The following is a 72089-nucleotide window of genomic DNA, read 5'->3' as shown; positions in this document are numbered from 1 at the left end:
GTAAACTTTTAAACATTTAAGAGATCTTTTAACAACAGGTATGTAAAGTGTCTATAAATAGATCATTAATGTTTTGCAAGGACATTAATATATGTGGCGACATAGGAAGCACTCAAACCTGGTGAATGTCCTCCGGTCCATCCGGCTAGAACAACAAAAGCACTACATGGGCCACACAAGGACCCATAGTAGGGCTCGCTACATCCGATAGATCTACCACTTCTGCCCCTCGGTCTATACAAGATTAATGGCACTTAAAAGAGATACTATTCGCTCACATGATCTAACAGTTCATTCCCTAGCTAAACCATATCATCGAGACATGTATTTCACCCCCCCCCCCCCCGAGAGTTATAAATCCGAAAACAATTAAGAGAAAAGAAGGATATGAACTCACAAGTTTGCGTCCGTAATAGTGCGTACTCAAAGTCGGTTCCCTCGGGTTGTGTTGCAACCTACAAACGTGCTAGGTTTTGTTAGACACCCCGGTCTTGTAAGGACTCTTTAGTCTTAATTATTTATTAGGACTTGTCTTGGAATTGTATTTGCTTTGGGTTGCACTTTCGGTGTATGATGTTTATATATAATTTTCATAATTATATATAATTCCAAGTTTGATATATTAGTTAAAATACTATATCTTAACTGATATTATTTTTATGCATTGTTTATATATCATATGTGTCTACAATGGGTTTGTTAAAAATAATATATTTTTAACTTGTTTGATATATATTATTTCCATATGCATGTGTTCACGGTATACATGTCTATTTGTACCATTTATTAAGTTTTATACTTGTATAAATATCACCAAATATGGTATACTTGTATCATGAGTGTTTTGTGTATTTAATTTCGCATTCTCATAACTTAGTATAATACGTGTATAATGGTATATTTACCAAGTGTACGTAGTATATGTTGGCATGTATTTGAACGTATAGGAATACGTACGTCCTTGTATTTATTTAAGTATTTTATACTGAATATAGACTCAACTTTTCCGGATTATTATTCTTGTGTAATTATAACCACAATTCTTGCATTCTTAAAATATACATTTTAAGATATCTTTATGGAAAATATCTATATTTTAGACTTGGTAAATATAAGTGTTCACATAAATTTTAAAAATAATTTATTTTTAAGATCAAGACTAGAAATATATATATGTTTTTTTCCACCAAAATAATATATTTTTAAGATGTTTGTGAAAAATAAATATTTTCATACATTTCAAAAATAATATATTTTCATGTTTGACAAAATATGATATATTTTTATATTACTTGAACAATACGTACTTTGTCATTTGTTCGGTTTTTGGAAAATACCGTTTACCAAGCTTTGTTATAATAGAATTTTAAGTCCGGAATATTTACATAATTTGTCCAATATGTCCATTTGTCCAGAAAGTCCAATATTTATGTCCAAGATATATATTTATATTCTTGTAATTCGTGTAATTCTTTAATTACAATTTTTGTATTCGTGTGGGTATATTATTTCAGGTCCCTAAATTTAGTATAACTAATACAAATAATATACACATAGCACATAGTTTTTGTGACCTCTAAATATATAGTTTCCTAAATATATATTTATAATCATTTTTATTTTTGAAAACCAAACCTCCTATACTTGTATTTTTATACAAAAATTATGGGGACTTTTATGTTTATATTCTCTAAACAAGTTTACTTGTAAGAACTTGTTAAAAATATATTTTTTTTCTAAGTGTTTAAATTTTATAAAAAATTCGCCATAGTTTCCTTTGTAAATTGGAGGTTTCCTATGTTTTAAAACATGTGTTTAAGCTTTTCAAAATTCATCCAATCATCCACAACAATTTCCTAAACTTAGGATATGCATAAAAAAGCATTTTTCATGAGAGTATGAACTTGAAAGTTTGTAAAAACATGTAGTCTTTTAACAATGTGTTTAACATGTTCTTTTAACTTTAAAAACATGGTTTATTCTTTAATATGAACCAACTTGTAAAAAATCATACTTAACAACTTGTCATCCATTTTTGCAAAAATTCATTTACTTCAACATCTCATGTTCTAAATACTTTAACAAGTTCATTTTTACATATGTAACAACTTTATTTATTTCCAATAAATAAAACCATGCTTAACATTTAGTAATCTCTACACTTTAGAACTTTAAACTTTCAATTCTTTCATTTTTCAAGAATCACATTTTGTACAAAACCATTTCTACACTTTAACATACTTATTTTGTCAAGTCCATCATCTCATACAATATGCTCAACATAGATCTTTCAAAATCCTTGCACATACTTGTTAGATCATGTTTCTAATCATCATCTAACAAGCCTTTATGTAGTGTTCATCATCATACACACAAACAATCAACAAACAACTTCATAACATAACATAAACAACTTGTTTTCTTGTGATTTTTAGTTTGATTCAAGTGTTCATCTTCTTGGTTTTGTAAGATCCTTTAGATTTTGAGTTACACATATGTTATATCTACTAAAACAAGATGAGAAATGGGTAAACAACGAACTTACTACTAGCACAAGGCTAGGGTAGAAACAAGATGTTAAAGATGAAGAAAAGATGGCGGTTAATAGCTCCAAAGAGAGGTCCTTCAACTTCTATGGCTTGACACCTTCTTAATCCACCTTGAGACACCTTAGATTAAGCTTGGATCTACTTGAAATTAGTTGAAAGTGAAGATGGGGGAGGGGGTAGTTCGGCCGAGAGTGAGGGAGAGGAGAAGAGAGTTGTGTGATTTTTTTTTTTTTTTGATATTTTGCAAATGATAAGGATGAATAGGTAGATAAGGTGTTCAACATGATGGTCTTTAACTTCCCTCCATTTCATTAACCATAAAGTAATTTAGTCAACAAGGTGAAGGGTGTGGCTCCCATAGGTAGGGATGAGCTCGGTACCGGCCGGTACTGGAACCGAAAGTACCGGTACCGAAAATCTCCAAAAGTGGGTACCGGAACCGAATATACCCCGGTACGGTTTGGTACCGGTACGGTACCGGTATTTGAGGGCAAAAACCGGTAAATACCAGTACCGTATCGGACCGGTACCGAACCGGTACCGAAAATGTCAAAAGTCGGTACCGAATCGGTACCGAAAATGTACCCGATTCGGTAAATTCGGTACCAGTTCGGTACCGGTCCCGGGTCCAATATGCTCATCCCTACCCATAGGGGACAGTTATGAGGGGGGGTGTTGATTTGTGTAAATTTTGTTAAGTGTTGAAAGGATGATAATATGGATGATTAGTTAGGGTGTTTATGGGTGTTAGAGAATTTTTGTGTATGGAAAGGTGTTTAGTGCCATAAACTAGCCCTATGATGTTAAATTATTATTAACTAGTTCATAGGATGTGTCTAGTGGTGTTTGGGTGATCGTTTTGTTACTACTTCGTTAAGTTGTTAAATTGTGAATCTTGTAAAGTATGAAGTGTTTATGATTCCATATAATATTTCTAATGCTTTCCAAGTAAATTAAGATGTTTAACTATATTTCAGGATCTAGTAATGATTACCAAATGCTGAATTTTGCTGAATTTGCCATTTATGGCTAGTTTCGGACAGTTTTTGGTGTTCGTTTGTCTCCCGGAAAGCATTAACACAATCCTTTACTTTCTCACATGAGGTTTAGTATAACATTGGCTATGGGACTCAATCTGTGTTCTAGATATGTTGTTTATCTGAGTACTGAACCCCTGTCAGCACTACTAGTTTATCTGATAAGTGTGCTAGTTAGTTGTGTGCACTGTCTAAGTTGTTTCAAGTCGAGACGAATAAAAATGATTATCATGCATCATGAAATGTTTTTGTGAGTTCTTAAAATGTATGCCATGAAATCATGCACTTTAGATGTTCAAAACACATAACCATATCATATTAAACACTGTTCGTATATTATGGAAATTAACCGAAAAATGCTAGTTGTCACATTCTCCCCCCCCCCCTCCCCCGTTAAAAGAATTTTGTCCCGAAATTCAAGCTGCGTTACCGGTTGCAGGGGAATTTTTGAACAAATGAGGTTACTTGGACTTGATTTGATCCTCATGTTCCCACGTAAACTCGGGAACATGACGTGAGTTCCAACGAACTTTGACTAACTTTATACGCTTCCCCGGGTCTTGTGGACCTTCCAGTCCGTAACCTCAAGAGGTTCTTCGGTAAATTGGAGTTTGTCGTTGACATGAATCTCATCTGCTGTAATGACGATTGTTTCTTGAGTAGGACTTTTCTTGAGATTAGACACGTGAAACGTGTCGTGTACACTGCTAAGTTCTTCTATAAGTTTTAACTTGTACGCAACTGTTCCGATTTTCTCCAGAATTTCGAAAGGTCCAACGTAACGCGGGTTCAACTTTCCACGTTTTCCAAATCTTGCTACGCCCTTCCAAGGCAAGACTTTCAATAATACCATGTCTCCAACCTCAAAATCTAAAGGTTTGCGTCGTTTGCCGGCGTAGCTCTTCTACCTATCACGAGCCGCCTTGATACGGTCTCGTATCTGAGCAATCTTGTCTGTGGTTTCCTGAACCAATTCTGGACCAATGTGTTGTTTATCCCCGGTCTCCGCCCAACACAGCGGGGACTGACACTTTCGCCCATATAAAGCTTCGAACGGGGCGGCTTGGATGCTAGTGTGATAGCTATTATTGTAGGAAAACTCCACTAGTGGCAAGTGAGTATCCCAGCTTCCACCCAAGTCCATCACACAAGCACGCAACATGTCCTCCAAAGTCTGTATCGTCCGTTCACTTTGGCCGGCCGTCTGAGGGTGAAAGGCCGTGCTAAGATACAGTTGAGATCCAAAGGCCTTCTGAAATGTTTGCCATACCCTTGACACAAATCGACCATCTCGGTCTGATATGATAGAAACGGACACTCCATGGCGTGCTACTATCTCTTTGAGATATATTTCTGCTGGTTTCTTAGTGCTATCTTTCTTACTGATCGGTAGAAAATGCGCGGACTTTGTAAGTCGGTCAACAATTACCCAAATCATATCATGACCTCTTTGGGTTCTCGGTAACTTGGTAATGAAATCCATCGAAATTTGTTCCCATTTCCATACAGGAATCTCAGGTTGTTACAGCAACCCTGAAGGCTTCTGATATTCCGCCTTAACCTTGGCGCATGTAATACAGTTACCCACATAAGTAGCAATATCGGCTTTCATCTTAGGCCACCAATAAAATTCCTTCAAGTCTTGGTACATTTTATCTTATCCCGGATGTATAGAGTACCTTGACTTATGAGCTTCATCCAGAATAAGCGCGTGTAGATTGTTGAAGAATGGAACCCAAATTCATCCCATAAAGTACAATGTTCCATCTTCCTTTGGTTCCAATTGCCTCCATTACCCGCAAGGATTCGGCTTGTAAATTATCCGGTTTAAGCGCTTCTTGCTGAGCATCATGAATCCGAAAAGTGAGATCAGTTTGTATGGTTATCTCTAAGGACGTGCCCAGCGAACACGGGGATGTGTAGAGCCTAATGCAGATAATTGCAATTAATGAAGAAGAGAAAGGAGATGGCCACGATGGCGTATACAACGGACACGGGGCCGTGGCCGGGCTTCTGTTTAGACAATAAATAGGGGTGATTGCTTCTCTTAAAAGGCATCCCTTGGCAAACCACCTCCCTCCCACTTTGCCACCACTCCACCACCACTACAACACCCACATCCACCACCATCATCCATCATCCACCTTAGAGTGTGTGTAGTAGTCTCGGGATCGAAGATTGATAGTAAGAATTCTTGTCAATCAAAGGCCATGTTTGGCTAAGTCTCTTACATCACTTGGTGAAGACGAGCATTTAATGTATTGCTTTTGATTTTTAATCTTTTCGCACTTTATTTTTGGTTTTGTATTAATGACTTTAATAACTAGTTTCTTATGTTGAAGGTGAAACTTCTTTATCATTTGTTTGTGGTGTCTTAACATTACTTTACTGTCTATATAAAGTAAAAGATTTTCACCATTCATATCTCTATGTTCTATATAGAGATATGTTGGCTACCTGGTCGGGGGTTAAGGGAATAGTTTAGTAAGGTTCTTGCCTTGTTCAGTGTATAGATCCTGCAAGGACCTGGGTCAAGCTTACTAGGACCTCCTTCAATACCCATTGGTATTGGATGGCGGGGGTGCAAATGGCTTGATCCCCTCATATGTAAACTACTATTAATATATTAGACCGGCTACTTGGGATTGTATCCCTGCTGACTCAAACCACTTAGCCGAGGGTAAAGTCACCTTCAGAAGATGGGCCTACCACTTTTCGTATTAATAACTTAATTAATTATCTTCCAATATTTCGACCCTTTGGGATTGTATCCTTGCTGACTCAAACCACTGGATTGAGGGTAACGTCACCTTCAAAAGAGGGGCCTACTACTATAACTAAGATAATCTTTTAAAAAGTGCAAAAGTGCGGAAATCATCAAAGGATACATTAAAGGCGAGTCGGATCCAAGTGATTCATCTTGTCTATCTTTTTTATTTTATTTTTATTTTCATCATTTTTAGTTTTTAATTTTTATGCTTAAAAATCTTTTCTCAAAAAAAAATTTAGTTCGATTAGACGTTGAGGATAAACCGGTACTAAAAGCTCTTGTGTCCTTGGACGATCTCGGTATCTTAACAACGCTATACTACGCTCACGATGGGTGCACTTACCCATGTGTGCGTGCTGTATAAATTTAAAACTTGACTAGTGTATAAAATGGGCCAAAAATATCAATAAAAATCATAACACACCTTACACACTCCAAGTTTTTGGCATCGTTGCCGAGGACACAAGGATTTTAAGAAAGTTAGGAATCAACGGCCTAATATTTTTTCTTGTTTTTCTATTTTTTTAGGATTTTTCTAGATTTTTCAGCTTCTGCAGACTTTAGCACGGGGTCGTGCCCGCTGAACATGCCCCCGTGCCCAATCTTTGGTACTGGCAATCCCTTTTTAAGTCAGACAGTAGCTGAACACGGGGCCGTGCCCACTGAACACGCCCCCGTGCCCAAGCTTCAGTTACTGAAAACAGAACCGTAAGATCCCGACGGTTTGGTAATTTCTGACACAAACATGAGTGAGATTGATTATTTTTACTTTCGTTCCTCTTATGGTGTGTGGTGTCAAATATGTGGTGGATCTCATGAATATTTAAATTGTTACTTTTTAAATTACACTCCCCACTATATAGACCCATCATTTTCCTATAACCTTAAGATGGGCGAAAGTAAAAACGATCCCTATCTCTCCCTCGAATGCTCTCAATCATATCTTCTAGATGATATGATTCTTGAAGAATTATTTCAAATGGAAGAAGTAGTTCTCCAACTGATAAAAGAACTTGAGATGGAAATAAGTTATCCATCCCAATACGACGATCAAGGAGAATTATTGAGATCGCATTCGGAATATAACAACATCGTCGATCACGAAAGCACCTCTAACTCTTGTGAGGACTGGAGCGATAGTCGTCCCTGTGTTGATTTTGCCGTGAAAGACTCTCCATCGGTCTCCGCCGATGCGTTCATTGTCACACCCTGACTTTTGCGGAAGCGTGATTATTGGTGTGACTTCTTAATACCATTGCATACGATCATAACAACAATATATGATAAAACTAGTAGATGTACATCCACTAATTTGAGTTTAAAGGTAGTACAACATAATTTTCTGAAATGTCAATACCAAATTCAAGTTACAAACCATAACATATTTTAAGGAGTTCAAAAAGACTCAACAAAAGATTTTAAAACAAACCCGAGTTTAGGACCACGTATCTCGTCCAGGATTAAGATACGTCTCCTAAGTCCTAATGAGTTGGATGAAATCTTTATTCACAACGCAGCTTAAAAACTCCAACGCCCGCCAGATCCATTTACTAATTTCCTGAAATACATGTAGTTTGAAAAATCAACATAAAGATGAGCGAGTTCATGTAAAAGTGAGTATGTATAAACCTTTGTAATATGTCTGTATGTATGAAAATCCCTGGTATGTAGCAATTAAGGAAAAAAAAGAGATCACCATTGGGTTGCAAAGCCAATGATATGTGTGAAGTGATGCAGGAAGACTCAAACCTAGCGGATTTGTGCGTCGGGCACTTAGTCACCACCTGGCCCACTCAGCGGACTCAGGAGTGGGGCTCGCTACACCCAAATAGATCTATCACTAATGTCCCTCGGTCCTACAATGAGGATTAATGGCCTCAAGTTCCAGCCTACCCACTCACATGATCTAAGTAGTAAACACTCCTTAAGCTAACCATACCATGTATAAAAGTATCTGTAATTACTGTAACATGTATTCCACCCCCGAAGTATAAAAACTGAAAACAGTTAAGAGAAAAGGGGGACATGAACTCACTGTATCGCGTCTTCGTACTTGTAACCCAAATCTCCGCGGCAAACACAACTACCTACAATGGTCTAACGTCTATTAGACGAACGGGTCATGCCTTGTCTTAGTATGTATGTTTTTGAGTTACGATTCTAGAATTATTCCAAGTTATAATAATTGTATTTAGTTTCGGAATAATTGTTTATACAACATTTCTGTATTAGTACTTCTCGAGTATTCGTATTCGTGTTCCCTTCCCAAGGATAGGGGTTTTTAATACATGTATGCTTTATAATTCCGAAAATATATTTTAAATCCCACTTAGAAAATATACTTAACTCATTTGTCCAAAATAACTTTTTTCCAAAATATATGTATTTTTCCCAAAAATAATATATTTTTACTTCCTTGATTTCCAAAATAATATTCCACCAAAAACATATGTGTAAAGGGACTTTCTGAAAAATTTCGTAAGTTACGTTCCAACGTTTCGTAATATAATATTACTTGTGTAACTTAAATAATCATTTTTGTGAGAGCGTTGGTATTATTTTGGAATCGTACTTTCATGGTATTTTCAAGTTATATTATTTTTACCCTAAAAGTAATATATCTAGTACACAAAATAACAAACAATCACACAAGTGTCTCAGCATAAAATATATATTCTAAATATATGTTTACCCATTTTTATTTGCGAAAACCAACCTCCGATACTTTGTATTTCGTAACAAAATTTATGGCGAAGTTTGTATTTGAAACACAAGTTATAAGATATACTAGTAACACTTGTTTAGAAAAATATTTTCTAAGTATTGGAATTTTAGAAAAATTCACCAGAGTTTCCTTTGTAAATGGAGGCGCCCATGCTAAATAGCATATCATTTCCTTTAACATATAACACGTTAGATCGTTCTCAATAACCAACCCGACATTTAGACATGCAAAATACTACTTATATCCTTTCAGTTTTAATATACGAAACTAGGCTGTTTTTGGGTATTTTATTAAAATAGTTATCTTATTCCAAAAATTCCCAAATTTTTACAGAATGTCTTATACGATCCAAATATTATTGTGTAAAAATATCGTGGTCCAAATCATCACCAATATTTTATAGAAAATCATTTTCCGGACTGAAATCAGATTTATCTTCTTCCGACTGCAGTCCGCGGGATAATTTATTTAAAATTCATCGAGATTCCGATTTACGAAATTCCAGTGTGAGAATTACAATACAGTACAAATTTCAGGATCTAACTTTACTTAGGTTTCAAGTTATGACAAAAAATATGACTCTCATTTACTGCTGTAAAAATGCAGCTTTAGCTGCTGTTACAAAACGACACTTTAAAAATAGTAAACGAAGTCCAGAAATTATGATTCCGGTGCCATTAGAACCGTATTTCATAATACATAAACCTAGAGTTTAGAAAATACATTTTTCATTTTATTAAGGTCCTGTTACAGCCAACAGAAGTTGGCTGTAATCACCAAACAGCCTTCTGTTTTGAGTTTGCAACCTTCTAAAGCGCACTCGATTGATTCCGTTAACATGTTTAGCGATAAACAACGATACTTACAGCAGATTATCACTTATGTATCTCAGATTTTTCATGTATTATCATACTTCATCATTATTTTAACACTACTTTAACCATACTTCATCTTTAGTTAGTTATACTTCAAGACTTTGGTGATGTTCTTTAGAGTTCTTAGTATTTTACCATTCAATCAACTATTAACCACCAAAAACAAGAACAACATGAAGATTTGAAGCACTTACTACTAGCACAAGGCTAGGGGAGAAACAAAGCGCAAAAGTGGTGGATAAAAGAAAACTAGAGAGGTCCTTGAGCTTCCGAACACACCAAGCTTAGTCGTAGGGTCTCTTGCACCTTTGGTTGCTCTTAGAATGGTTTCAAGTGATTGTATGATGATGATGGTTGTGGTGTTTGGGGCTGGCCGAAACCAAGAAGAGAGGAAGAGAAGGAGTTATGCAATTGTTTTTATGAGAATGAGAGTTGTAGTGAACTCATGGTCCATTAATATAATCCTCCAACATGTTATAATCCACTAGATCTTGTGTCTCATGAGTACAATGCAAATCAAATAAACAATTAGGGAAAATCATGGGAGGTTTCCTATGTGTCATAACCGGTGGGGGGGGGGGGTTGGTCTAGTTGGGTTGTAATGGATGGTTAGTGATCTAGTTAGGAAATAAATGAAATAATTAGTGGTTTATGGGGTGTTATGAATTTTATAGTGTGTTAGGGTGTTCGGGGACCCTAACTAGCTTAGAAAAATATAAACAACGTGTTTGGCAATATTTTTGTGTTCCGGGTAAAGTCCAGTTGTTCGGTTGGGTATCGTTCCATTAAAGTGCTTAATTGTTCCGTAAAGTGTCCTTTATAATGCTTTTGTGTCACAATTAATCCCCGACACTTTAGGAGGTATACAGGATCATTTTGTCAAGTTTTTGCACATTGCTAGCATATTTAAATGCTGAATTTTATTTAAAAGTGCAGAATTTTGCAGTGAAAGTATGTTTTAGGAACTTCCCGGCACTATAACTATCACCTAGTGACGTAGTCTTTGGGTCCTCACTACCCTACACTCCCTACTAGTGTAGTATTCTATCCCTGGCTCATACTGGCCTAAAAAACATTGTTTGTTTAGGTGCTGGCATTGTCAGCATGTTTTCTGGGTTATCCGCTCACTGTGCTAACTGTGCTTTATGCATCGAGTTTGTCACTAACGTTTGTATATAATAAATGGACCGACAGTATAAAGGTGATGCATGTGTATGTATGTAACAGAAATCAGTAAGCAGTTAAATCAACAGTTGTAATCAACACAGTCATTAAGCATAAATTAAATATAAATTAATTGTACGGATACCTGTAATTTTTAGGGTTGTCACATTCATAGACCTGAACGATTCGACATATACCTTCTTTAACGGGAGCCCGGATAAGGGGAATAAAGGTTGGTTTCGCCCACCGGTATTTAGTTTAGTTTTTACCCTTTCCGATAACCTCTTGCGTTCTTGTCTAAAGCTAGCGCAACTAAGGTACCTCGGGCACTTCGGTGTTGTTCCGTCCAGTAAAGAGCCGCCCGATCTCGATAAATTCCTTAAGAATAAAAAGCAGACTCTCTAGCCACGAGGCCGTGTCCTGGTCAACACGCCCCGTGCTCACCTAAAAATTAACCACGGGGTCGTGTCCAGGCCAACACGCCCCGTGTTCAAGATACGGACAAAATGTGTTAGAGTTTGTCTGACCACGGGGCCGTGTTCAGCCGACACGGGGCCGTGGTCAGCGTGCTGTCGTTTTCTATAAATGCAGCAAGATTCCTTCACATTTAGACCCATTCCAAAGACAAAGATCAGGTGGGATCTTCACATATACCCTATAAGGTATATTCCAAAGAAGGTTCTCAATAACCATCTTATCTTTACTACTTTTGTCTCTTGCCTTCTTCTTCACAAATTCCTCAAAACCTCCATTAAAGCTTGAAATCTCCATGTTTTCAAGCTTTATTGTGATATTCGTTAGGTTTTTAATCAAGGAATCTTATCAATAATAAGTTTTACAACACTGTTTTAAGTTATTTCTGCTCATAAATGTTTCAAAAGTCATAAAAATAATTTAAAGCAGTAAGATTCCTTGTTTCAAAAGTCTGCAGATTGGTGGCCATGGGGCCGTGCTCAGCGAGCACGGGGCCGTGGCCGGAGTTACTTTTTCATTAAATTGAACTTTTTCAACCTGTTTTCTTAGAATGTCGAGCAGGAATAGTGGAACATCCTCAGCTCACTCGAGGAACGATCGACGGGGAAGAAGAACATCGGTGGAAGACTCCTTGGTCAACTACGTGTACGCCTTGCGAGAAGCCATTGATGAAATGGCAGGAGTAGAGGAAGCCTTAATTGACCGTATTAACCATTTGTCGGTGGGATTAGAGGGGTGCCTTTGAGAAGTCAACCTTTTGCACCAAAGGTTGAATACTCTTGCTTCTCCTCCCATGGTGCCAATCATCGCACAAAGGGGATGGAATGTTGTGTCGGAAGTCATTATTCCAGCCGAGTGGCATGTTATGCCTCCGGAACCTCCTATAGACATACTACACGGGGTTCCGGTAGCCGTTGCACCTCCTCCGCAAGACATTGTGGAAAAAGAGCCCACTTTCTTTCTCCCTATGGAGATAGAGGAATGGCTCAACAACATTTAAAAGACATCCCCCGGTTCCGAGTTCTACAAAACCCTTAAGTACCGGAAAGTTACTTCCGGAATATTGTCATTCCTACAATAAGGGTAGAACTCCTTAAGTGATTTCCTACATTCTATGACCTATCTATCTTAGGATCTTTGTAGTTTTTCAATTTTAGCATCTTTATTTTAAATCTTTAGGATCTTTGTAATTGCCGTTTTTAATGAATGATGGTTTTTAGTATTAAATGGTGTTTGGATGATGTTGTAACGGTCGAATACACTCGAAAAAGTGGAGGTTACCAATGGAAAGAATAACTCACACCCCATGCAAAAAACAGAGCCTCCCGACAATTTTCCATCATTACAGCAAGTTCAGCACGGGGCCGTGCTCAGCCAACACGCCCCCGTGCCCGAGGTTCTGCAGAAAATGCCCAGTTTAGGTAACTGGACACGGGGCCGTGCTCACTGAACACGCCCCCATGCTGTAATACCTCGTAAAATCATGTCCAATGATGTGTTGACACGTGTAATAAACCCTAATAAAGTCAAACATGGACTATGAGGGACTAATTTCATCAAAAATCGAAAACCTTGAATATAAAAGGACTAAAAGTGTCAACATGCCTAAATTAGGCCTCTGAGTGACCTTATACGGTGTCCGTATTCTCAAATGAGCCACTTGTTGGATGAGAGGAGCCGTTTGCGTAATTATGTGAAAGTTTGCGCGTCGAAGGGTTAAAAAGTGTCAACATGTTAATTCTTACCTCTGAATGATCTTTTAACAAACCTAGAGCTTCATAATGTTTGATTATATTCTCGGGAATGCCTAATATTGGCCATTCAAGGCTTTTATGCCAATACGTGAAGTTACGCGCAAGTTTGCGAGTTAGAGGGGTTAAAAGCGTCAACATGTTTAATTATACCTCTGAATGACCTTTTAACGAACCCGAAGCATTAAGATATGCAATCATATGCTCGGGAATGCTTAATATGGGCCAAGGAAGGCTTTCATGTCGTTAAATGATATTACGCACGCCTTTGTACGTTAAAAGGACTAAAAACGTCAACTAGCGAAACTACACCATAAAGTGACCTTTTATCGAACCCGGGGCTTCGTAATGTTCGAGTATACTCTCGAGAATAAGTGATAACAATTTCACGAGGTTTCGATATCGTTTTGTGTTGTTTACGCAAATTCCCAAGAATAAGGGTTAAAAGCATCAACAAGATGAAACTAGTGTTTTCGGTGATCGTTTAACGAAACCGGACCTAGCGGTGTTTGGTTATACTCCCTAGAACATCTACAAACTAACTACAAGGGTTAAAAGTGTCAAAAATGAAAGTTTCATTGCATATAAAGGTACACGGACTGAAAGTGCCAAGTTTTAAACTTGGTTTGCTGGTTTGTGGTGGCGTCGCGCTGCGCGACCACCTTCCCCATATGCCATCGCGTGACGCGACAGCCTATCTGTGACAGAAAATGTTTGGCAGCTGCAGGTTCTCTTGCTTGTTCACCACATATACCACTCATACTCATATAATTCGATTCAAGGGGCCATTAAATGGATTTAAAACCTAGTATACACATGTTATGATCCTGGTTAATCCTTGGGGAACACACTAACACTTGTTATTCATCCATAAAGTCCCCTAACATTATAAATAGATGTGAGTTCATTGTTTGAAACTTGCACCTTTCCTTCTCTTCTTCTCCTCTCAAATTCTGGAGGTTCCTGATTAATAAAGGAAGCTCATTCTAGTTGAAAAGATTGCTAGGACCCTTTGTAAGTGTCTTAGTCCCCTCTTTAGTTCAGTTTTGTTAATTAAAAACCGAAAAGTCAAAGTTACGCAAAATAGCTTTGACTCTCGGTTTAAACTCAAATGGTCCAGCCATTGTTCGAGGCGAATATGGCTATGTGACCATAATTAGGTAGGTGTTAATCCCTTAAAAGGGCACCTCCAAATTTTCTCGTTTGCTTAGTTAATTGTCGGGTCAAACTATTTAATTAAAAAGTCAAACTAGTCAAGTTTTTAAGTAAAAGTATAATCTGATAAAACAAAAGGTATAAACCATATTTTATCACTTAAATAACTTGGTAAATAATATTAGAACATGTCTAAGCATGTTCAACCCGACAATTCTGAGTTTAGGGTCGGTTCGCAACCGAAAGTCGCAGAAGCTTGACTTTTGCTTTGACTTTCAGTTTTGACCCGATTAAGCTTAATTCTTCTATGTTTTAAGCTTCCATTAGGACCATCTTATGTTGTAATATAACCCTCTGATGTTATATTACCTGGTCATTAGTATTCTGAATTATATGCTAATTTCCGTTATTATGCTTTTTAATGCCCGTTATGCCCTTATGTTATAAAAACGAGATTTTTGAAAATGTGAGAGGACAAAAAGCTTTATTACTGATATATAAGTATGTCAAATAAATTTGACATGATTCTCTGGTCTCAAAACGATGTTATGCACAATATCGTAAAATTGAAATTTTTATTATTAAATTACGCTATTATGCATAATGCATGTTTAAACATATATTTTGACCCAAAACTCATTACCTACTGTTATGATATCATTTTTAGGAAATTTTGGAATGTTGGGTCAGATTTGTTACTGATCATAACATAGAGTTCTTGTATAAATTCTTTAATTGACGATAATGCCCTTTTGACTAATAAAATGTGATTTACATGTGATTAGCATGCCAAACCTTTTTCTACTGACTTGATATGAAAAATAAAATATTTTAAGCATACAAGGCTGATCAAAATCTCAGAATCACATAAACATCTTAAATATCGTCAATTATCGATTTTTACGCTAATTAGGTGCATAGTATGGTTTAAAACCATAATTAGAACCCAAGACTTGTTACCTACTGAATTTATAAATAATTTTTAATACTTTTACAGTATGTATAAGTCATGAGCTCAGACTTCCAATTATGTCCTAAAAATCATATGTGAAATGACCAAAATACCCTTTCGGGGCATAGTTTGGCCATAAATGGTAAACCACACATATGAATGATATCCTACTGTTTTAACATCATAAAATAAATATTTTTACTGAATGTTTTAGACCAGAATATCAGTTTACTTTAAAACCTCTTTTATAATTATTAAAATGACCAAGATGCCCCTACGGGACTTAAATTGGTTTTAAATACTTTTTGGGCATATATGTTAACATCCTACTGATGTATTAACATATTCTAAGCATAGTAACATATGGGACTTGTATATGGTTCATTTGGTTGCCCGTTATGCATTTACGCATTCGGAACGGTTTATGTAACTAGTTTACGTAAGTTTGCCGAAACGGGTTTAACCTTATCGTTTTTGCTTCAAAATACAGAATATACTTAGTTTTCCCATATTATACAAGTCTTCATACTTGTTGGGTTTAAATAACATTCTATTCCGGTCATCTCTTAATCTAGCATATCGTACTGTTTTAGATACTTTAAGCTAGCCGGTCTAAGTCTACGACTTAAATAAGACCGTTAGCATTCTGAATTGGTTATATATTACCATCATTCCAGACTAGAGCCACCCGGTAAAAGCTGCTTGCACTTAGTTAGATTGGATACGACTGAGTTATTTTGCTGTGAATCAGATATTAGCTCAGGTAAATACTTTTAACTTATTTTCCCTATACGGGCTTGGGATACGGTATTATAATAATACCGCTTGGTCGGGTATGAAATCATTTAATTGGATTGTGATTAATAAATTGCATAACCCGTTTTAATCTATTTTGTTTGATAACATAAGCATTGGGGGTTAATACGACCGTGTCCTGGATATCCTCGGCTCATTTCATTTGAAAATGGCCATGACCTATGCACGGGGTATAGGCATACACCTGACAGATGCAAATGCTAAATAACCCACATGTTGGGGATAACTGCTTTGTGGGTTTTATAAGTGGTGAGTCGATTAATCATGACCGGCTTCCAAACCGGCCCTACGACGATACATTCCCGGTCCTTACCAACTTAAACCCAAGTAAGTAAATGATAGAAGCATTAGGACTAACCCATTTTCCTTTCAACACCATTATTTTTCATTTTCTTTATCACCTACCCAAAATCTCCCTAGTTAACCACTTTGAGCCTAAACCTTTTCATTTCTAAACCCACAAAACAAACACCCTTTACCCACCAAAATCTTTTTCTTTTCAACCCTTTATTTTAGTAAAAAGCTCGGTTTTCTTGTGACGTTTCTTTATAAAAAAAATGAAAGTCTAGCAATAAACAAACAAGTTCCTCAAAGAAACTTTGTTTGAAAATGCTTAGTTTGAATAAAAGTCACAAAAATAAAAAGTTTTACGACGACCGATGCTTTTTATGCTTTTAGCCCTTTTTACTAACCACCTACCTTTAGCCCAAGCCTAACCCTTTCCCAAGTCCTCTTGATATTTACGAAGTTTATAGTTAAAAGGGAGGAGGATTGATTGCTTGGCAAGCATATGGTAAAAGTAAGTTCCATGCCAGTCTCGAGCGTTTCACAAAAATACATCTTCGGCCGAGTGTTGAGTGATCTCCCGTGAGGTATGTGAACTTGTATATAAATGGAATTTTAAAGAGGCACGTTATGCTCAAATAAGTAATTTCTCTTATGAAACGTTCTAAATAAATCATAACGAATAGGATTGTAAATAGTATAAAAATAAAACCCAATAAAGATCTTGGATTCCCGACACTCAAGACAAGCCCAAAACTTCTCTTCTACCCATTCCATTTGGGTGTGTAAGCCACATAATAAATAGTTTTGCTTGAGGACAAGCAAAGATTCAAGTGTGGGGATATTTGACGTGTGTAAAATGCAACATATAAATTACATCAAATGAGACATAAAACTAACATTTTTTAGTATTAATGTTGGAAAAAGTGTGCTTTTGTCTTCCTTTTGTATTTTCAGGACCAAATGAGCTTAAATGAACAAAAGGAATAAGTATGCAGCAAAAACTAACATAAATACAAAGAAAGGGAACAAATGTGGCATGCCCGACCCCTCGATAGCATCTCCAAGAGCAAAAACAAGAAACAGAGGGCTGACCAAGGCACGTGTACACTGGACACGGGGGCGTGGTCAGATGTCTGCAGAAATGGACACAGATGTCGAAGCTTCTACGCCCACCACGGGGACGTGCCCAGCTCAGCACGAGGCGTGGTCAACGCTAAGATTTGCAGAATCTTGCAAATCTTAATAGTACAGATACGCTTCTACACACGAGGTCGTGCCCAGCGAACACAGGGCTGTGTGGAGCCTAATGCAAACAATTGCAATTAATGAAGGAAGAGAAAGGAGATGGCCATGGGGGCGTGTCCAGTGGACACGGGGCCGTGGCCGAGCTTCTGTTCAGACTATAAATAGGGGTGCTTGGTTCTCTTCAAAGGCATCCTTTGGCAAACCACCTCTCTCCCATTTTGCCACCACTCCAACACCACTCCAACACCCACATCCACCACCATCATCCATAATCCACCTTAGAGTGTGTAGTAGTCTCGGGATCCAAGATTGATAGTAAAAGTTCTTGTCAATCAAAGGCCATGTTTGGCTAAGTCTCTTACATCACTTGTTGAAGACAAACATTTAATGTATTACTTTTGATTTTTAATCTTTTCGCACTTTTTATTTGGTTTTGTATTAATGACTTTAATAACTAGTTTCTTATGTTGAAGGTGAAACTTCTTTATCATTTGTCTGTGGTGTCTTGGCATTACTTTACTATCTATATAAAGTAAAAGATTTTCACCATTCATATCTCTACGGTCTATATAGAGATATGTTGGCTACCTGGTCGGGGGTTAAGGGAATGGTTTAGTAATGTTCTTGCCTTGTGCAGTGTACAGATCTTGCAAGGACCTGGGTCAAGCTTACTAGGACCTCCTTCAATACCCACTGGTATTGGATGGCGGGGGTGCGAATGGCTTGATCCCCTCATATGTAAACTACTATTAATACATTAAACCGGCTACTTGGGATTGTATCCCTGTTGACTCAAACCACTTAGCCGAGGGTAACGTCACCTTCAAAGGAGGGGCCTACCACTTTTCACATTAATAACTTAATTAATTATCTTCCAATATTCCGACCCTTTGGGATTGTATCCTTGCTGACTCAAACCACTGGGTTGAGGGTAACGTCACCTTCAAAAGAGGGGCCTACTACTATAACTAAGATAATCTCTTAAAAAGTGCAAAAGTGCAGAAATCATCAAAGGATACATTAAAGGCGAGTCGGATCCAAGTGATTCATCTTGTCTATCTGTTTTATTTTATTTTTATTTTCAGCATTTTTAGTTTTTAGTTTTTATGTTTAAAAATCTTTTCTCAAAAAAAAATTTAGTTTGATTAGACGTTGAGGATAAACCGGTACTAAAAGCTCTTGTGTTCTTGGACGACCTCGGTATCTTACCAACGCTATACTACGCTCACTGTGGGTGCACTTGCCCATGTGTGTGTTTAGTGTTAGTAGAATATCGTGTTTTATAAATTTAAAAATTGACTAACGTGTAAAATGGGCTTAAAATATCAATAAAAATCATCACACCTTACGCACTCCAGGGTAGTTCGGCCGAGAGTAAGAGAGAGGAGAAGAAAGTTGGGTGATTTTTTTTTTTTTTGATATGTTGCAAATGATAAGGATGAATAGGTAGATAAGGTGTTCAACATGATGGTCTTTAACTTCCCTCCATTTCATTAACCATAGGATTAAGTTCTAGCATCTTTGACCACAAAGTAATTTAATCAACAAGGTGAAGGGTGTGGGTCCAATAGGGGACGGTTTTGAGGGGGTGGTGATTTGTGTAAATTTTGTTAAGTGTTGAAAGGATGATAATATGGATTATTAGTTAGGGTGTTTATGGGTGTTAGAGAATTTTTGTGTATGAAAGGTGTTTAGTGCCATAAACTAGCACTATGACGTTAAATTATTATTAACTAGTTTATAGGATGTGTCTAGTGGTGTTCGGGTGATCGTTTCGTTACTAGTTTGTTAAGTTGTTAAATTGTGAATCTTGTAAAGTATGAAGCGTTTATGATTCCATATAATATTTCCAATGCTTTCCAAGTAAATTAAGATGTTTAGCTATATTTCAGGATCTAGTAATGATGACCAAATGCTGAATGTTGCTGAATTTGCCATTTATAATTAGTTTCGGACAGTTTTTGGTGTTCGTTTGTCTCCCGGAAAGCATTAACCCAGTCCCTTACTTTCTCACATGAGGTTTAGTATAACATTGGCTCTGGGACTCAATCTGTGTTCTAAATATGTCATTTATCTGAGTACTGAACCCCTGTCAGCACTACTAGTTTATCTGATAAGTGTACTATTTAGTTCTGTGCACGGTCTAAGCTGTTTCAAGTCGCGACCAATAAAAATGAGTATCATGCATCATGAAATGTTTTTGTGAGTTCTTTAAATGTATGCCATGAAATCATGCACTTCAGATGTTTAAAACACATAACCATATCATATTAAACACTCTTCACATAGTACGGAAATTACCCGAAAAATGCTAGTTGTCACACTTTGCAATCTGGTGTCAACATAAACGACGAGTTTTGTAATTTACTCTTAATTGAAAGCCCATAATCAAATTATCTTCATTTCATGATCAAATTAATCGATCTATCTGTATCAAATGTCATCATTAAACTCATCTTCAATGTCGTCAAATTAATCGATCAACTATGTTTACCTCTTTTTCGATCATTGGCCAATGCAAATCTGACCGGTTACACACCAATAAATATCTCACACGATAATAAGAACATAGCAAGATCCATTGCGTTAATAATAGATCCACACACCAGTAAATAAACAACTACCCACCGTGAGTTGGTCAACACAACGGTTCAATATTTCGGTGACGGCGAGGAATCTACGGCCATGGTCGCGGAATTTAAGGCTGAAGTAGCAGCATAGTGGAGTATTGGATGATGTCTTCGTTGTTATGTGCGAATTATGGTGGTGAAGCGGTTAGGGTTTAGGATCCGCAAGCAGCAGATGTGTTTTTTCTTTTATATCGATAGGCAGTTGCAGGTAAAATTTGGAGGTGACGATGAATTGTGGATTAATAGTACCATGGGTTTTACAAGAAGGGGGGAAGAAAATGACAAATATGGCCTCACATGTTAGGCATTTGAGGGGATTAAACTAAAAAAGTTAACCTGGTTAGTTATAAAGGATTGAACATGCAACAAAAATAAACGTAAAGGTTGTTTTCAGCAAGTTTTAAACATAAAGGCTGAACCCTACAAGTTTAAGCAAACATAAAAGACCTTTTGTGCAATTTACTCTTACAAATAGATTTAACGTGTGAAGTATGTGAATAACTATAGTAATTATGTTTCTTAAAACTTAACTAGGGCAATAATTATTACACTATAGTTTTAAAGTAGTATAATACGTATTACTTGATAGAATTTTAAAGCAATTAACTTTTAGAAGATGTCAACACGTACAAGCAATATATGTGAAGAAAACAAGTAAGTCCATTCTGATCATTGCTGTGTACATTGATGATTTACTTGTAATCGACTCGAAGCTTGGAAAAATCGGTGAGTTCAAGAAGCAGATGAAAGACAAATTTGAGATGAGTGACTTAGTGAAGTTAAAATATTACCTGCGCATCGAAGTCAAACAAGAAGAGAAAGGAATTTCAATAAATCAAGCGGGCTATACTGTGAAAATTTTGAAAGATGCTGGTATGAGTGAGGCCAATCTGTCTTAATGTCCTTTGGAACCTGTAGTGAAACTAAATCTAGATAAGGTAGGGAAACCAGTTGAAGCTACTTTATATAGGTGACAGGTGGGTTATCTACGTTATCTACTTCATTCGCCTCCGGACTTATCTTACTCGATGGGTCTTGTAAGTCATTATATGTAAGAACCCATGGAGTCTCACATGTTAGACGTAAAGCATAGATTAAGGTATATTTGTGGTACTTTGAAGTTTGGGGTTCGATATGTCCAAGGAGGCTTGAAACAACTAGTTTATTTTTGTGATAGTAGCTATAATGTCGACCAAGATGATGGTCGAAGCACTACCAGGTATGTGTGTTTTATTTAGGAGAACCACCAATCACTTGGTATTCACAAAAGCAAAACACTATGGCATTGTCATCTTGTGAAGCCGAGTTCATGGCTGCAACCGCAGCCGCGTATCAAGGGATATGGTTACGTGGTTTGTTGAGTGAACTAACTGGAACATAGGAGCATGTGGTGAAAAATCCAGTTTTAATGGAAGGAGTAAGCACATTAGTACCCACTATCATTTTATCTGAGAATGTGTTGAGAAAGGCCAAGTTTTAATCCAGTTTCCAACTTTATAAAAGACTTTCTTTATTTAGATGAGGTGAGGTGAAATATGATGATGACATGTGTCCAACTTTGTATTCATTTATTATGTAGAAAGAAAAGAAAAGAAAATAATAGAATAGAATAGAGATAGCGACAGAGAAAGAGAAGAGATAGAGATAAAAATAGAGATTATATAAATATTTAATAAATCACTTGATGACTTTAAATAAATTAAGTTATACATTTAAAAGATACTAGAAATAAAATACAAAAATGCAAAAAAACTTAGTATTATTTTATTAGCATAAATATTTGAAGAAACAAAATCTATTTATTTAATATTTATATTGTTTAAATATATCACTGTTTGTAATTGCAGTAATATAATTAGTATTAACTGTTTTTATCACTGATAACATAATTGAATAAATATAATTTATATTTTGTTATTCGTTCATTGCAAAAGTTTAAGATATCTTGAGTGTCCTAATAAAACAAATGAATAACATATCTATTCATAATATATATTATGGTGAAGATCGATTTTAATATTAAGAGAAGAGATTTGATGTTGACACGTGATAATTTTTTGAAATCATTTATTATAATAAGGATTAAGATAAGGACAAGTGATATCTATATATTAAATTTAAAAATATATATTAAAAATATAAATAAAAATTATGAGGTTAAAACTTGAAAGCGAATGCCATGTATTATTATTTGGAATAATTTGTTAGAAGTTAGATTAGATATATACTATCATGCATATATTTTATTTTTGTAAGGTTTTTTTTTTTTACATTTATTAACATACGATGCTCACAGAATAACGAAAATATTTGCATTACGACCCTTCTTATAAATACGAAAATATTTGCATTACGACCCTCCTTATTAATACGAAAACATGCCATGAGGATGTTATCCCAATCCGTATAGCCTAACTAAAATAAAAAAAAAGAAAAATCAAATGTTATTTTTGTAAAATAAAAAAGAAAAAACTATTTTATCAAACTGATCAATAAATGATGATTTTCTGGTATAAAAATAAAACCATGTCGACATTGAAAACTACAGATCCCATTTACTATCTAACACCATTGGATTTAATTAAATCAAGTTTACTTTACAAGTTGATTATTTTTTACAACTCAGGTTAAGTCAGCGCCAATCACAAGTAAAGTTTAATAATCCACAACTTGTTTATTTCTTTATTTATTTATTAGTTTTTTGTAAGCTTTTCCGTTAAAAGACAACTTTATTAATATTAGTATACCGTTAAAAGACAACTATATTACTCACTCCAACAACCTGTGATTTTCATATTTACCAACTTCAAAACACATCTAACCGAACCACACATGTTTTCCGACCACTTATTCATCCTCCTGCTACTTGCACCGGTCTTGGCTCTCATAATCACCGTCCGTACACTAACAAAGGTGGTGAGTCAACCGGGTCAAAACCATCCACCGGGTCCATATTCATGGCCAGTGTTGGGCAACCTAGCGCACATGCTCAAAGGCCCTCATGTCTACTTCACCGAGTTAGCCCGTTCATATGGTCCACTGTGTTCTGTGAAACTTGGGACCCATTTGTTTGTTATCGGCTCATCTCCCATGGCTGCAACGGAGATCATGAAAGCCCATGACAGACTACCTACGTACAGATGGGTGCCCAAAGCTGGTCAAGATGGGTTGCAAGATTACTCACTTATTTGGGCGACTGAGTGTACGGATCATTGGAAGCTTTTAAGGTTTGTTAACCTAGCTTATCATTTATCTTTAACACTTTGCTTGTTTGTTTAGTCACTATTAAGTTTGAATATAAACTAGCGGGATTCTTCGCACAATGCGAAGATAATTTGGTTTGAGTTTGTATTGGTTTGGTTTGTTATGGTGTCGACACTATGTATGGCAACTGAAACAGAGAAAAAAATAAAGTTGTAATAGTGATACGTGCTTATGCTACATGAATAGCAGTACTGTTTCCTATATTACCTGATACCAGTATTGATGTTGGTATCGGTTTGATTCGTCATGGCACGGGCAATCATGATAGGTTACAATAACCAAAAAATAGTCTACTTTGAATACAAATCAATTTTCAACAAAATTCATAACGATACGTCAAGAAAATAGAATAAACAAAATGTACCTTTTACTTTCTTTAAAAATTAACTAACTCAATTTATTATTAGATAATCAAATAAAATAAAACTAAATAAGTTAAAAGACGTAATCAATTTAAAGTATAAAGAGTGAAAGTGAAACTTAAGAAAAAATAATTATATTATAATGTTATATATTAGATTCAACCTTCATTATCAATCCAGATTAACAATGTATACTAATATAGTTATTTATGTTTGATCGTAATTATTAACTAGTTTTTTATATCCCGTGTTGCGGCGAAGCCGAGCAAATGATAATGTAAAACAAACGCAATTTGAAAATAAAACATGTTGTTTAGAAAGTCAAACCATTAGAACGATTTAGTTTATCATGGTACCGTTTTATGATACCAAATAAATATTTTATTTTGAGTATAACCTCATTTTAACAAAACTTATAACGGAATGCCAGGAAAAAAATCAAGCCCAACTACGTACTTAAGTTTTTAGAAAAAGTTATAAACGTAACTTATTAAAGAAGTATCAAATTAATCGATAAATTAATATATGTTAAAAAAAAGAAAAAAAAACAATTATTAAAAAAGGTAAAGGAAATAGATGTTTAAAAAAAAAATATGTTACTATTTATCGTCTTTTAAAATCAACATATATAATAATATGAACTTGGATTATTGGTGAAATCTTAATAAATAGATATTCACCAATTAAATAGAAAATTAGACAATTAAATAAACACGTAATTAACTACCTTTAAACTATTATAATATATTAAATAATAAAATAATAAAGTTACAATTCATCGTCCCTCGAAATCAATATATATAATTAGTTGGTTAGGTTCCGGTAGTTTGTTAGCTTCTCATTATCCTTTTTTATTGTAATCGCTTTGTGTGAAGAGGTCTGATTTTCAGTTATTCTATACAAAGAGAAAACATCATTCGCTAACATTGTTTTAATCTCTCTTTGTATTCTTTCAAGGTCTTTGTGCCGGACGGAGTTGTTCTCGGCTAAAGGGCTAGACTCGCAATCTATTTTAAGGGAGAAAAATGTTGATAAAATGGTTGAGTTTCTAAACAACAAACAAGGAAAAGTTGTGAACATTCGAGAGGTTGCGTTTGCTACAACAGTGAACATACTTGGTAACATATGTTTCTCCGAAGATTTCGTTGGTTTGGAGGGTGATGAGAAGGAAAGTAGAGGTTTAAAACGGGCTCTTTATAGGTTGATGAAGCTGGGGACTACACCAAATGTTGCAGATTTTTACCCTATATTTGAAGGGTTGGATCCACAGGGTTTAAAGAAGAAAACATCAGAGGTTATGAATGAGGCGTTTAGCGTATGGGGACATGTGATTAAGGAAAGAAGAGTTAAAAGAGAATATCAGAAAGGAAGTGATTTAGATGAACGTGATTTCTTAGATACTATGCTCAGATGTGGCTTTTCAGATCTGCAGATTAACCAGTTGGCTGTTGTAAGTGGCTTGTTTTTAATTGTCTTGTTTCAATTGGGATGTTAACTTATAATTGTCTTGTTTTTAATTTTTTTATTATAGCTCCTGTCTAATTTTATAATAAAATAGTTAAATGTCATTTTAGTCTCTATGGTTTGGTCATTTTGTCAGTTTAGTCCAACGGTTTTATTTTTTGCCTGTGGGTCCAACAAAGTTTCACCGTTGCCATTTTATTCCACTGGGTTAACTTCATCCATTATTTCTGTTAACGAGAAGGCAATTTGGTGATTTTATAAGGCCGAATTACCCTTCTAGTTAACAGAATTACATGTAAAATGACCGAATTGCCCTTCTTGTTAACAGAAAAAATGGACGAAGTTAACCTAGAGAACTAAAATGGCAATGATAAAACCTTTTTGGACCCACTGGTGAAAAATAAAACATTTGAACTAAACTGTTAAAATAACACAAACCTCAGGGACTAAAATGGCATTTAATTCAATAAAATATTAAAAAAGTACAAATGTAAATTACTTTTAAATTATTATAGCTCCATCAAACTCACATTAGATTTCTATTTTTAGTAAACGACAATATTTTTAATTTAATAATAAAATATTTAAAAAGTATAACTCCCGTCAAATCCACTTGAGATTTATATTTTCAATAAAATACAATATTTTTAATTTAATAATAAAACATTTAAAAAGTACAAATGTAAATTACTTCTAAATTATTATAGCTCCCGTCAAACTCACTTGAGATTTATATTACTGTAAATATTAATTTAAATTGGTCATGAATATTCTTGTTGTTTCTATTAATACCATCAAATTGGTTAATATCTGTTGTATTTAATTAAAAGAGTAAACTGTTATAACGGTCCATGATGTTTGGTCACTTTTGCTATTTTAGTCCAAAACTTAAACCTTTTGAATCTAAGTCTCTGTGGTTTCAATTTTCTTGCCATTTTCATTCAAAAGCAAAATCTGGTCAGATTTTTCACTTAACATCCAATTTTTTGGTCTTTTACCTCCCTTTTAACGAAGGATAAAATGGTTAGATTTTTTTAATTTGTTATAATAAAACGTTAAAAAACCATTTTGTCATTCACTAAAAGGGAGGAAAAAAGACAACAAAGCTGGATGTTAACTGAAAAATCTGACCAGATTTTGATTTTGAATGAAAATGACAACAAAATTGAAACCAGAGGGACCCAGATTCAAAAGGTTTAAGTTTTGAACTAAAATGACAAAAGTGACCAAACCTAAGGGACCATTTTGGCAGTTTACTCTAATTAAAATATACATATTTGTCGTAATGAGATTTATTTAAACGAACTAATAGCATAAAAGTAAATAAGGCTAGAGTGTTTTTTTAGTCGTAACTTATAATGAGTGTTGATATCGTACCGGTATCGTGACTAATTATTTGATTCAAACAAAACATTGGCACCGCTATCGGTATTATTCAAACCGGTATATGTATCAGTTATATACGCTTTATCCGATTTAATTTCTATTTAATTTGATTTTTCTCTAATAACATGCATTTGTTAACTTTTTTTTAACCGGAATACCCAATTTTGTTTACTTTTTTTTTTTCTCGACATTTCAATATAGTTTTGAATTCAAAATAGAGTGTTTTTGTTGCATCATAAACTATACACGTCCATGTATTGTATGGTACCTTGATGAACCGAGCCGGTTCCAATCGAATAACATCGGAACCAGCATCTGTACTGAAATGATCGGAACTGGTACCCGTAATTGTTTTTATGGTTTTCAATCAAAATTTGTATTCAAAATAAGGTTTCTTTTCTTTTTTGTATCGTAAGCTATACAAATGTAGGTATCTTAGAGTACCGTGATGAACCGCGCTGATTCCACGCGAGCAACATGAGTATCGACATCGATATTGAAATAATCATAAGCGATACCGATAATTATTTTTATAGTTTTCAATCGATGTAAAACACGTGTCAAAGTCCTTTTGGGTATATCAAGACCCTTATATTTTGTTTTCTTTTTTCGATTGCTATAGCGATGGCCGATAGTGTAACGAACCAAATCGATACTCAACGAATTCACGCCGCGTAGCGCGGAGGAATTCCACTAGTTTTTAATAAATTCTAAGTTATGATTTCAGAGTATATTTAAAAATAAAAATAAAAATAAACAACTTAAACTTGTCAGATTATGAACTCTTAGTTTAAAATAAGTCTAACCCACTTAACTAAACATATTCGTGGGTCGACGCGATATTGACTCAAACCCATGAATTGTGGGTTATGTTAATGGCGTTGTTTTACGTTTTGTGTCATAAAATCACACCCTTAACAAGTGGGATCACAAAACCTTTTCCATCGTGTCGAAGATTTTCAATTTGTTCAATTATATGTTGTGAGGGATATGCTTTCCGGTTGGTTTATTGAGTCGGATCACCAATATATATATACACAGTGTAGATCTATTAGCTAAGTTTTTATTTTAATAAAACCCGACCCCCTATTTGGCTTCACCTATGCCTCTAACTAAGATAAATCAACTCATTCATGAATAAATGGGTTACTCTATAGGGTATTACTAATAAATTGCTTTTGCAGGAACTATTTTCAGGAGGAACACACAGTACAGCTTCAACCATCGAGTGGGCGTTAGCCGAGTTGATCAAGAACAAAGAAGCTATGTTCATGCTCCGAAACGAACTTGATAAAGAAATTGGTTCAACAACATGCATCAAGGAATCACAAGTCTCTCAGCTTCCTTACTTGCATGCTTGTGTTAAAGAAACACTAAGATTACACCCCCCAGCACCACTCCTACATCCACAAGCCATCTTAGAAGGATCTAAAATCATGAATTATAATGTGCCTAAGAACTCTCAGCTAATAATCAATGTTTGGGCAATGGGAAGAGACCCGAGCCTTTGGGAAGACCCGGTGTCATTCAAACCCGAGAGGTTTTGCGACTCTAGTGTGGATTTCAAAGGGCAAGATTTCAAGTTTTTACCCTTCGGTGTAGGAAGGAGGATGTGTCCAGGATATCCTTACGCGATTAAGCAAATCCACCTTATGTTGGCTTCGTTAGTTCGGAACTTTGATTGGTTTCTTCCTAATAACATGGAAGATCTTTCAAAATTAGACATGACCGAAAACTTTGGCATAATTTCACAAAGGAAAAAGCCTCTAATGGTTATCCCAAAATGCAAATGTTGATTGATTTATGCATGTTTGTTCTTATAACTAGTTTCCAGTTATCAGTGTCTTTATGTTTTGTGTAATAACAAGAAACTGGGAATTCTTTGTTATCAAGTTTAATATTGAAATTCTTAGTTGTTATGATGACATCAATGTTGTATATTTTTTAATTACTTAAAAATAAATAAGTTAAACGCCAGTCAGAATTCAGGAAATTTCTTAAAAGAGGGAGAAATATAACCTATTAAAATTTTATGACTCGTTAACTACTAATATATGTTTACCCCCTTAGTATGAGTTGAAATAAACTCATACATGACCTTGTGTGTCCATACATCCACCTCAACATTTTTATCTCTTCCACCTCTATCTTCTGCGCATGTGTCTTCTTGATGGCCCAACGATAAGTTCCATATAACATAGCCGGTCGGACTGTCACCCTATAAAATTTCCCTTTTAATCTAATTGGGAAATTCTATTCGTACAGTACCCCTAAAGCTACCCTCCACCTACACCATCCTGCTTGAACTCTGTGTATTACATCTCGATCTATTTTTATATTATTTCATTTTGTATGCTTTTTTTTCTTTTTAAAAATAAAAAAATACATTAAAACAAATACCCTTTTATACAATTACAATTAAAACAATTATCTTCTTTTTGTTATAAAAAAGAAAAACACATCCAAAATGAAATTAAATAATATAATGAAATTAAATGACCACCATCGAACTAGTCCCCCTCTCTCTCTCTTTCTCTTCATAGTTCATACCACCGACTGCCACCATAGAACCATCGCATCAAGAGCCGATCAACCATCATTGCTAATAATAATAGTACCAATCTACTCGTCTCTTCATCTCGAATAAAAGCCCCATGATATGGTCTTGTTTAATTACTACTAATACATAGCTCGAATTTTGGACATGAACATGGGACAATTTCAAGGGGTAAGCCAAAACGGTCACTAACCCGATTAGCGTACCCGTAAGGCTCCCTTCCACCCTAATACATAGCCTAATTCAATATTGTGAGCTGTGGTCCCACGACCACACACTTCACTACATATGCAATTTATAACTATTGTCAATTAAAGCGTTATAGATAATTATTCAAGTGTTGCATGTTGAAAATATTTCAATCAAACAGTAAATTAATATAAACTTTATTAATTACCGAGTTATTGGCCAAACCAGTTTGTTCCAACTTGAGCAAACTGATTAAAGAAAGGTAGAAGAAGACTGTCCCGTTATCGGACAAATTAAAGAACACACAAAATTAAAACCAACCTGGCGATTAAGAAAGAAGATCCTTGAATTGCACGGATGATTCCTGTCCTTAAAGGATTTTACGCGCTCGTATTGCTGTGAACTGTAGCGTAAACTCCATGGATTTAATGCAGAACTTTTCTGGATTGCAACAGCAATGAAACCAGAAAAACGCAGAAGCTGGAGAAGAAACTGGAGCACACAAAGTTGAGAGACTGTGTATCTGAATGGGTAGCAGGAGGTTTTTATTTATAGACTGTGATCATACCAGAGAATGAGAAAAACGGGGAGTAGGATAACCATCCAGAACCAAATTCGGTTGCTGGAGATATCCCACACGAATTCGAATTACTAGAGATAATGAGATAACCCCCACTGTTTCGAATTTACCTCTATCTCAATCTTATCTCATTTGGTCCACAGATCTGACGCACCTAAACCGGACTCTAACTAAAAATAAAGCTCCTCAACTCCTCGCGACGATGCGTACATGCGCCTCAAACGCACCCATTCACGAGCTCGCGGCTCGGCTCGACGCGCGTGTCAAGTTTATCCACTTCTCAACCCATCTAACACTTTGGTAGCCCATAAGGAGTAATCCCTTATAAACCACTCAAATTTCACTTCCCTCACCAATGTGAGATAGAGGAAACATACCAACTTGTATGTTTTCCTTTAATATTTCCAACATTGTATTGGTTCATTGATTTTATCGAATAATGTCAGTTTTTTTTTTTTCAAATTGACCCAAAAGATGATTCTGTCGACTTGGTTGACCAAATGATTCAACTTTGCTTTTAAAGTGTATGATTAACTTCCATGAGTGTTTTGCAGCTAAATATTTGGTGCGGAAGAATATAAAAAAAAAAAACTCAGTTTGGTCATTTGATGTCAAAATGTCAAAAATTGGTTGCAAGTAGTAATTTATTTTATTAATGTATTATAGTTTGGTAGGGTTGGAGGGGTAGAAAATTTTGTCACCGCTTTAGGAAAATCATGACAATCATCATCTAGTTTATTATTGGTAAAGCTAGGAATTTGCTTTTCAGTAATACTACAATTGTTCTTAACTTAAAGTATACTATTTATTTAATGAGTTAGAATCTTTACTAAGCTTTTCTAAACAATCAACCTAAAAAAACCCAAAAAAGTAGTTGCGTGAAGTGTGAGGATTTCAAAGTGTTCTTTAATTGGATTTAAGGATTTTATCTTGTTTGTCAAATGATCAATTTTCACCAAGTATTGTTCCCATAAATCCCTTATTTTGCATATTGATCTATTTTGCGTTCCGTTTTTATATGGAAGCACACGCTTTGTCCGAAACTGAGTCACCCTTTTGATAAATAAATAAATAAAAAGTTAACACTTCTTTTTAATCGGGCTACATTGGTATGTGAATGCAGCTTAACGCAAAAGCGTTTATATCAAAACCCTTTTCAACTCGAAAGGAGTTGATAGTTGCTTTAGCGTGTTCGTTCAAGCAGAAATTGTTATGACTTGTTATCTGGCATGGCTTGCGTGATTTCTTTCGCTATTGTGGAGATGGTAACCATAGTATGCCTAGCGTAATTCTTAAACGTCTACCATATTTATTGACCCATATCAACAAATTCGACAAGCTTGACCCGCATGGGTGTAATAGAGTTAACGTGTGTGTTGGTGTTATGTTGTGCATGTGGTGTAAATCACATCAGTTAGTGCTAAATATACTATTCTTAAAAGTGCTTTCCTGCATTTTGAAAAGTCAAAAGTTTAAATTTTAAAATTATTTTTGGCATATTACCAAAAAGTAAATATAATATAAAATGGGTTTACGAAAATGTGGGTATTACAATTCGATTTATAACAAAATTATTTAAGAATTGCTATTTGAGCACCTTATTTTGAAAATTTTCGAATATGTGAAACAAAGGATGGAGAAAAATGCTAAATTGTTATAGACAAAACGCATGTGTTAGCCCCTTTGGTAAATGTTTATTTTATTTAGGGTAAATTACATTTTTCGTACTTTATATTTGTACCGAATTGCAACGTATAGCCTTTAGCTTCAATAATTACAGTCATAATCCTTTAACTGCAAAACTCGTTACACTCTACGTCCTTTAGCACTAACCTAGTTAAAATTTTGAGCTAAATATGGTATGTGTTTTGCCCATGAAGGTAATTCAGTCATTTTATCAATAAATTCAAAAAAGTAAATTAAAAATAAAACATAAAAAGTAATAAAACATATAAACACCCTATTGTCTCTCTAAACACCATCTCTTTCCCTCTCTAATCCCAAACACCCCCCAAATCCCAAATTCTCATCTCATACTTCCAATATTCCAAAAAACCAGAAACAATCCAGCTGATTCAGATCTTCAAGATCTGTTCTACAGTAAGACCCTCCACAATCTTGAAAAAAAAAAACCATTTAGTTTCCTCTTTTTAATCTTCAAGATCTGCTAAAAAAAACCCAAACGAGTACACGTCCAAGTTGTGGGTTACCCTTTCAAGACTTTACATAAGTTGGGCCAACATACCCAATCGAGCCACATGTTAGATCAGAGAGAATATCATCCCTTCAAGTTGTTGGTTGCGTCGTGGATAGCTCAAAACCAGATAGTTTTGCTTCCCAATTGACATCTAATAAAACCATATAGTTTTGCTTCCCAATTGACATTTGAGTGTTCGTGCAATACCAATACAGATTTGCAATCTTTGAGTCCATGTGAGTGTAACTGGGTCACTTAGGTATCGGGCAAGACTTAGCCTAGCCTCAAACTTGTTTATGATAATCTTCTCATCATTTTCATCACAAAACCTAACAAAAGAGACTAGATTTTGATGCTTCAGACTAGACAACGTTGTAATTTATGTCTGAAACTGAAACTCTTCTAATCTGTGCCCCTTGATCTTAGGATCTAACCTCCATGCAATAATATCAATCAGATTTCCGAAGCTTAAGACTAATTGCCCCTTGTACTCGTTTCCAAATCCATCTCGTCTGACTATATTTTCTTCAGCAATTGTTGGTAGCGGTTTGTATGTCTTTGAGGGAAACTTTTAGGTGATCAAACTTGTTGTCAAAAGAAGACATGATGATCGATTTGTGTTTATCAAGTCAACGAGGTGGTGAGGAGGTCGATGGTGGTTGATGGTGATGATTGAGGCTTGTTGATAGCGGTGGTTTTGGGGGATGGTGGTGTTGATTTGAAGAGTTTACAGGGAGACAGTGTGTGTTCAAAGTGTGTGATTTTTTTTCAGAATTTATTAGTTTAATATATTTGTTTTTCATATCATAAATGAAGGGAAAGAAAGAAAAGGAAGGGAAAAGACAATATTGCCTTTATGTGACTTGACTTAACTTAAAATTTTAACCTGGTTAGGGGTAAAGAACTAAAGGTGTAATGAATTTTCTAAATACGAGATTGTGACTGTAATTTATTGAAATTAAAGGTCATCCATTACAACCCGCTACAAACATAAAGGACGAAAAGTGTAATTTACTCTTTTATATATCTCTTTTAACTTTTAAAATTTAATTATTTTATAAAAGTTCGGACTATACCGTTACAACATGCTTATTTTATATATGTATGTATCAGTTTAAATTTTACTAAAAACAGAGTTATGAATAGTAACTTATAAATAATCGAATCACCAACATGTGTGTTATCAATATTGCTTCACGTTTACTCTTTTTAAGTAGTTTTCAATTTTCGTTGTTTTAACAATATAATATAATGCTTATGACATTCTGCATATAACATCGTGACATATTTATCTACGTTTCAATAACATGTTTATTTATAAATGAATTAGTCAAATGTAATCGATTTTTTTGTTCATCGTATTTTAATATAATTTTGTTTTTTCTTTGTTGTTTTTAATACAAATTTGTTTTTCTTTGTTGTTTTTAATACAAATTTGTTTTTCTTGTGTAACTTTTTATATATAATGTTTTACAAAGTTCTGAATATAAGCCACGTATTTATCCGATTTTATCATAACATGTTATGTTCATATTTTTTTTTAAATTTAGTGTGTAACCGTATTCCTAATTTCCTATATAAATTTTATGAAAACAAAGTTGCATTCAAATCTAATGTTGTAAACTATATCAAACGCCGATACCATAACGAACCAAAGTACCAGCCAAAATCGAATTCCCGCAGCCCCACACTCTCAAACCCTCTTTTCACCAATTTATCAAAAAAAAAAAAAATAACGGCCAATAGAATCAATCTCGAGCCCTCTCGGACCACCCACTGCACCAAACAGAATATTCTGAGAATAACCCGAGTCCACCATAAATTTCGAGAAAAACCCAATAACTCACTCACCCATAGACACGACAATAAAATTACCCGTAAAACACGTTTGACTCGATCCAACCCAATTTATCAATTTTAACCGTAAAAATACAAATAACTCATGTCAATATCTAGACATTAAGTCGAATTGATCGCGTAACAGTTAATATTTTTGTCCCTTTTATTAGATAGGTACCCACCGTCCCTCTGTCAAAATTCCATTCCTCTTAAAACCATCGTGGGTCCAAAAACTGCAACTACCGCCACAAAAACCTTCACACACACACACACTCACTCTCCAATTTCCCGGTCACCGGCAATGGTAGTAGATGGGTAAAACAACCAGATGGATCCGCTCCCTTTTCCGGTCCAAAAAACCCACTTCATCATCCACCGGGTCGGGTTCTAAAAAACACCTTAAACCTCATGAACCATCAACAGGAATTAACCCGTCAGAAAATTTAAATCTGTACCCCGAATCGTTGGATGCTAACAAGCACGCGATCGCGGTAGCGGCCGCAACGGCCGCGGTAGCCGAGGCAGCGCTTGCCGCGGCCCACGCGGCCGCAGAGGTTGTTAGGTTAACTACCAGTGGTGCTACTGCTAGTAGGGGTTATAATAATAATAATAGTAATAATGCTGACGTGGAACGGAGGCGGGTTTCGGGTGCTGTGAAGATACAGGCCGCGTTCCGGGCGTATCTGGTAAGATGTTGATAAATGTGGTGAATTTACTTTTGTGCCCTTGTGTGTTGGTGGGTTTTACGGATTACGGCCGTATTGTTTTGTTTGTACATTTAATGGGAAGTGAGTGATGGGTAGTGGTCGGTTTCGGTGGTGGTTGGGTTGGCCATATCAGATTTCTTTTTCAGGCCACTAATGTTTTTGGTTTTTTGCAACATTTGCACATGGGTCCTGGGGTTTGGAATTTGTTTTTTTTTTTTTTTTTTCGGTTTTCCCGCTAAATAATTAGAAAGTCGAAAGAGCAAAATTCCAAAATGGTTCCCGAGTTTGGTCACTTTTGTTATTTTTGTCTAAAACTCAAACCTTTTGAATCTGGGTTTATGTGGTTGGTTTCAATTTTGTTGTTATTTTCATCCAAAAGCAAAATCTGGTCAGATTTTTCAGTTAAAATCCAACTTTTTTAATCTTTTCCTTCCTTTTTAATGAATGACAAAATTGTCAGATTATTTTATTTGTTTTAATAAAACATTAAAAAGACCATTTTGCCCTTTATTAAAAGGAAGGAAAAAGACAAAAAAACTGGATTTAACTGATCTTACCAGATTTTGATTTTAGATGAAAATGTCAACAAATTGAAAACCACAAGGATCCAGATTAAAAAAGTTTGAGTTTTGGATTAAAATGGAAAAAGTGACCAATGAGGACCATTTTGGCAGTTTACTCGACTCGAAATGTATACTTTTTGCAACAATAATTATTTGTTTAGTAATAAAAAAACACGGATGGCTCTTGTGGTTTAACAAAATTTTGAATTTGATCTCTGGTTTTTCAAAAGTATACGGATGGTCCCTATGGTTTCCACTTTGTAACTTATTTTGTCCCCAACTTTGCCAAAAGACACATGGATCGTCCCGACGGTTTGCACTTTGATAAGAAGAATATTAATATTTAGACACTGGATGTATGTTTTTTTAGCTTTTAATAAACTAGACAAATGGTTTGTTTGGTTTTGAATAATTTTTATGATTCGCGGCTTAGTTTTAAAGTGTTTGTGGCGTGTCTAGGCATGAGGCGGCCCTGGCAAGATGGTTGGCTTTGCCTTGGTGGCGACTCCAAAGAGGCCCCTCGACTCTTGTATATGGGCAGATTTTATGCTTCTTTAGGTTGTACGTATAGCTTTTTTAGGTTGAATATAGGGTTACAGGCTACTTACTTATATATTAAATCATATACATAGGAGTTTTAAGAGCACCCACATCCCTCCCACTAAATCTACCCTTTTTTATTTTCTTTTAATTAAATAATATTTTTTATAATTTTATCATTGCCTGTTCTTTTTCCTTTACTCACAACTATTTTCAAAATATACAGATAGTTTCTTTTCTCTCTCCTCCACTTACAACCACTTTTTATAATATAAAAACCTCACTCACAAAATTTGATGGACGGATTTTGAATGCTCTAAATTTTACTTGTTAAATACTTAAATTGCGGGTTTTTAGTATTAACATTGTTGCTTATAGTGAGTACCATCCAGAATTATATAATATATATTATATAAATCCCTGGCGCCGTACATGTACATAATGCGTGCGCCTCATGCTTTTTAAAACAAAAATTCTCGATACTCTTACTAATTGTGATACATGTGTAGGCTAGGAGAGCACTGAGGGCACTTAAAGGATTGGTAAAACTTCAGGCACTCGTGAGAGGCCGTATCGTGAGAAAACAAAGTGCCGACATGCTTAGGCGAATGCAAGCCATGGCTCGTGTTCAGGCCCGGGCATGCGCTAGCCGGGTTTCCTTATCGACCTCATCACATTCAAGCACTCGGTCGACAAACTCACACACTCATCTTGTAAGTTTCTGGTATCCATTTTAACCATCACATGTACTTACTATGATTAAACATGGCATTCTTTGTCTTGGAAACACAGAAATCTACAAATGCGAGAGGCGTTTTCATCCACGAGCGGTTAAAAGGGCTAAACTGGTTAGAAAACTGGATGGAGGAGACATCTTGGAACAGTAAACAAAGTCGAGCCGATGATGAAAGAAGTGACAAGATTCTTGAAGTCGATACTTGGAAGCCTCGTCGTCACCCAAGCCCGAGTAACAAGTCGACCCACGACTCCATATCCACATCAACAAAACCATGGAACCCGAGCTCTAGACACGGGTCACGGGAAGTGTTGCCGTTGGGTTCCATGATCCACCGAGAAGCAGAAAAAACCATAGCAACAGCTGATAGCACCCCTCGGGTCCGTTCCCCTGCTTCCAGGCCCGGAAGTAGCCATAAACGAAGTCCGTTTAGTGAATACTCACGAAGCGTATTTGGTGATTACCCGAGTGATCCAAACTACATGGCTTACACGGAATCATCACGGGCTAAACTACGGTCCCACAGTGCTCCGAGACAAAGGGTTCAGTTTGAAAAATCGGGTTCGACAAGATCGCATTGGGATTATTCTGATACCCTCTCGGAGAGAGGGTTTCAAAGCTAGATTTGATCAGGATTTTGGGTTTGATCTTCTACTTATTGGTTGCAAAAATGAAGTTTGTTTTGTTTGTTAGGTTGTTGATTTAAGTTGTGATATATGGTATGGTGGTGTGTTAGTCATGGTAAAACTTAACTGTGATGTTATTTTAAAAGTGTATATGTTTTTTGTTCTCTTTTTGCACTTGTGGCATTTAGTGAAGTTTGATGGAATAGAAATAAAGTATAACATGTTAAAACGATAAAAATAAAAAATAAAAAATAAAAATAAGATACAATATGTTACTTATTTTTGTGGTGTAATAATCACAAAATTTGTTGAGTTCATCAGGTGTTTTGTAGATAAATAGAAGGTTAGTGACCACAATATGTATTGGGTCGTGTATCACCTAATACTATACCCATTTTAAGACCAACCTCGTTCCCATCTCATTACTCGTCCCAAATGTACGGATTGTTTGTCGAGTTCGAGTTCGTTTGTGAGGCTAGGGATGGGTCAAGTAAAAGGTTAAGACGGATCAGGTCAAAACGAGTTGTTTAGAAAAGCACCAATATGGTTAGGTTTCAAAGGGCTCTCACTAAAATGAGTTGGGTTAAAATGAATCATTTTATAATAATAATAATGACGGCGACGACGACGATAATAATAATAATATCAGAATGAGTTCAGTGGTGGTGCCAACAACGACTAACATATACTTATACTGGTAGTGGGTGATACTGACCCATTTACGCTCCTTCTACGGTAACAAGTTTCATAACTGCAATCAATTTTAATTTATTATGCAATTCAAATAGACCCTAATTAACAAAATAAACAAATATAAAAATTACTTAAATCTAACATGTTCAAATTAAGTCATGATTACCATATGTAGTTGTACAACATCAAGAAAAAGTGATTTTGAGATTTTCTCCTTTTTAGTCACTTTTTTCAAAAGGTTTAGTTTAAAGAGAAAGTAATATATGATATATTATTTGAAACATTTTAGATGCAATCAAACATAAAAGATGAAAATCTCCAAATTAGTATCCATTCGGGTCACGGGTCAGATATTTGTGGGTCATCATCTACTATTTATTTCTCTGTTTTTTTTCCCTTTTATAGCAATTTTTTTGTTTTCTTGATCATGTGATATGTCATCTGGCTCTAGTGGCTCATACACTGCACCAAAAAAAGTGAAAAACAAGTCAGGTTACAAAACATTTGAAACGGTTTAAACCTGGTCTAGTAAAAATAAAGGTTCTTTGTCGTTACTAGTTGCAATCGGTGTTCGGATCGATGGTAAAACCGAGTGAAACGCCACAGAAACCGGGTAAGGTAGCAATGGCGGTGGCATTTGGATTGTAAGTAGTAATAACGCCCATCATGCACATACATAACGCTCGCTTGTTTTCTTCTGAGTCGCCGAGGTTATTGAGGCTAGATACCGCATCACAACAAGGGGACCCCGGATACGGGTCAGGGGACCCATATGTTACAAAAGCGGAGCATGTTGATATGAGGGTGGTCACGGTCACACAGTCCACACTGGCTGAGGTTTTTGACTTTGACGCCACCCAAAACATCGTCACGACCAGTAACCAACCACCAGTTACCGCCTTTAAACAAGCCATTATCGGACTTTTTTGTGAATGGAGGAGTGTGTGGGTCATGTGTTTATATGGGCGTGCATAGAAGATGATATTGTGTGGTGGGTTTGCAATAACAAACGTGTGTTTTCGGGGCATTTAGATTGCATGAGCCACGCAAACTGCATTCCGGTGGAGCTAATGTTTGACTTTTTAAAATAGTCAAAGTTTAACAAACTGGTTTTATAATATCATGACTCAAACAAGGGTGTCAACAAGTCGAGCTCGAGTTCACTTAAACATATGCTCAGCTCATTTAGACCGTGGGCATGGCCGGCTACAAGCAAGTGCAGGGTGGGCCTGCGATCAGGGCCCAAATCAATATAGGGCCCAAAAAATTTTTAAATTTTTTTATATATATATTTAAAAAAATCTGGATTTTTTATAAATAGGGGATTTTGTATAACAAGTTTAAAACCCAATTAAAAGTTTGATAAACAAGGGTCTGCTTAAAAGGCCCAATGGCCAATCTTAAATAAGGGTCTGCTGGCCAATCACTTAGTAGGTAGGTTCGATACTTTGATATTTTTGCTACACTATTTTTGTTAATTTGTTTTATCAATTTCATAACATTTATCGTTGTATTTATATATTTGATTAAATAATTGATGAGTTTATATTATACGAAGATTGCGAATAGAGCCCAGATTTTTTATCTCGAACAGGGCCAAAAAAAAATTTATGACTTTTAGAGACGGCCCTGACCGTGGGGTATGGTGGGGCGGGGGTTGGGCTTGGGTTGGGGCATTAGTTGACACGTGGTTTGGGGGGCAGACATGGGCTAAACCCACATTCAACACGGTATGGTGGGGCGGGGGTTTGAGGCGAGGGTTTGGTGGGCTTCGCTGGGCTATTTGAATATTATTTAAAACAACAAATTTAATTTTTTTAATATTTTTAAATAAAGAAAATTACAAAAAAAAAAAAAATCCTAACTTTTATATTTGTTTTTTTTATCTCTTCTCTCATCGCCAAGATTAGTTGTAACTCTTCACCCTCTAGGTGATCAATGAGCTGGGATAGAAATTTCAAATCATCCCGTTTTTGTTTCTGGCCATCTCTAGCGGCATCTCTAGCTTCTTTGCTCCTTCGTATTTCGGCCCTGTGTTTTTCATAGAAGAGTGTATGAAAAATAGACGAGCCATTGGACGAGTGGGTGATGGGCTAGGATTATTTTCTTGGAATGCATACGGGTTGTTCGGGTCAAAAGGACGGTTGTAAGGATGCATTTTTTCGTTTTGTAGAAAGAGAATTGAAGATGTATAGAAGATGTGGTTGACTGTGGTAAAAAATGGAAGAAAAATGTGAATTTTATAGTAAAAAATTAATTTTTTTTAACATAGTCGTTGCCCAACGGCTATTTTGTTTTGGCCATACATAGCCCGCCATGTCAGCTCGCTTCCTCCGCCCCACGCCCGGCTTGAAACCGAAGCCCCAAGGGCCACGCCCCAACCCAAGCACACCCGAGGTGGTGCCTTAAGCATTTTCCCCCAACCCAAGCCCCATACCCCATGGCCTTAACTTATGGGACCTCGACTTTGGCTCGTTTCGAGGTCTGCTTTTAGACCTTAAGCTTGACTCATGATTAATTTTCAAGCTCAAACTCAGCTTATTTATCATATATTAATTGAATTATAAGCATTTTTAATTATTTTGATATATATTTATTATTTAGAATTTTATATATAAAATTTTGTTAATTTTAACAAATTTTTAATATAAGAATAAATATAATACAAATATAAAATAGACTAGTTTAGGCTATTATTAGGCTTAAATTTGTTTAAGAAAAGCTTAATTCAAGCTTTTAGCAAGCCGGCCACAAGCGGTTTACGAGATGATTGGCTCGTTTAGAACCCCCAACTCATATCACTAACTTCAAAATGCTTTCAAAATTTAGAATTTGTAAACAGTAACAAACACAAAAAAGATAGGTTTCCTTCAAAGGACTCAACATAAATAATACGAAACAAAAATTAAAAAGAAACCAATGACGAAACTTCAACGCTTTCCGCCACCACCACCGAGCTTAGGGCCCTTACCTTTAGGAACATTGCCACCCTTAGTTTGAGTCTTTTGTTTTGATGCCACCTCGGCTTTCTTTGCCTTCTTCTCATCCTTGGTTTTCTTGATCCTTTCTTTAATTTCACTGAAATTTGGTAGATTTAAAAATATATATATATATATTATATAATTGTGATTCTTCAAGACCAATTGTTAAAATCATCAATGAAATGTAAAGCAAAGCATACCGCAGAGCAGCCTCCCTAGCAGCATCACGAACTTCAGGCTTCTCACTTCGTTTCTTCTGAATAACTTCCAAAGTGGCCCCCACAATAGCCCGAGAATATGGCTTTTTGGTTGCACGACGTCTCTTCTTCACAGCTTCCTGAGCTGCGTCCTGTAAGATTTGAAACAAAACATTTGATCAAATTATCACTGCACTGACAAACAATGTTGCGTAACATGTTTGGGTCAAAACAGAGTATTCTTTAAGTGCAGAACAAAACAGGTTAAGCCAGATTGGGACGACCACAAACACATCTTTGTCATTATTCGTGAAGTTTTCACTTCTCACGTAAATAATTTTGAAAAATATGATTATAGACACTTGAAAGAAAGATGTCAAATAATCACCAAACCGACAACATATGTCTAAAGCCCTAAAGGAGACAAAACTGCACAGGTTGGGTGAGATTTGAATAATGAGTCTGAGTCAAAAGTCAAAACGAATTATCTTTTACGTGCAGAACGAAACAGGTTAGACCATGTTAAGATATGACATTTTTTGAAAACAAGTATACAAACACTAAGGCGCAGTTTGTTTCTTAAGATGTAAAATGTATGCAGTCTACGGAGCACAGATGGACTAAACCTCTGCAGTCTGCAAGGAGAAGACTGTTTGTTTTTTAACGTATGTAGACTTCTAAAATAAACTGGTGGTGGTGTACGGACGGTGCTGGTGGGTGGTGATGGCAGTGGACAGTGGTGGTGGGTGGTGGACATGGACGGTGGATGGTGGGTGGTTGACGGTGGTGGTGGTGGACGGTGGTGGTGGTGTTTAACCCTCTGAAGACCTTAGAGGATCTTAAAAGTGACCGAGCAAAGCCTGCACCATAAAAATCTTGCGCAGACGTTTTCTAATGAAATGTAAACGTCTTCGTCAAAACAAACAGTCTGCAGATGGCAATGTCTGCGCGCAGACCTGCGCAGATCTTTTTTGGAAAAAAAAAACACCACCTAAATCACTATATAAATAATCAAACTTAATTTAACAAAGTGATTGATTGGTTACAAAATCTTTGAATGACCTCAAAACCAATGTACCCGACTAGTCTCGCTATCAATCAAACCATTTAGCTCAACTCATTTAACTCATCAAATATTAAATAAAAAAACAAATCAACCCATTTGAGCAAAACAACCACGCAACCGAATCATACTTGTAAAATCCAACAAAGAAATGCAGTATACTGATCAGACTTACCTTCTTGTGCTGCTTCCGGTACATGGCAGTCCATGTGAGCTTTGAAGGCTTCAATTTATTATGGAAGTACCTTTTGCATTTCGAATTAGCAAACAAGAAAACCTGAATCCAACCAAACCAACCTTTAAATTCAAAAATAAATTTATAACTAACCTAAATCATAAACATAAACTATGCAATCACATTATATACCTGAGAATCTGATCTAATGAACCTAATACCCCTTCCAGGATATATCTTCTGGCCACTGAAACGGCAAAGCTCGGTCCTATAAACACCGAAAAAGGCGTTAAATCTCTAAAAATTAAAAAAAAAAAAAAAAAACTTTACTCATATAATAAGCTGATATAGTGCTCATAATTAATCATGCTCATGAGACTAAACAAACACATAAAATGCAATCGAAATGTTTTTCCCAATTAATTCAATCAAACCCTAATAATGCAATCTCATCTCCTTTTAGTAAGATTTCAAAACCCTAATGTGAATTGGTGATTATGTTTATTAACCTTGTTAATTAAACGAGTTGAGTTATACAATGTAGGGTAAATAACAAATAATCCATAACCACAATCCTGAATATTAGCAATTTAGTTGCATTTTTAATCACGAAGCATATGTTTCAAAATGAGGTAATCAAAACATGAATATTAACAATCAACAATGTAAGGGGAAGGGGAAAGGAGAACATACTTCAGAACCATGACGGTGGCGGCGACGGTAGCGGCGGCGGCGGCAACGGTTGACGGAAAAAAACCCTAGCGATCTCGATTGTCTGTGTCAATATATAGCAGCGTTGCTTTCTTTGGTTAACAAAGATGACGATTGTAACCCTTGTACTTTTTCTTTGGTCACTTTCTACCCAAAATCTCAATTACTTTTTTTCTTTTGGTTCTTTTTCTTTTCTATGAACAACCCTAATAAACTACCAAAATAATCCCTGAGGTTTGGTCATTTTTGTCACTTTAGCTCAAAACTCAAACATTTTGAATCTGGATCCATGTGGTTTCAATTTTGTTGTCATTTTCATCCAAAATCAAAATTTGGTAAAATTTTTCAGTTAACATCCAGTTTTTTTTTTATCTTTTTTGTCTCTTTTAATAAAGGGCAAAATAGTCTTTTTAACGTTTTATTAAAACAAATTAAAAAAATCTAACCAAGTTGTCCTTCATTAAAGTGGAGGAAAAAAAAAACTGGATGTTAACTGAAAAATCTGACCGGATTTTGATTTTGGATGAAAAATGGCAACAAAATTGAAACCACATGGACCAGATTCAAAAGGTTTGAGGACTAAAGTGGCAAAAGTGACCAAACCTGAGGGACCATTTTCGTAGTTTACTCAAACTTAAATGATAATGCTAAGAGTAAACTGCCAAAATGGTCCCTGAGGTTTGGTTACTTTTGCCACTTTAATCCAAAAATTAAACCTTTTGAATCTAGGTCCCTGTGGTTTCAATTTTTTTGCCAGTTTCATCTGAAATCAAAATTTAGTCATATTTTTCAGTTAACATCCAGTTTTTTTGTCCTTTTTCTCCCTTTTAATGAATGGTAAAATTTTTTAATTTATTATAATAAAACGTTAAAAAGACCATTTTGACTTTCATTTAAAGGGAGAAAAAAGACCAAAAAAAACTAGATATTAACTGAAAAATCTTACCAAGTTTTGATTTTGAATGAAAATGACAATAAAATTGAAACCACGGGACTCAGATTCAAAAGGTTTGACTTTTAGACTAAAGTGGTAAAAGTGACCAAACCTCATGGGCCATTTTGGCAATTTGCTCTAATGCTAATAATGATTATAGTGTTGCATTTTAGGGTATGGGTTCGATCCTTTTTTCTTCGTGAATTTTTGGTGTATTGGTTTGGGTTTGAATTAGAAGTTTACACCCTTTAGAAATGTTCTTCGGGTGATTTAGAAATTTTTTAGTTTGAGTGTTACTAACAATGTATAATCTTTTTTCACGGAAACTAGAAAATCAAATGGTCAAAAGATGAAAAATTAAACCAAACCAACTTGTGATATTTAAGGTTGTTACATGTGGTTCTCGTTTAGTCTTACTAGAACTTTAAAAGACTTTTCTGTTTGTTAAATGCATGCATGCATGCTTTGGCTTGATACAGGAGATTGTGAAAAATACAAAATATACATTGTATAATTTGACACTACATAGACTATAGAATTAGATATCATTTGGTTTCTTAGCGTTGGTTATCAATTATGGGTTATGTGTGTGACTTTGAGTCTCATGTTTTTCATGTATGGTGGCCAACATCTTGATGTATCCTTTGTTTTTATTTGGTGGCGCTTCTACTTACTTTCTTAGGGTTTATTTTGTTAGCTTTAATGTATCAAAAGACTCTGCACCTCACAATGAATTTCATATTGAAAGGGTATGGCAGGGCCATAGGCCCATACCCACACTTAATTACAACACTCAACTTCGCTATGGAATCTTTCATGCGTGTTTTCTTCACAATGATCGGAACCGGCTCGAGGGTCACCTTCTTCCTCATAACGGGTTGGTCATCCGGGCCCAACGGTTGTTTTCGCTTTGCAGACAGACTCCGCTCCAAATCTGCAGTGGGGCTCAACTACGCACAGATTGGGGGTGACGCTAGCAGTGGCATACTCGGTAGACTCGTTGCCCACACCTGCACCTGAGACAGTCTTATCACCTTTCTCTCCACCTGTATCATCAAGGCCAACAAGCGTATCAGCAACAACGACCCAATTGTATAGAGTACCTTTTCGGGCGCGAGGGTTACCTCTTTTGGAACCCGCATCAGAAATAGCTCTGGTACTTTCAACTTTTCTTTTTCTTGGTACCACCAATGGGGCTCATTGACTTCTTTCGAGGAGCTTTCTCAGCCTTGGGTGTAACATCCGGACCCACGCCAAGCCCGCGCAGCTCACCTGCAAATGACACATTCAGGGGAGGAATTAGTCCATGACTAGAAGAAGCCATTGACTCCTCACTGGAGAGGATTATAACTTCCTCCCCCTAGGAGTCACAACCTTACAACGCCTAGGATTTAGAATATGTAAACCCGGTCTCGAAGGCAACGACTCGCGCAGCAACGCTTCTTAGGGGAACATGAAGTTACCCCTGATCTGTTCTAAGTTCTAACCAAGGTTTTTCACCTTGCAGCAACTTTCTCACACCCATCGACCAAGCGCTTAATCAAATAGTGCATTGTATACTAGTTTCTTTGCGCATGGTGGATAACTAAGAATATACAAATGCAAACAGAAACATAAGCATAAAAAGGGAAGCGCAACTCACCGACTTCATCATCCAAATATATAGGCACATGTTTGCTCGGTGGCCTCCACCGAGCACTCATAGCCATCGCCACCAACGCCTTCTCACCTAAAACTTTCCATGGTAAGGCGCGCAGGTTCTCATACCAATATGCACCTTTAGGTATAGAGTGCTTCTCCTTGGGTATCTCCGAGGTATCCCTAACAACCAGAGCGACGGGTATCACGATGTACTTGATAAAGAAGAACTTATCCTTCTAGTCATGAAAGTTTTTTGGGGGAACGACCAATATCCTCTTTGTGCTATGGCAGAGCCTAAAGGAGAAAAAACCCTGCGTGCATTGAGTTGATAGAAGACACGAAATTTAGGCATTTCTTGTTCCACGCCTTTAGACCGACAACAAAACATAAAATTCCTTAGGCGCACCATTCCTAGAGGGCTTAGTTGGGATATATTAAAACCATAGTGTGTCAGCACCTCCGAAAAAAGTTGGTTATGGGACATCGAAAGTTCCCATCAATGAAAAGTCTACAAACAAAGTAATCATCCCCGCCAGCTCATCAGCCACCGTCTAACCTTAAGCCAGAAAGGTCGCACCCCAGCTCGCTGAAAATTCAAATTTTCCGATAACTCCATTTTAACGGTTTCATTCTTCATGTTGAGATGACGATAGCATCATAAAAGAATAGTTTTAAAGGAAACAGACTTTTCTAGAAATGTATTTGAAGATCTTCCATAAACGACTTGAAGACTAGAAAGAAATCTGGAAACCTAAGGAACAACTGAAGAATGATCTTGGAAATTTGAAGCTCGCTTAAAGATTTGAAAGAAAAAATGGAGAGGAAACTTGAAGAAGTGCTAAATTCGAAACCCTAATCAGACTATTTGTACCCATTGCATATAATATGATGGGTAACCATGCAGCCCACTAGGCGCGCAGGCCCAATAAGGGTGTGACACGTCAGGTGAAAATAAGGGGGAACGATGGCCATTCGTGCGTGTGGAGTCCACTCACCTAACACGAGACGAAAATGTGACTCTGCACAATAATGCCATGCCTCTGTACAGTGTCAGTGGTCAAATCAGTCCCTTTTTTTCTCACCAACCCTTATCCACAAAAGATACTTTTTTTTTTTGAAATTTCAAACCTTTTCCCACATGCGCAAACATAAATCTCATGTTGAAATCAATTTACCATGCGCCATATGCCAAAGACAATAACCCTCGCCATCTTCTGAACTTTCTCTTACATCATGCACGACATGCACATCGTCAAGCTACATCCGGCATGAAAAAGCATCCTTCAATCACACCCAAGTGTGCACCTTGGCTCAATAATCCACACTTTTGTCTGCACCATCCAAGTTGGGTCGCACCAGCAGATATCAAATAAGAAAGCAACACTCTTGTCCAGAGCTCCACCTACTTGCCATCCGCACATGGGAGCAGCACTTGATTGGTGGGACTTGAATGGGTATGGTCCCAAATGTCGCACGGTTTGAATTTTGTTATCTCAGTTCGCACGGATTGGAAAGTATCTGTTCATGCGGTTTGACCTATCAGTTCGCATGGTCTGAACCTTGTCACCAGCTCGCACGTATTGTGATTTCCAGTTCGCTAGAAGAGTCAGTTCGTACGGAGTGAACTTCCACTTCGCATGAAGTTGATTCAGATTGCTTGACTTGAGTTCAGTTCGTGTGAAATTTTAACCAGGTTGTACGAAGTGGGTTATAGGTCTCCAGGTCGTGTGAAACTTCATCAGTTTGTTTGAACTCAGTTTGTTTGAAACTTCAGTTCGCTTGAACATTGTGCCATTGTGAACTTTCTACACCGAAACATGGAAAACGAGTTTTCCAACGCTTTTGCTACTGCTCCAGTTACAGTTGCCAAAACTGTTGAAATCGAAAATGAAACGGGAACTTTCCAAAAACCTCCAAAGCTTATGTACATTGAGGATTTTAAAGGATGGCAAAATCTTTTTGAAAACTGGGTGCAAGGAAATAAGTTTGATGCATGGGTTTCGATAGAGAAAGAATATGTTAGACTGAAAGATGATCTTGAAAATGAAAAACCATTAAGTGAATTTACACCGAATGAAAAATTAAGATACACCAGTGAAAAGATGATGATTAGTCTTCTCCAACAAGCAGTAAAAGAAGATATTTTCGTTTTGCTTCAACATGAGGGAACTGCTAGATCAATTTGGTGGTTGATTCAAAAGTTTAAGGAAAGTGCTGACATGATAAAAAATAAACGTGCATTACTAAAGAAATCATTTGATATGTTTACAGCTTTTGAAAATGAGATGACTAGGAAGACTATTGAAAGATATTGTCATCTTGTCCAGGAGATGAAAAGATTGGACATCAAGAAAGAAGATGATGAATGGGTTGATAAGCTAGCCGATGCGCTACCACATAATAAATGGGGAACATATCTGTTGATTCTAAAGCATAACAGAAAATCTGAAGATATGAATTTGTGTAAGTTCATTCAGAAGCTTGAAGAACATGAATTGGATGTTCAGAAAACTGCTATCATGAAGAATCCAGGAGCTCAACAAGATGTTAGTCTATACTATAGAGGAAGCAAAGTTGAGACTACTCCGAGTCCGAAGATTCAGACTGCTTTCAGTGCTGATGGTACTTCCGAAACAAATGTTAGCACTACAACTCAGAGTGGTTGATATTCTTCGTCTTATTCAAGTTTTGACCCAAATTTCTCAACACCAAGTTCTAAACCACAAAGTTCAACAAATTTGCAATGCAATGTGACATTAAACATTCAAAATGGTCGAAATTTCTCTCCAGATATTGCTAAGCAACACATGGTATCTCTTGTTACTGTGTTAGAGTCGTATGAAAGCTTAGTTGCTGGAAGAATCGGAAATTTGATGCTCACTAAAGAGGATTATGACCAGATTGATTCTGAGGAACTTGGGTTGATGGACATCAAGTGGTGTTTAGCTAGTGTTTTGAGAAGAGCAGAAAAATTCAAACAAATCACTCGAAGAGATGATCTTCGTGATGCTGCTACATCTGAGCTAGGTTTTGACAAATCAAAGGTTACTTGTTTTCGTTGCCGAGAAAAAGGGCATTTTAAACGAGAGTGTACAAACAGAGAAGCAACCGGAAGACAAGATCCGTTTGGAAACAACGATTATCATCGAAAAGCAATTTATCATCAAGTTGCTCAACAACCATATCAACAACAATCTTCAAGCTCAAATACTATTAAAATTGAAGATGGAAAGAAGAGAGCTTGTTATGGTCTGATAGACCAAGAAGTTGAAAGAAGTCCAAAAGGTGGTCTGATATACCAAGATGATGAAAGGCTTCCAGAAGGATTCAGTTGGGATAAGTGGGATCCTAACAAAACTTGGGAAAAAAACAGCATTTGTTGCTCGAATCCTTGAAGACTCAATCTCAGGAGAAGAATCAGTCAAATCTAAGAATCGTCCTAGAAGACAACCGATCTTTAAGTCTTCAGGAAGTGATGAAGATACTGATGATGAGGAAGAGTATATTAATACAGCTAGAAAAAAATTGGATTCTTATAGTTTTAATTTGTTTTTTGCGGATAAAATCGAGATTTTGAAAGAGAAAAAGGCGGGCTAGACTAAAGAGAGAATTGGAAGCAAGAAGGGTTATTGAAGAAGAAATTGAAGCAAGAAGGATTGCTGAAGAAAAGACAAAAGTTGAAGAAACACCGATAGAGAAGGTCGAGGTTGAAGAAAGTGAAGTGAAGGTAGAATTTGAGAAAGAATTGATTGTGATTGAAAAGGTGGTGGAGAAAGTAGTTGAAAAAATTGTCGAAGTCGAGAAAATAGTCGAAGTTGAAAAAATAATTGAAGTCGAGAAAATAGTTGAAGTTGAAAAGATTGTAGAGGTTGAAAAATCTTGTTTAAAATGTTTGGAATCGTGCAAACATTGTGAAGAGAAAGATAAGAAGTATATTGAGCTAGACAAGATGAAAGAAAAATTGGTGTTTGATGTTAAGTACGTGAAAGAATCTTATGATGTGCTGAACAGAACAATTAACCAATTGGAAAAGACAAACTTAGAAAGAGAAGATGCTTTGACAATGATGAATGCAACGATGATGACTAAGCAGAAGGCTATCAATCACTATATTGATGAGTGTGCAAAGTTGAAGCAGGAACTTGAGACTGAAAAGATTGAGAATGAAAGAATCAGAAGACTGCTGCAGAGTTCCTCAAGTTCTGATTACTTGATTGATAGAATTTATCCGACTGTAGCAGGTTTTGAAGCCTTTCAAGATAAGAAGTCGGAAGACATGGATACTGGTAAGAAACAAAGTACAAATTATAAAAGGTGTCCGCCTCCGATCTGGGAAGGTTATTCTCCCAGAAAGTCTATTTCGGATGAAGTAAAAAAGGCAGTCAATATAAAGTTAAAGTCTGAAACAAATGATGAGTTACCAGACAACATTAACGTTACATTCACATCGTCTGACACTGATCATGAGTCTATGTTATTAAAGAAAGTGGTCGATCAGGTGTTGGATAAGGAGGAGGAGTCAGAGTCAAAGTCTGAATCTGAGAGTTCAAGTTCATCAGTTGACAATTCGAATTCACCGGTCAAACGGGTTTACAATAAAGATTTTCTGTTGTCAAAAAATAATTTGAATGACAAAACATTCAAAGTAGCATGTACTTTGAATGATTCTGACAAATTATATTCTGATGAAGAATTTCCAATAAGAAGTGTTAAAACTAAAACGATTAACAAGGTTTTCAAATTAACAGAAATTAATATTTCTAAAATAAAAGATGTAAATCTTAATGAAAAACCTAAAAAAGTACACTTCAAGAGTTCAACAAAGATTGAACAAGAAAAAGGGTTACAGTTCTGGTTCTGGTTTTCAAAAGAAACCAAATCATAACAGTAATTTCAAAAAGAAAGGTTTAGGTTTTATTCCACCCGAAAATCATAAAAATGAGAAAAATTATAAACCACAAACTAAATTTATTTCAGGAGGAAGTTTGGAAGAAGAGAATGAGAAACCATTCGAGACAGTCAAACAAGGAGTTTCTCGCTGAAAGGAAAAAGAATATGATGATGAAATCTGAACCAAGAGTTGAACGAAGAACCTGTTTCAGATGCCAAGAGGTTGGACACATTGCTTGGAATTGCCCAAAGTCCACCAACACAAAACAGGGAGTTTCTTCTAACTCTAAATTGAAAGAGAAATATGTTGATAAACAAGAACAACCAATAGAAAAATTTTAAGAGTTCAAAAATTCGACTTTTGAAGTTGGTGAAAGTTCGAAACATTTTTCCAAAAGAAAAGCCAATTTAAACAAACAAAAATGGGTTGTTAAAAGTTCAGATGATAGTTCTGGCGATGAATCTGACTCGTCAAAGTCGGAGGAACCACATGTTGTGCAAAAAGATGAAAATTCCGTTCCAACAATGGATGAAAACTTTCCACCATTGTCAAACGGAAATTTGAATTCAAAAGTTGGTAAGAGTGAGATTTCAGATCAATTCTTTGCTGATGAGAAAGAATTTGATGCTGAAAAGGCTTTTAATAGAAAAGTGTTACATATTTTTGGGAAGATGGCTGACGGGAAGGTGAAAGGAGTAAAAGAGTTTTATGAATCAAAAATTGTTAAACCGAATGAGGATGGTTCACCCATGATTCCTCAAGCATGGGTGAGATTTTTTAAATAGTAAAATCCGGACTTGCCGGAGCTCCCAAGTGGGTAATCGTGGAGCAGGAATCGGCATCATTCTTGAAAAATGTTTTTGTGAGAAAAGTCTTTAAGTGTTAGATTTTACAAGTGGTAAAAGAAAAGGAAAATTGAACCTACAAGTGGTAATAAGAAAACAATGTGATGAAACCCCACAAACTAATTTTCCGGAAAAACCATTTTGATTAAAACAAACTTAAGTGTTTTGAAATCATAATGGGAAAATAGTTTGTTGACAGGGGGAGTTCTGATTGTTTAAGCCAAGTGGATGGCGAATTGAAGCATTTCACATCAGTTTGTCACATTATTTGTACAGTTTATTGTCACACCCCGACCGCGTGTAACATGCAACCGCGGCGGAAAACGTCGGGGAGTGTTGTGGACAGAATTAATTGTTATATAACCATGGAAATTAAAGTTACATTTTATTTATTAAACAAGGGTGTTACATTGTCTTAAAAGGAAGTACAGAATTCAAAACACAGTTCTTCTAGTTCTATCTTCAGTTTTTAGTCTCTAAGGCACAGGTCCGCCCTAGTATCGTGATCAACATCCTATGGAACAGCTCCTGAAAACACATGTGAAAGTAGGTACGTCAGCATAAAAATGCCTGTGAGATACATAGGTTTTGTGAAAACGGGATTCATGACTTGAGTTTAAAGAAGTGTTTAATAACAGTCAGTCATGAACCTTGTAATTTGTCTTGCTTTGTAAATCATTTGAAAAACGATAACATCAGATGATATGTATAGATAAGTGCAAGGTTAAACGAGTAACCAAGTAAAACGAGTTGAATAAAATAAGTTGTTTTGTAAGACAATGTTTTATGAAAAGTATGTTATTTGTATAGAATGTTATATGTCTAAACTGAAATGATTTAGATAACGCTAAGATATGTAATATTATACAAACATTTATATATAGGAAGTACCAGCGGCGTATCCACCATGTTTGCATCATATTACATACTCCACGTTACTCAAACCATTTACCCGAACCAATCCACCATGTAAATTGTTCATGTATAAACCAAATGTCAAGTGTTATTGTGTAAACCATGTTAAATGTTTATGTGCAATGAAAACCACCAAATGTGTATGTCAATGTCAACGTGTTTATGTTCAATGTAAATCATGTAATGTGTATCCCAAAATGTATCATGTATGGTAAGCGAAATGTATCAACTTAAACCATATGTAAAATGCACAAAACAAGTCGTTGAAGTAAAACGTGGTTTAAATCAACGTTATGTTCTGTGGAAAAATGCATGCTCTATTGATATTAACATTTATGCGGTATTGTAAACTATGCATACATCCAAGCCTTGAGACTGCGGCGATAAACCCTTAAACAAATTAAAGGTTTATCTAAGTTATGTATATCGAATTCGGTCACTCCTTCCAGTCCTATCAAACCCAGGACTTCAGGAATGGGAGTTGTCAATTCCTATGGTACCACTACCTACTAACGAACGGCGTAGCTAATGTTAATGAATGTATTGTCCCATGTTAAACAAACCAAATGTCATAACAAAATGAAGGCATGTGATGTAAACAAATGTACTAAGTATGCTAAGTAAACATACGAAGCAGAAATGTTCATGTAAATCAATGTGCCCACATGCTGAGTAAACATATGCAGCAGAAATGTTCATGTAAATCAATGTGTCCATATGCTGAGTAAACATATGCAACAGAAATGTTCATGTAAATCAATGTGTCCATATGCTGAGTAAACATATGCAACAGAAATGTTCATGTAAATCAATGTGTCCATATGCTGAGTAAACATATGCAACAGAAATGTTCATGTAAATCAATGTGTCCATATGCTGAGTAAACATATGCAACAGAAATGTAATGTAAATCAATGTGTCCATATGCTGAGTAAACATATGCAACAGGAACGCAATGTAAATCAATGTACTAAGCACGCACACAATGGGCATACATAGCATGAAATGTAATGAAATCGTGTACTATAATGTACTAACAACATAGCAGGCATATGATGTGAAAACATGGAAAGCATGAATGTAACAGATAGGCACATGTGTTTCACCCCAAAACAGTTTGGAAAACAGTAAAAGAGGGGTTCAATGTACTCACCTGAGATTGCTTTGTAGTTCTTGTATAATAACCAGATAATGCTAAAGATAGCGGGATATCAACCGGCACCTAATAGGTAGCTATGTTAATATACCGGACCAAATCGGAAGGATCGGATAGTACGCGGGTTCGTAAACCAAACGAGTATGGAGACTCGTGTAATATGGTTTAACAAAGCCTACATACTAAAATGAAACTTAACCTAAGTGCTTACGGTCCATCACGACCTGTTTAGGTAGCTTAGGCTACCCTAACGCGTCGTTCGCGTAGAACGCGTCTGGAACGCCTAACATCGTGACCACCGGGTATAACCTCGGAAGGTTATAGCTATGGTCACCTAATGTGTTTGGTCGGATCCTAATGATCGACCAAGTGGGTCGGGTTCGAAAGCGTAAGCGACGGTTTAGATCGCTTACCTTACGGCCCTATATGAACACTAAACTAAAAGTGACGAGCTAAGCATGTTAGAACATGCTTAACTAAGTTTAGAAAACAGGTTTGGCATCAAAGTAAACGGCTTTGATGCTCACGAGTAGTTTGGTTACAAAATACGCAAGAATGCGCATTTTGGCCGAAACTACGACTCGTCACTGAGCCTAGATAACGTGGTGATCAGTAGGTATAGTCACTACGGACTATAACCATCGTGATCACGCTCACGTTATGAAGTTCTAATGAACTTCGCATCGACCATAAGCTGGTCAATGCAGAAAGTCAACATAACGTCGACTTTCGGACTCGAAAAGCGAATAAAAGAACGAAAGAATACTTACGGAGGGTCCCCGAATGCTAATCTAGACCAAAATGGCTCAGGTATGAAACAATGGTTCCAACTTAGAGCCTTAAGATCAGATTGTGTGGGTTTTGAGCAAAATAGGGGGGTATTTATAGGAAAAGTGGAACCGTTAGGATCGTTTTATCGAATATCGTGCCACGATCTTGTGCGTACATGTGTTACATTACTAGATTCACTGAATATGGCCCTTGGCCTTTGATTGGGTGAAAAGGCATTTGGACCTTTCGCCATTTGAAGAGCCAATCAGCATTAAATGTGGGTTCTGCTGTACTGGGGACCCCTTACGGACCGTATGGGCTTTGGCTTACGGTCCGTAAGCCCCTAGTTTGGCAGATTTACAGTTTTGGTCCCTGTAGCACCAAAACTTGGTATTTGATGCGTTTTTGGCACGTTTAAGCCCCGTTAACCCCATTTCAAAGCTCTAAAATGAAGTTAAAGTATAGGGAACTTAAAATGTGCTCAAAAATATGTCGGATGTCGGTTTGTTTGGCCGTACGGTCGCGATGTTCGGTTAATTACGACGGAATGCGCATAAGCGCGAAAGACGATCCAAATTGCGCGACGAATGGATTTTTCACATGCCAATCACTAAGGCATAATATAAGGATGCTTACATAAATTTTTGGATGTCCGGATGTATTCAGAACGTAAGTTATGCGCGAAAGTGCAAACTTGTGCACTTTTTGACACTTTTAGCCCCTGAATGATCAAAAGTTTGTTTTAGCATACCAAACCTCTCAAAGCCTATTTCTAAGCTATGTAAAGGATATTTATGGTATGTTTAACTTATGGACATGTTCCGGAATGTTTGTTACAGTTCAAATTGGCATACTTTCGCAGTTTGTCAAGTTTAGTCCCTGTAAGCGAATTAACTTGTTTTTGCTATACCAAAGCCTTCAAAACTTATTTCTAAGTTACGTAAAGGTTATTTAACGTATGTTGAGTATATGTTGATGTTCCGGAGTATTTGTCGCATTAAACTGAGTACGTTTACGCACCAGTTTGCGTATAATTCTCTAAAAAGCGATGCAGAGTTTGGAATTGAACAAAAGTCAAAACATGAAAAATGTAAAACACAATCAAACAATCATTGGGATAAAATAACATTGTTTTATTGATAATTGAACTGTTCATAATGATTACAAGCACAAATGTTACAGTCTCCCCTACTTGTGGAAATTTCTTCCCGAAATTTATTTAGAGGAAACTCGTGGAAAAAGATGCGGATATTTCGCCTTCATTTGATCTTCACGTTCCCAAGTAAACTCGGGTCCACGCTTAGATTCCCAACGAACCTTGACCAAAGGAATGCGCTTGCGCTTAAGCCACTTGACTTCACGTTCCATGATTTCCACCGGTTTCTCAACAAATTTCAGTGTTTTATCAACACGAATCTCGTCAAGCGGTATGTGGAGGTTCTCATCAGCTAAACACCTCTTGAGATTGGACACGTGAAAAGTTGGATGAACATTTCCAAGTTCAGGAGGTAACTCAAGTCTGTAGGCTACCTTACCGATTCTTTCGACGATCTTGAATGGTCCAACGTATCTAGGTGCAAGTTTTCCTTTCTTTCCAAATCTGATCACACCTTTCCAAGGAGAGACCTTAAGTAATACTCGATCACCGACTTGAAAATCCAAGGGTTTGCGTTTTAGGTCCGCGTAACTCTTTTGACGGCTTCTAGCTGTCTGAAGGTTATCACGAACTTTCTTTACCTTCTCTGTTGTCTCTAAAATGAGGGCAGGTCCAGTAAGTTGAGCCTCGCCAATCTCATTCCAGCAGACCGGTGAACGACATTTTCGACCATAGAGAGCCTCGAAAGGAGCCATGTTGATGCTGGAGTGATAACTGTTGTTGTAGGAGAATTTAATCAATGGAAGATGTGAATCCCAACTACCACCAAAATCGATCACACAAGCTCTAAGCATATCCTCCAGTGTCTGGATTGTTCTTTCAGATTGACCATCCGTTTGCGGATGATAAGCTGTGCTCAGATTAAGTTGGGACCCCATAGCAGATTGCATGGTTCTCCAAAAATGAGAAGTGAAACGAGCATCCCTGTCAGAAATGATGTTCAAAGGAACACCATGTCGTGCTACAATTTCATCCACGTTGATTTGAGCAGGTTTGTCAGCCGAAAAATCCTCACGGATTGGCAAGAAATGCGCTGACTTGGTAAGACGATCAACGACTACCCAGATGGCATCGTGACCTTTCTTTGTGCGCGGGAGTTTAGTAATGAGATCCATGGTAATGTTTTCCCATTTCCAAACTGGGATCTCCGGTTGCTCCAATAATCCGGAAGGACGCTGATGTTCAGCCTTAACCTTAAGACAAGTAAGGCATTTGGATACGTATAAGGCAATGTCTTTCTTCATACCAGGCCATCAATACTGAATACGAAGATCCTTATACATTTTATCTGAGCCAGGATGAATAGAATAACGAGACTTATGGGCTTCATCCATAAGCAAGGTACGAAGATTATCTTGGCTTGGGACCCACAAACGGTCCATGAAGTAATATGATCCATTGTCCTTTAGTTCTAGAGCAGGAGTTATGTGATAAGGAAATTCCTTATCCATCAAACCTTGTGAAACACAAGCTTGTTGAGCCTGAGAAATACGAGCTTGGATATCAGTTTGAATAACAGATTGGACACGTACACAGTGAAGCTTAGTACGTTCCTTGCGACTCAATGCATCGGCTACGACATTCGCCTTACCAGGATGGTAGCGAATCTCGCAGTCGTAGTCGCTTAGAAGTTCAACCCAACGCCGTTGCCTCATGTTGAGTTCTCTCTGATTGAAGATGTGTTGAAGACTTTTGTGGTCAGTGAAAACCACACATTTTGTACCGTACAAATAGTGTCTCCAGATCTTAAGAGCGAAGACAACTGCACCCAACTCAAGATCATGAGTGGTGTAGTTTTTCTCATGTATCTTCAACTGCCTTGATGCATATGCTATGACTTTGTTTCTTTGCATCAGGACGCAGCCAAGACCTAATTTAGATGCGTCGCAATAAACGACGAAATCATCATTGCCCTCAGGCAATGTTAGGACAGGCGCGTCGCAAAGCTTTTGTTTCAAAGTCAGAAATGCTTCCTCTTGTTTGACTCCCCAATCAAATGGCTTGTTCTTCTGAGTTAGAGCAGTTAGAGGAACTGCAATCTTTGAGAAATTCTCAATGAAGCGGCGGTAATAACCCGCCAGACCAAGGAAAGAACGAACTTCAGTAGGAGTAGTAGGCGTATCCCAATCCTTAATGGCACTGATCTTGGAGGGATCTACATGAATACCTTGTTCGTTGACAATATGTCCCAAGAATTGAACCTCTTTAAGCCAGAATTCACACTTGGAGAATTTGGCCAAAAGTTGCTCTTTCTTTAGGAGTTCCAATGTAAGACGAAGATGTTGCTCATGATCAGCTTGCGTCTTAGAATAAATCAAGATGTCATCAATGAAAACGATGATGAACTTATCCAAATAAGGCTTGCAGACCCTATTCATCAAGTCCATGAAAACAGCAGGAGCATTAGTCAAACCGAATGGCATGACTGTGAACTCATAATGTCCATAACGAGTACGGAACGCTGTCTTGGGAATGTCTTCTTCATGCACACGAAGCTGATGATATCCAGATCGTAGATCAATCTTTGAAAAATAAGAAGCGCCTTGCAATTGATCAAAGAGATCATCAATGCGAGGTAGGGGATATCGATTCTTGATGGTAAGCTTGTTAAGCTCACGATAATCGATACACATCCTAAAAGATCCATCCTTCTTTTTTACAAAAAGAACGGGAGCACCCCAAGGTGAAAAGCTAGGATGGATAAAACCTTTGTCGGAGAGCTCCTGAAGCTGCTTAGATAATTCTTGCATCTCTGATGGTGCAAGACGGTATGGAGCTCTGGCAATGGGATTTGCACCAGGTACGAGAACAATACGAAACTCGACTTGGCGTGCTGGGGGTAGACCAGGTAACTCTTCAGGAAAAACTTCAGAATAATCCCGAACGACAGGAATATCTGAAATAGTCTTACCCTTGCCTTTATCTGCTATGACATGTGCTAAGAAAGCCACATAGTGCTTTCGCAGATATTTCCGAGCTTTAAAACAAGACATGAGTTTGAGACCACCGGCAGGCTTCTCACCACGAACCTGTAGGATCTCGCCTGTTGACAGCGGTACACGAACAATCTTCTCAGAACAAACTATCTCTGCGCGATGCTTGGATAACCAATCCATTCCCACTATAACGTCGAAGCTTCCAAGTTGCATTGGCGTGACGTCAATAGGAAAAATATGGTCGTTAAGGTTCAACTGGCAGTTGCGTTGAACAGAATTAAGAACAATGGGTTCTCCACTGGCAACCTCTACTGTCAAAGGTTTACCTAGTTTCGTTCTAGACACGCGAAGCATTGTCTCAAAAGACAATGACACAAAACTCTTGTCGGCACCCGAATCAAAAAGAACAGATGTTGGCTGATTATTAATAAAGAACGTACCGTTCACCACCTCGTTGTCAGCTTGTGCTTCTTATGCATTCATGTTAAAGACTCGACCTCGAGCCTGTGCCTGATTCTGGTTTGCATTCGGGTTCTGGTTGGCTAGTCTTGGACACCGATTTCTGTAGTGGGTCAGATCCCCACAGTTATAACAAGCACTTGGTGGGTAGTTTGGTCGTGCAGCCTGACCCTGTTGTTGAGCAACTTGTTGAGCAGGGTTTTGAACTGCGCGATTCTGAGCAAACCGACAAACATCGGCAAGATGACCCGACTTCCCACAGTTAGTACAGAAACGGCACTGATATTGCGGCTGATGGTGACTGTTGCATTGATTGCACAAAGGTGCACTTCCTGAGTAGGGCTTCTTTGCTGGAGGCTGGTTGGGAGCTGCCTGGTTAGCTTGGGCAGTGACAGCATAGTTTTGGGAAGCCTTACGCTTCCTTGACCCTCTTGAGGAACCAGAATCCTTTCCCTTCTTGTTTTGACCTTTCTTGCTATCTTCCTTGTCAGCCGACTGTTTCTTGCCCTTGTCACCCTTCCTGTGTAGCTTATTCTTCCGAATCTGCGACTCAGTCAGTGTCGCTGATAACTCGATTGCCTGACGGAGTGTGGTAGGGTTGCTACCAGTGAGGATGTCTTGTACTGAGTCAGGTAGGCCGTCGATATACCTTTCGATGGCCTTATCGAGTGGGGTAACCATGGTTGGGCAAAGCAGACTCAACTCCTCAAACCTATCAGTATAAGCCCTGTGCTCGCCACTATCTTGCTTCAAAACATCAAATTCTTTCTCCAATGCCCGTTGTTCATGACGAGGACAAAACTCCCTCATCATAAGAGCTCTCAGTTCAGCCCATGTTTGAGCTAGAGCAACTTCTGCACCTTGATCTCTCATAACCCCATTCCACCATGTAAGAGCCCTCTTCTGAAACACGCTTGAAGAAAACTCGACCTTGCGATTATCCGGACACTGCACGTGGCGAAAAGTGTTCTCGATGCTCTCGAACCACTGAAGAAGCCCAGTTGCTCCCTTAGAACCACTAAACTTGAGTGGCTTAGCCGAGTTAAAATCCTTGTATTTACATGTACCATTGTTGTTGTTGTTGGCTTGGTTCCATTGAGCGAAGAGATTTGGGAATTGAGCAGCCATCTGCTGCGCAATAATCTCCGCCAGCTCGGCAGTAGCTATCTGGTTGTCGCGTCGAGGAGGCATTCTAGAAGAGAAAAACATGAAATGAAACGAGTGAGATGATTGGATGAAGAGAATGAGATGAAGCAAAATCAAAAGCAAAGATGGCGGTTATGCATCGCAAAGCAAACAAGCGACATGAAATGTCTAGTCAAAGTAAATGGGTCAGAATTAGTGTATCGCGAAGACATGCTCGCCTATAAGTGAACACTCACCCCAAGAGTTCCCAGGTAAGAGTGACTGGTCCGATTATGTGGATTTGTACGAACACTCTAGCCTTAGACAGAAAACCCAGGGTACAGGCATTCACTCTTCCAGTTCGCACGTGTTCACACTATCAACCCAAAACTTTGACGAGATTTTTGAGAATCCAAAGGGTTCAAAACCATATAATAGAGGGTTCAAAACCTTATAACAGAGGGTTCAAAACCTAGTAATCAATCATCCTAGAACAGATGATTAATTTTCAAAGCGGATTCGGAACCGAAGTTCCCGTTGTGATTATCACCTAAGGATAGGTGATGTGCATGTTTTAAACTCTAAACACAAGATAACTTGTGTTAGGGTCCTAGAAAGTTATAGTCTAGGTCAAAGCATTACTAATAAGCTAATTCCCTATAACCAATGGCTCTGATACCAACTCTTCTGTCACACCCCGACCGCGTGTAACATGCAACCGCGGCGGAAAACGTCGGGGAGTGTTGTGGACAGAATTAATTGTTATATAACCATGGAAATTAAAGTTACATTTTATTTATTAAACAAGGGTGTTACATTATCTTAAAAGGAAGTACAGAATTCAAAACACAGTTCTTCTAGTTCTATCTTCAGTTTTTAGTCTCTAAGGCACAGGTCCGCCCTAGTATCATGATCAACATCCTATGGAACAGCTCCTGAAAACACATGTGAAAGTAGGTACGTCAGCATAAAAATGCCTGTGAGATACATAGGTTTTGTGAAAACGGGATTCATGACTTGAGTTTAAAGAAGTGTTTAATAACAGTCAGTCATGAACCTTGTAATTTGTCTTGCTTTGTAAATCATTTGAAAAACGATAACATCAGATGATATGTATAGATAAGTGCAAGGTTAAACGAGTAACCAAGTAAAACGAGTTGAATAAAATAAGTTGTTTTGTAAGACAATGTTTTATGAAAAGTATGTTATTTGTATAGAATGTTATATGTCTAAACTGAAATGATTTAGATAACGCTAAGATATGTAATATTATACAAACATTTATATATAGGAAGTACCAGCGGCGTATCCACCATGTTTGCATCATATTACATACTCCACGTTACTCAAACCATTTACCCGAACCAATCCACCATGTAAATTGTTCATGTATAAACCAAATGTCAAGTGTTATTGTGTAAACCATGTTAAATGTTTATGTGCAATGAAAACCACCAAATGTGTATGTCAATGTCAACGTGTTTATGTTCAATGTAAATCATGTAATGTGTATCCCAAAATGTATCATGTATGGTAAGCGAAATGTATCAACTTAAACCATATGTAAAATGCACAAAACAAGTCGTTGAAGTAAAACGTGGTTTAAATCAACGTTATGTTCTGTGGAAAAATGCATGCTCTATTGATATTAACATTTATGCGGTATTGTAAACTATGCATACATCCAAGCCTTGAGACTGCGGCGATAAACCCTTAAACAAATTAAAGGTTTATCTAAGTTATGTATATCGAATTCGGTCACTCCTTCCAGTCCTATCAAACCCAGGACTTCAGGAATGGGAGTTGTCAATTCCTATGGTACCACTACCTACTAACGAACGGCGTAGCTAATGTTAATGAATGTATTGTCCCATGTTAAACAAACCAAATGTCATAACAAAATGAAGGCATGTGATGTAAACAATTGTACTAAGTATGCTAAGTAAACATACGAAGCAGAAATGTTCATGTAAATCAATGTGCCCACATGCTGAGTAAACATATGCAGCAGAAATGTTCATGTAAATCAATGTGTCCATATGTTGAGTAAACATATGCAACAGAAATGTTCATGTAAATCAATGTGTCCATATGCTGAGTAAACATATGCAACAGAAATGTTCATGTAAATCAATGTGTCCATATGCTGAGTAAACATATGCAACAGAAATGTTCATGTAAATCAATGTGTCCATATGCTGAGTAAACATATGCAACAGAAATGTAATGTAAATCAATGTGTCCATATGCTGAGTAAACATATGCAACAGGAACGCAATGTAAATCAATATACTAAGCACGCACACAATGGGCATACATAGCATGAAATGTAATGAAATCGTGTACTATAATGTACTAACAACATAGCAGGCATATGATGTGAAAACATGGAAAGCATGAATGTAACCGATATGCACATGTGTTTCACCCCAAAACAGTTTGGAAAACAGTAAAAGAGGGGTTCAATGTACTAACCCGAGATTGCTTTGTAGTTCTTGTATAATAACCAGATAATGCTAAAGATCGCGGGATATCAACCGGCACCTAATAGGTAGCTATGTTAATATACCGGACCAAATCGGAAGGATCGGATAGTACGCGGGTTCGTAAACCAAACGAGTATGGAGACTCATGTAATATGGTTTAACAAAGCCTACATACTAAAATGAAACTTAACCTAAGTGCTTACGGTCCATCACGACCTGTTTAGGTAGCTTAGGCTACCCTAACGTGTCGTTCGCGTAGAACGCGTCTGGAACGCCTAACATCGTGACCACCAGGTATAACCTCGGAAGATTATAGCTATGGTCACCTAATGTGTTTGGTCGGATCCTAATGATCGACCAAATGGGTCGGGTTCGAAAGCGTAAGCGACGGTTTAGATCGCTTACCTTACGACCCTATATGAACACTAAACTAAAAGTGACGAGCTAAGCATGTTAGAACATGCTTAACTAAGTTTAGAAAACAGGTTTGGCATCAAAGCAAACGACTTTGATGCTCACGAGTAGTTTGGTTACAAAATACGCAAGAATGCGCATTTTGGCCGAAACTACGACTCGTCACTGAGCCTAGATAACGTGGTGATCAGTAGGTATAGTCACTACGGACTATAACCATCGTGATCACGCTCACGTTATGAAGTTCTAATGAACTTCGCATCGACCATAAGCTGGTCAATGCAGAAAGTCAACATAACGTCGACTTTCGGACTCGAAAAGCGAATAAAAGAATGAAAGAATACTTACGGAGGGTCCCCGAATGCTAATCTAGACCAAAATGGCTCAGGTATGAAACAATGGTTCCAACTTAGAGCCTTAAGATCAGATTGTGTGGGTTCTGAGCAAAATGGGGGGGGGTATTTATAGGAAAAGTGGAACCGTTAGGATCGTTTTATCGAATATCGTGCCACGATCTTGTGCGTACATGTGTTACATTACTAGATTCACTGAATATGGCCCTTGGCCTTTGATTGGGTGAAAAGGCATTTGGACCTTTCGCCATTTGAAGAGCCAATCAGCATTAAATGTGGGTTCTGCTGTACTGGGGACCCCTTACGGACCGTATGGGCTTTGGCTTACGGTCCGTAAGCCCCTAGTTTGGCAGATTTACAGTTTTGGTCCCTGCAGCACCAAAACTTGGTATTTGATGCGTTTTTGGCACGTTTAAGCCCCGTTAACCCCATTTCAAAGCTCTAAAATGAAGTTAAAGTATAGGGAACTTAAAATGTGCTCAAAAATATGTCGGATGTCGGTTCGTTTGGCCGTACGGTCGCGATGTTCGGTTAATTACGATGGAATGCGCATAAGCGCGAAAGACGATCCAAATTGCGCGACGAATGGATTTTTCACATGCCAATCACTAAGGCATAATATAAGGATGCTTACATAAATTTTTGGATGTCCGGATGTATTCAGAACGTAAGTTATGCGCGAAAGTGCAAACTTGTGCACTTTTTGACACTTTTAGCCCCTGAATGATTAAAAGTTTGTTTTAGCATACCAAACCCCTCAAAGCCTATTTCTAAGCTATGTAAAGGATATTTATGGTATGTTTAACTTATGGACATGTTCCGGAATGTTTGTTACAGTTCAAATTGGCATACTTTCGCAGTTTGTCAAGTTTAGTCCCTGTAAGCGAATTAACTTGTTTTTGCTATACCAAAGCCTTCAAAACTTATTTCTAAGTTATGTAAAGGTTATTTAAGGTATGTTGAGTATATGTTGATGTTCCGGAGTATTTGTCGCATTAAACTGAGTACGTTTACGCACCAGTTTGCGTATAATTCTCCAGAAAGCGATGTAGAGTTTGGAATTGAACAAAAGTCAAAACATGAAAAATGTAAAACACAATCAAACAATCATTGGGATAAAATAACATTGTTTTTTTGATAATTGAACTGTTCATAATGATTACAAGCACAAATGTTACATTTATTGCGTTTACTTTCAAATTTTCCCAAAAAATCAAAAATTGAAACATATTTTTGATTTTAGGGGGAGTAAAAAATTAGAAATTTTGAAAATTTGAAATATCCAAAAACATGATAAAATCTAAAAGCCAAAAACATCAAAAAATCAAAAAAATGAGTTTTGTTGTGAAAAGAGGAAATGATAGTACATCAGTGTACACTCACAACACGCTAAAGAATTGGAAAGTCAAATTGTGATAAACGATCTCACTGATGATATGCCAGTAGGTTTTTATATATTCAGTAGATTGTTTTTGAGATATAAACCTAAATATCAAATACTTACTTATCATGGGGAACATCTCTCGGATATATAGGTAACCCCTGAAATCTTGTTTGAAAGACTTTCTATTTCTGACATACTAGGTCTTTGTGCGTAATGATATCTGGGATATTATACTAGGACTTCTGATTTTGCGGAAGCAATAACCTAGTCCTCGTATAATATTTTGCACTCCTTAAATTTTAAAGCCCACCCTCAGTACAAAAAATGATGAAACATTGAAAAATGCTAATCATGTGCTGTTGAAGAAAAGATCCCCAAACGGGACACACCTAAAGACGAGCCATCATCTCTTTGTCTGAACGGAAGTTCTAACCTGAGCTCTCGTGGCCTCGCATTACCCATTTACAGATATTATTAGTGTACATTCACCTGTAAGACTGAATATAGGAGTCTGGATACGGGAGTATATTCTGAGGTGGGACACGCGAATAAGTTAAGTGCTTAAAACACTAATCTCGTATCTCGAATCAATTGAACTTTGTGTGAAAATTTAAGTGGATCAGTATACTGACAATCTAGGTGAATCGTTTAGAATTTAAAATGTTTAAAGCTTAACGGTGTTAGTGATTTGTCTTAAAAACTGATATGATCCTCTTACATAAACTCACAAAAATATTGTCTGTAAATATTTCTTTACTGCTTTTCATTAAAACAAATTTCAAAAAGATTTTCAGTGTGTTTTAGCATAAAATTTTGAAAAATCAAAAAGATTTTGTTTCATCTTATTTTCGACAACTGAGGTTGGAAAGCTGATTTTCAAAATTCCGAGTGCTAAACATGATGGACAACAGGGTTGGGAGAGTTTGTTTTGAAATGAGATTTGATTTTGATATGATTAAGTGGTTCATTAATTTGAAACCGAATTTGAATGTTTTGATTACAAGTGGTTAATAGAGATTAAATTTGTTAAATTTTAATAATTGTGGAATTTACTGTTGGGTAGAGATTTGTGCAGATCCCCGTGTCTAAACCTGAGCAGAGTTTGAGCCAGGATTCGATCTTAGAACGAGAGCTATGTCAGATTACGATCCCAGAACAACTTAAGGGGGAGTCTGCTAGCAAAGGGGAGTTTGAAGTCGTAAGAGCCAGTTTCTGATCTTGGAACTGTGTTCAAGATAAAAGCTGCTGATGCTGATGAACAAGAGATAGAAGAGAGATAAAGATTGAAGGATGGTTACAGTGTTAGATACTTTGGAAAGAGCATGAAGATGATCAAGACTGAAGACTTGTCATACTGAAGACTCGACACCGAAGACTCGTCAACATCCAAGGGGGAGTCTGTTGGTGCATATGTATGTCGACTTCGTCTTGTATCGAGTCTTGTAGCTAGATAGGATAAACAGAAGCTTAGCAGTCAAGAAAATAGGAGTTTAGTGTAAACAGTCCAGTCCGCACGAACTGGCTAGGCCAATTCGCACGAACTGACCAAGTCGTATGAGAGTGTTTCATGCGAACTGGCACTTCTATAAATAGCTGAGCTTGGGTTTTCATTTGTAACAGTTGTGATTCCGGAGATGAGGTGCTGCCGAAGTGTCGAGTGATCTGTAATAGCTTTCAAATCAATATATACGACAATTAAAGTGAATCTATGTGCCAGACAAGCTGTAATCAAGTCCGAATCATTGAATTCCGCCTTTGGTTTGGATTAGAACTCTTCTAATCGACTCGTTTAGGTCGAGCAATGAACCTACTCACTTGGATTGACCTATACAAGCACTAAACTAAAAGTGTCGAGCTAAACATGTTAAAACATGTTTAGTTAAGTTAGAAAACAGGTCTTGATATCAAAACAAAGGGTTTTGATACCCAAGAGTAGTTTGGTTACAAAATACGCATGAATACGCATTTTGGCCGAAACTACGACTCGTCACTACGCCTAATCAACGTGGTAATCAGTAGGTTTAGTCACACGGGACTAAAACCATCGTGATTACGCTCACGTTGCGAAGTTCAACGAACTTCGTGTTGACCAACTCGTGGTCAAAGCAGAAAGTCAAACACTGTTTGACTTTCGTGCTAAAAACGCATAAAAAGCACGAAAGAGACTTACAAAGGGTCCAAGCTAAGAAGTTTTGATTCAAACAACTCAGGTATGAAGTAATAACTTCAACTTAGAGCTGATTGAACCAAAGTGTGAGTTGAAATGAAGTGAAGGCATGGGTTTATATAGGATTCGGTAAACCGTTAGGATCGTTCCTCGCATTTCGTGCTTTGATCTTGGCCCTCCACTTGGGCTCATGGTTTTCAAAACCATGGGAATGTTTAAAACCAACAAATTTGAGCCCATAGCATCCAAAACCAGCCATTAAAACCATCAACACTTCAAAATTGGACTAGGTTCATTGAATCTGGTCAGAAATTTCAAAAAATGGTCCATGCACTTGTAAAACATGATTTTTGGCACTTTTAAGCCCCGTTAACCCCATTTCAAAGCTCTAAAATGATGTTAAAGTATAGGGAACTTAAAATATGCTCAAAAACATCTCGGATGTCGGTTCGTTTGGTCGTACGGTTGCGTTGTTCGGTTAATTACGACGGAAGTCGTAACGAACGCAAAAACGATCCAAATTAAGCGACGAATGGAATTTTATCATGCCAATCACTAAAATAAAATAATTTAATGATTACATAAATTTTTGGATGTCCGGATATATTCAGAACGTAAGATATGCGCGAAAATGCAAACTTATGCACTTTTTGACTCTTTTAGTCCCTGTTGATCAAATAAGTTTATTTTTGCGCACCAAACACCTCAAAGCCTATCTATAAGCTATGTAAAGGATATTTAGGGCATGTTTAACTTATGATCATATTCCAGAATGTTCGTTACAGTACGAATCGGCATACTTTCGCAGTTTGTCGAAATTAGTCCCTGTAAGCGAATAAACTTGATTTCGACACACCAAACCGTCCACAACTTATTTCTAAGTTATGTAAAGGTTATTTAAGGTATGTTAAGCCTATTTCACTATTCTAGAGTGTTCGTTGAATTAAACTGGTTATATTTACGCATCAGTGCGCGTATAACCTTCCAGAAAGCGATTTAAAGCTTGAAATCGAAGATGAATTGATATGTGCAAACGATACACATATTTTTACAAATCCCAAGTATGAAACACAATATTTCATAAATTTGGTATATGTTTGATGGTTGCAGAGGCACAGGTGTCACAGTCTCCCCTACTTTAGGAAATTTCGTCCCGAAATTTATTCGTAGGAGTCTGTTTGTGATGCTGTGTCAAATAATTGTCTTGCATGGAATCTAGGGTTTTTATCTATTTGTGTAGAATAACCCATCAAAGATATTAAAGGCATAATCCTATTATTTCTCTCAACGGACATTCTTCATAAAACGAAAATGAACGGAATGAGTCATTTTCCTCAATGGGTATTTTTCAAAATAGAAATGAAGGAAAAGTCAAGGACATTCATTTCCCTCGATGGATATTCTTTAGAAACGAAAATGAACGGAACGAGTCATTTTCCTCAATGGGTATTCTTCATAAACGGAAATGAAGGAAGAATCAAGGATATTCATTTCCCTCTATGGATATTCTTCAGAAACGAAAATGAACGGAATGAGTCATTTTCCTCAATGGATATTCTTCAGAAATGGAAATGAAGGAAGAATCAAGGATATTCATTTCCCTCGATGGATATTCTTCAGAAATGAAAATGAATGGAATGAGTCATTTTCCTCAATGGGTATTCTTCAGAAATGGAAATGAAGGAAGAATCAAGGATATTCATTTCCCTCGATGGATATTCTTCAGAAACGAAAATGAACGGAATGAGTCATTTTCCTCAATGGATATTCTTCCGAAATGGAAATGAAGGAAGAATCAAGGATATTCATTTCCCTCGATGGATATTCTTCAGAAACAAAAATGAACGGAATGAGTCATTTTCCTCAATGGGTATTCTTCAGAAGCAGAAATGAAGGAAGAATCAAGGATATTCATTTCCCTCGATGGATATTCTTCAGAAACGAAAATGAACGGAATGAGTCATTTTCCTCAATGGGTATTCTTCAGAAACGAAAATGAACGGAATGAGTCATTTTCCTCAATGGGTATTCTTCAGAAATGGAAATGAATTGAGTCAACTCTAGACACATGACAAAACTTGTTGTGGTTTCTGTGCACTGAATTCCATAATTATGTATGCATCCATAATTACGTAATTCCTTGCACAGTCTGTACAGTTTGTTTTGTAATGTGAAGGGGAAGAAAAATCAAACCTGTGATGAGTGTGACTAGACTACCATAGGGTCCTTTTAATTAGATCGACAAACGATCTCTTTAATTAGACCACTAAGGAGTCTTTTCAGCTATATTATCACATGCTATTCCTAACCAGATTTTTGGATCAATCTGTTTAACTAGACCACTCAAGGGGTCTAATTATGGAATAGTACTTTATAATCCAAGGGTCTTAACTATAACGTAGAAGCCCATTAAGGATTTAAGGTAGTACCTTTGGATATCCTACTATGAATCCCTTATACGAAGACATGGAAGATTCTATGAGGATTTGGATAACAAAAATTTGGATCACACAAAAACATGAAAGGGAACATATAAGCACATAATCGCATAATTGTTTAACTGGACCTTTAATTTTTTATCTTTGGACACGAATATTTAAAGCACACAAGGAATCCAATCCGTGGATTTCATTTGGCACTTTAATCATTTTCAAGAATCTATCTATGAAGATAGGAAAATCTTAATAGGAATTCGGTTTTGTCCTTATTGAATCGTAATGTACGTATTGAATCATACAAAGAATTCAATTAAGGGCTCCGATGAACGTTACCCATCCACAAGGATCTAATTATGAGGATAGAAAGATCCTATATGGATTTCGGAATTTGTGTAACGAGAGGTGTTTCGACACCTCGCACTAGGCGTGCTTAAGTCGATACACAAGGTAGAAAGTTCATGAGGTTGAGGCGCTAGATATGCCAAGGCGACATATGAAGCAGAATTTGAAGGTTGAGCAGCAGCAGGATTTGTAACAGCTTTGCTTTGGATTGCAAAGCGGCACATGTTAACCAAATGTCCCCATCGTCCACCGTGGGTACATTTGAAACAGGGTATTTGATTCGGATGATGACGGTGGCATTGATTGCACCAAGGAGCAGTTCCCTTATACGGCTTCATCCCTGAGGCGAGTCATGGTAATAGCTAAATCAACGGTCCTCTGGAGTACGATGCCTATTCGCTGGGTAATTGCAGCACCTGGTTCGGACATTTGAGTGTTGTTGCGATGAAGAGGCATCTTGAAGATAATGGAAGGCATAGGAGGAAACAAGCGAAAGATAGTCAAAAGAAAATGACAACGCATGACGATTGTGACCATTTGTTTGTTACCAAAGGCAAACAAATGAGACGGTGACTAATCAAAGTAAATGGGTCAATATAATGTATCGCGAATACATGCTCGCCCATAAGTGGACACTTACCCCAAGAGTTTCCAGGTAAGAATGACTGGTCCGATACTGCGGATTTGTATGAACACTCTGGCCTTAGACAGAAGACCCAGGGTACAGGCACCCACCCTTCCAGTTTGCACGTGTTCACATTATTTAGACCAAACTTTGACGAGATTTTAAAAACTTAGAGGGTAAAAAACCTAGTAATCAATCATCCTAGAACAGATGATTGGTTTTTAAGGCGGATTCGAAATTTATGTTCTTATTGTGGTTGTTACCTAAAGATAGGAAACGATATTGTTTTATGACTAAACGCAAGTAAACTCGCGTTAGGGTCCTAGGAAGGTTATAGTCTAGGTCAAAGCATTACTAATAACCTAATTCCCTATAACCATTGGCTCTGATACCAACTTTTCTGTCACACCCGACCACGTAAAACAACAAAACGTGGCGGAAACGTCGGGGAATGTTGTAACAGAATCATTGTTTCACAACCATGGATTAAACTGTTTTGTTTTATTGAATTAAATGTGTTACATTACATTGGAATTAGAAACAAAACATGAACAAATAGACTTCCATTGTTATTAAGTCACTAAGGCCTCGTCCATTCCTATGTGAGCGTACACAAATATCATTATCAAACATCATCAACTATGGTACCTGAAACACATGTGAAAATACGTCAGCATAAAAATGCCGGCGAGTACATAGGTTTTATGTGAGTGTCAGATTCATGGCTCGTTTTACATGTTGCAATACTTATTTAAAAACCTTATTTTGAAAAGTATAGTATTGCGACATAATTAACCAACTCAAATCAAGTTGGATATGAATTATAAAATCTCGTAGCCATGATTCTTAACTCCAAAACATTTGTTTTATGAAATCAAATTGTAAAACATATCATAGAAACTCGTTAATAAAACTCGTATGGTTTATATTATTCAGAAAACATCATTGTGTGACATCGTTTCAAAATCGTTTACCCAAGTGATCTAGATAACGCAATGATATATAATGTGTTAAAAGCACTTATATATAGGAAGTACCAGCGGCGTATCCACCATGCTTTTCACACATTACACCCACCCCGTTACCTAATCACTTCTGTAACCCAATGGTTCAAACAGTTACAAATGGTTCGCACATATCAAATGGTTAGAAATGGTTCACATCAATCAAATGGTTACAAATGGTTCACATATATCAAATGATTACCAATGGTTCACATACATCAAATGGTTACAAATGGTTCGAACAGTTCAAAAGGTAAAACAATGGGCTAGCACGTTAAGTGAACATACATAGAAAAACATAATGAAATCATGTACTAATAGTGTACTAATGAACATAGCAAGTATATGATATGAAAACATGGAAAGCATGAAAGTAGCAAGTAGGCACATGTGTTTCACCCCAAAACATTTGAAAAACAGTAAAAGAGGGGACTATGTAGTCACTTGGGAATGCCTAGAAGTCTTGAATAACTACCAAGCAAAGCTAGAGGGATCATGGAAATCAATCGACACCTAATATAGGTAACTACGTAAATAAACCGGACCTAAATCGAAAGATCGGATAGGATGAGGTTTCGTAAACCAAATGAGTATTGGAACTCATATGATATGGTTTAACAAAGCCTACATACTAAATCGAAACCTAACCTAAGTGCTTACGACCCATTACGACCCGTTTAGGTAGCTTACGCTACTTTAACGCGTCGTTTGCGTAAAACGCGTACGGACCGCCTAACTAGTCCTATGACAAGTATTATATGCCTTAACATGTCTAATAATGTTACC

At 36.8% G+C, this 72089-nt stretch overlaps 4 protein-coding genes across 4 annotated transcripts; 2 read left to right on the top strand and 2 right to left on the bottom strand.

Moving 5' to 3' along the window:
* The first annotated feature begins 23228 nt into the window (after positions 1-23228).
* On the top strand, positions 23229-28832 carry LOC110897804 (probable (S)-N-methylcoclaurine 3'-hydroxylase isozyme 2). Its single transcript, XM_022144533.2, has 3 exons — positions 23229-23658; positions 25015-25507; positions 28092-28832. Exons 1-3 carry the CDS (start codon positions 23264-23266, stop codon positions 28701-28703), a joined length of 1500 nt encoding a protein of 499 aa, XP_022000225.1. The 5' UTR covers positions 23229-23263; the 3' UTR covers positions 28704-28832.
* A 5625-nt stretch (positions 28833-34457) lies between these two features.
* LOC110897802 (protein IQ-DOMAIN 31) lies at positions 34458-37609 on the top strand. The gene is made up of 3 exons (XM_022144531.2): positions 34458-34955; positions 36589-36792; positions 36872-37609. The coding sequence occupies exons 1-3, from the start codon at positions 34581-34583 to the stop codon at positions 37436-37438; spliced, it is 1146 nt and encodes a 381-aa protein (XP_022000223.1). The 5' UTR covers positions 34458-34580; the 3' UTR covers positions 37439-37609.
* A 1079-nt stretch (positions 37610-38688) lies between these two features.
* On the bottom strand, positions 38689-39074 carry LOC110897803 (putative non-specific lipid-transfer protein 14). The gene has a single exon (XM_022144532.2). It carries the CDS (start codon positions 39046-39048, stop codon positions 38689-38691), a length of 360 nt encoding a protein of 119 aa, XP_022000224.2. The 5' UTR covers positions 39049-39074.
* A 1856-nt stretch (positions 39075-40930) lies between these two features.
* Positions 40931-43385, bottom strand: LOC110897801 (60S ribosomal protein L24). Its single transcript, XM_022144530.2, has 5 exons — positions 43244-43385; positions 42743-42818; positions 42551-42652; positions 41316-41464; positions 40931-41212 (listed from the first exon to the last, which is right to left on the bottom strand). The coding sequence occupies exons 1-5, from the start codon at positions 43252-43254 to the stop codon at positions 41065-41067; spliced, it is 486 nt and encodes a 161-aa protein (XP_022000222.1). The 5' UTR covers positions 43255-43385; the 3' UTR covers positions 40931-41064.
* Between the last annotated feature and the right edge of the window lie 28704 nt (positions 43386-72089).

Source organism: Helianthus annuus, chromosome 13 (genome assembly GCF_002127325.2).
Source record: "Helianthus annuus cultivar XRQ/B chromosome 13, HanXRQr2.0-SUNRISE, whole genome shotgun sequence".
Lineage (NCBI taxonomy): Eukaryota > Viridiplantae > Streptophyta > Magnoliopsida > Asterales > Asteraceae > Helianthus > Helianthus annuus.
This window is presented reverse-complemented; position numbering and strand designations above follow the sequence as displayed.

Excerpts from the sequence above, each read along its gene's own strand:
- LOC110897804 (XM_022144533.2), top strand. The coding sequence starts at position 23,264 with ATGTTTTCCGACCACTTATTCATCCTCCTGCTACTTGCACCGGTCTTG. Across the intron at positions 23,659-25,014 it reads GATCATTGGAAGCTTTTAAG|GTCTTTGTGCCGGACGGAGT; the intron begins GTTTGTTAACCT and ends TATTCTTTCAAG. Across the intron at positions 25,508-28,091 it reads AGATTAACCAGTTGGCTGTT|GAACTATTTTCAGGAGGAAC; the intron begins GTAAGTGGCTTG and ends TTGCTTTTGCAG.
- LOC110897802 (XM_022144531.2), top strand. The coding sequence starts at position 34,581 with ATGGGTAAAACAACCAGATGGATCCGCTCCCTTTTCCGGTCCAAAAAA. Across the intron at positions 34,956-36,588 it reads CCGCGTTCCGGGCGTATCTG|GCTAGGAGAGCACTGAGGGC; the intron begins GTAAGATGTTGA and ends ATACATGTGTAG. Across the intron at positions 36,793-36,871 it reads CAAACTCACACACTCATCTT|AAATCTACAAATGCGAGAGG; the intron begins GTAAGTTTCTGG and ends TTGGAAACACAG.
- LOC110897803 (XM_022144532.2), bottom strand. The coding sequence starts at position 39,048 with ATGGCTTGTTTAAAGGCGGTAACTGGTGGTTGGTTACTGGTCGTGACG.
- LOC110897801 (XM_022144530.2), bottom strand. Across the intron at positions 42,653-42,742 it reads TCATTAGATCAGATTCTCAG|GTTTTCTTGTTTGCTAATTC; the intron begins GTATATAATGTG and ends GGTTGGATTCAG. Across the intron at positions 41,213-41,315 it reads GCTAGGGAGGCTGCTCTGCG|TGAAATTAAAGAAAGGATCA; the intron begins GTATGCTTTGCT and ends ACCAAATTTCAG.